The sequence below is a fragment of the Nicotiana tabacum genome, chromosome 1 (assembly GCF_000715075.1).
Source record: "Nicotiana tabacum cultivar K326 chromosome 1, ASM71507v2, whole genome shotgun sequence".
Lineage (NCBI taxonomy): Eukaryota > Viridiplantae > Streptophyta > Magnoliopsida > Solanales > Solanaceae > Nicotiana > Nicotiana tabacum.
In genome coordinates, this window is record NC_134080.1 from 101,528,408 (window position 1) to 101,600,496 (window position 72,089).

At 40.8% G+C, this 72,089-nt stretch overlaps 1 protein-coding gene across 6 annotated transcripts; it reads right to left on the minus strand.

Moving 5' to 3' along the window:
* Window positions 1-28,462: 28,462 nt before the first annotated feature.
* LOC107818916 (uncharacterized) lies at window positions 28,463-34,483 on the minus strand. Of its 6 annotated transcripts, none has more exons than XR_012708969.1 (4): window positions 33,952-34,459; window positions 33,734-33,805; window positions 33,344-33,501; window positions 28,463-28,684 (listed from the first exon to the last, which is right to left on the minus strand). XR_012708969.1 is itself a non-coding variant. In XM_075252514.1 (4 exons), exon 4 carries the CDS (start codon window positions 32,241-32,243, stop codon window positions 30,807-30,809), a length of 1,437 nt encoding a protein of 478 aa, XP_075108615.1. In that variant the 5' UTR covers window positions 32,244-33,124; window positions 33,344-33,501; window positions 33,734-33,799; window positions 33,952-34,483; the 3' UTR covers window positions 29,693-30,806. The 6 variants fall into 6 exon arrangements, 5 of the variants coding, with proteins under 5 accessions (XP_075108615.1, XP_075108603.1, XP_075108606.1 ...); XM_075252514.1 differs by lacking the exon at window positions 28,463-28,684 and adding an exon at window positions 29,693-33,124 and having other exon boundaries at window positions 33,734-33,799; window positions 33,952-34,483; XM_075252502.1 differs by lacking the exon at window positions 28,463-28,684 and adding an exon at window positions 29,693-33,086 and having other exon boundaries at window positions 33,952-34,483.
* Window positions 34,484-72,089: the final 37,606 nt, after the last annotated feature.

The window sequence follows — 72,089 nt, forward strand, 5'->3', positions numbered from 1 at the left end:
TTCCCTTCCTTATTGAGTTTTTATTCTGCAGGCCTTTGACAGGCTTAGGTCTGAGCTACTCTGTCATGGGGCTAGGCTCCGGAAAGCTCTGGATGAGGGTAGGTCCCTTGGGCTCTTTTGCGAGGAGAAGGAAGTTGAGTTGACACGTTGGCGATGTGAGGCGTACCGGAGCTCGAATTATGAGAGTCATTTGATAGAGCAGGTAATTTCTCGCCCCAGGCGGGCATGTGTTTCGCCTTTTAGCTTCCCAGGTTAACTCTTCGTCCATCCCAGCTACAGAAAAAGACGGAGGCTCTGGAGTGCCTTAGGGGTGAAGCCGATCGAGTTAGGAATGACTGTGGCGAGCTAAGAGATCAGGTGCAGGCTCAGGCTTCAGAGGAGAGGGGTGCCTTGGATAAAGTTCCTGCCTTCGAGGCCCAACTTCTCTTAGCTCGTTACAACGCTTCAGTTCAAGCGAATATGATCACGAAGCTCGAGTCCGAACTTTCGAAGGTCAGGGCTTAGATCGTTGATGCTTGGGCTAAAGCAGCACTGAGTCGGACTAAGGCTAATCAGGAGGTGATGATTCATTCGAAGAATGCTACCGATGCTCAAGCCGAGTTGAAGAGGGTCCTCGATCGTGAAGAGAGGATCGAAGGATATGCTCGTTGGAGATCCCGAAGAAAGGTACTTGAGGAGATCGGCGCCAAGGGTTTTGTTCTCCCGGAAGAGCTGGCGCGAGCGAGGGCGCATGAGCATGATGCTCGGTCACTCCTGTCCGGTGCTGAGGAGAGCGAAGACGAGGCTGATAGGCCGTAGCCCTCCGGGGCGGGGCGTAGACTTTGCCATCTTGTATGTGATATTTCCAGATCGCGTTTGTAGATGGAGGATACATTTTCTCATGTACGTAAAATAGAAGAGAATTTGAAGCTTTATTGCTTATGTACCCCCTTCTGCTTCGCCTCTGACCAGGTGGACTGGTTTCGAAGTTGGTGAGAATCCTTAGATTCGTAATACGGCTCCGAGGCTCATCAGGCAGGCCAAGGGTCTCTTACGCGTTCGGTCGATATGGCCTTTAGGGTAAGCTGCATTAGAGCTCTTATGTTTTTGCTCAACTATTTTGGGTTTAGTCTCCGAGTCGGGCTTCAACTCGAGTCATTCGACCCTCAAGCTTTTGTGTCTGCATGGGCGGGAGACAATGGCTCTTACTCCTTACCCTTGGGCATCTGCATTTTAACTATTTTGGGTTCAGTCTCGGAATCGGGTTATGACTCGAGATCTCTTGACCCACAAGTTTTGTATTTTCGTGGGCCAGCGACAATGGCTCTTACGCCTTGGGTCGAAGTGACCTTTTATGTATGTGGCCCCCAGGCTCATAAATCAGCCGACGATGGCTCTTAAGCTATGCCCTTAGGCATCTATATTTTGAATATTTTGTGTTCAGTCTTCGAGTCGGGTTACGACTCGAGCTCTCTTGACCCTCAAGTTTTGTATTTTTGTGGGCCGGCGACAACGGCTCTTACGCCTGGGGTAGAAGTGACCTTTTATGTATGTGGCCCTGAGGCTCATGAAGCTGGCGGCGATGGCTCTTACGCTATGCCCTTAGGCATGTATAGTTAACTATTTTGGATCCGATCTCCGAGTCGGGTTATGACTCGAGCTCACTTTGACCCTCAAGATTTCAAATTTTTAAGCTGGCGACAGTGGCTCTTACAGTTTTGGTCGATGTGACCTTTTAGTGTGTGTGGCCCTGATGCTCATTGGGCTGGCGACAATGGCTCTTACGCTTTGGCCTTAGGCATATGTAGGCTTTGTTTTCCCCTCATTAAGAACTTTTTTGAAATGATTTTGCCTGACCCGTCGTCGGTTCGGGAAGAACCTGGATTTCAAGTCGTTTGCGGTGATGTTCGAGCACCTCGGAAGGTTTAGCTCGTAGGCTGAGTAGCTCGAAGCCTTGTGATTGGGTGCTGACATAGTCGAAGCTCTTTTTCCTGTCGAGGGTAGCCTGTTTAACCAATTCTTTTCAAAGTAGATTTGAAGTAATGGCCTATGATTTTGTAGCGACGGTCGGGCGTCCCCGAGTCACGTTAATTTGGCTGGTGCAGCCGTATTGATCGTAGTCATTTGTTTTTGGCCAAAGCCATTTTTGATCCCGAGTGTGGTAGTTTAGGCGTCTACATCGAGGGTATGCCCTTTCGGGATTCTTAGAAATGCGACATATAGCCTAAACTTCGGGATTGAGTTTATGCCTATAGTAAGGTCTTACAAAAATTTCATGCCTTTTGAGGTCTTACAGTTTTGTTGATACTTGATACAAGTGTAATTCATGCGTTTCTTGAGGTCTTATCTGTTGAGGTCTTACAGTTTTTCCATGTCGTTGAGGTCTTACAGTTTTAGTTGTTGATACTCGGCGCGAGTTTTTATTCGAGACCGAGTCTGCCCGCTTGGGGTCTTATAGCCCCGGGTTTTTTTTAACGAGTGGCGATTGGTGACAATCTCCGAGTCATCGAGTTTTCTTAGGCTCGGAGGCCGTTACTCGTGAGCTCGGAGTTGCCTTACTGAGGGCTTATGACTTTGGAGATTCCGACCCTGGGGTCATGTGGGTGTCGAGTTATTAATGCTAGTCTCCGAGTATTTTGGAGCGTTCTCGGCGGAGGGATCCTTGCTGTGAAAATGCTGAATTTGCTTTAGAGTACGAGATGCTATTGGTGAAAGATATTCTTTGATTGTTTGGCATAAGTGCATGTTGTTTTGTTGCCATGAGCCCGGCTTATGCGGACACGGTTTGCTTGACATTTTGTTTTGTACATCATTTCCTATTGGAACCTTGTTTGTCGTTCCCAGGTTCTTCCAAGTGGATGATCTCTCTAGGGGTTGCCCTCCAGTGTTCGGGGTCGATTGCAAAAGAAACCTTGTAGGCTTGTCGGATCCTCCTTAGGTAGCACGTGGATGTTGCCTCCTTAAAAACCTTGCCGGTGAAACCCTCTTCGGGACAAAAGCTCGGCCGAAGAGAAAGAGTGCAACGGATGCTATTAAGGCCTTGGGATCTTCTGCTTGAGTTAATACTCTCGACCGCCCTGACCGAGCGTCTGCATATGGGTTAGTGTAAAATAATGAAAGAGGGAGGTGGTCTTACCTTATTGAGGGGTGCGCAGGCAATGTTTCGAGGCCTGGTGTGTTCCTGTTGTATGGAGCGAGGACCCGGTACGGTCCTCTATTGTGTTTAATCGGACTTAGCCGAAGGCGTAGTTTGATTACCCTTTGACTCTTTCGAGAGTGGGGATATTGGTGTCGGCGCCATGTTACGTAACGCGAACACTTCCCTTGTCATGTGTTGTTCCCCGTAGACGGTTTTAATTCCATCCTTTGCTGGCGATTTCATCATTTGGTGAAGAGGGGATGGTATCGCTCTCATGCGGTGTGTCCGTGGCCGTCCGAATAAGGCATTTATACCTCGCATCTCCTTTGATGACATGGAATTTGGCATTCTGTTCTGTGCCGGTCGTGCTCACTGAGAGAATGGTCTCTCCTTTCGTTGTTTCGATCGCCATGTTGAATCCGTCAAGGATTCGAAAAGGGGGCATGATTTGGTCTAGCAGTCTGAGCTGCTCTATCACTCTTGACCTGATAATGTTGGTCGAGCTACCTGGATTCACAAGCGCACATTTTATTCGAAATGGATGAATGAAGAAAGACGTTACTAGTGCGTTGTTATGAAGTTGGGGCGAGGTATCGGAGCCTTCCCTGCTGAATGTGAGGGCAACTTCGTGTACGTACCCCCGGGTTCGTCTTTCTCTGGCGATGGATATTTGTTTCCTCCTCTTTACAAGTTCCCGGGGAGTATCGACGCCCCTCCAATATCATGATATCATGTCGTAGCCCATTTGATTTGTTCTTCTTGGTCACCTTTCTTTTTCGGAACTGAACTTAAGCCCGATCGCTCAAAAGTTCTCGGTTGTGACTTTTATGGAGTAGCTTGGCTACTTCCTTTCGGAGTTGGTGGCAATCTTTGCTCCTATGGCCATGCGTATTATGAAGTTCACATACCAAGTTGTGAATCCTCTGGGAAGGATCCGACTAAATAGGCCAGGGCCATTTGGCGTCCCTGGTTTTGCTGATGGTGAACACGATGTCCGATGCAGCGACGTTGAAGTTGTATTCTGATAGGCAAGGTGCCCCCGTTGGCCTTGTGTCTTTGTCGAATCTGGCTCTGTTGATGAGCCTTCGAGCATATTGTCCTCGATCCATTCTCCGACCGTTGCGAGGTAGGTTGCACCTCGGGGCATTCCTCCTATCTTCGATGTACTGCGGGTATCTTTCTTTGTTTGATTTTGACTCCTTCGCCAGGAGTCTGCTCGGATATACTAAGCCCGAGGGGGCTCCCAACTGGACATCATCGGCCCTGATTTCTGACTAGTACTGATTATGGACGTCCGACCAGGTCACAGCTGGATACTTGATCAAGTTCTGTTTCGACTGTTTTGAAGCCACCGAGCTTCGTTCGTTCAGACCTTGGGTGAAAACCTATACTGCCCAATCGTCGGAGACTAGCGGTAGCTCCATCCGTTCCATTTGAAAGCGAGACACGAATTCCCGCAACGTTTCATTCTATCTTTGCTTAATTTTGAAAACGTCAGATTTCTTCGTTGCTACTTTGAGGGCATCGGCGTGTGCCTTTGTAGAGAGGTCTGCTTGCATGGCGAATGGATCTATGGAGTTAGAAGCCAAGTTGTGATACCACATCGCGGCCCCCTTTGAGAGTGTTTCCCCGAACTTTTTCAGAAATACGGACCCGATCTCCTCGCTCTTTATGCCGTTGCCTTTCGCTGCGCAAGTGTAGGAAGTAACGCATTCATCGGGGTCTGATGTCTCGTTGTACTTTGGGAGTTCCGGCATTCTGGATTTCTTGGGAATGGGTTTCAGAGTCGTTTCCTCTAGGAACGGCCGTTGTGCGAACTTCTTCGAATCTACACCCTTCAGAACCGGGTGTGAGCCCGGGATTTGGTCGACTCTAAAGTTATAGGTTCCGATCTTCTTGTCGTTGGTTGCTATCACTTTCTCGCCCGACTCGATACTTTTAGTGAGGTCCTCGAGCATTTTCACGATGGTAGGGTCGGCTATTGATCTGTTGTTGTTGCTTGCTCTCTCCGATACTTGTTCGACCGGGGGAATAGTTTTTGGTGCTACCGTGCTAGGAGTCTTCGGATGGCTTTGCAGCTGAGCGATAGCTAGCTGTTGTGCCTGCAACATTTTGAAAATAACATGAAGACTAACTCCTTGTTCATCCCGGGCTGGGGTCTTTTGGGCATCCTGTTGGTCGCCATGTTGTATGCTCCTGTCGGTGTGCGAGGTTTCATCGACCTGTTGTGCGTCTTGCGAACCCGCGTCCGCTGGAATCGGTCCAGGTGCATTATCGGGGTTTTGCAGTGGCGTGCCAATAACTGGAATGGCCACACCGTTTTCTCTGTGGTTTTCAAGGTTGTCGTTCTCAACTCTGTTCAGTGAGCCGGACATTTTAACCTGAAATCGAAGATCTTGGACAAGAAAATGTGTGAAAGATAACTTGCGTTGTGTAATGAAAACCAGCAAGAAAATAATCACTATTATTGCCAAACTGTTTACCGTGAAAATGGTAATAACAATTAAATTTGTTGATGGGACTCTAAAAATGCGTGATCTATTTTTATGCTAGTTGTTAGAACAGTTGATGCTAGATACGTGAAGCTTAACGGCGGAATTACGAATTAAAGCAGAGTTATAATCGAACTGAGGGGCTAGCCGTCCGGGCCTCGGACTAACCGGTGAAGGGCCTCGAGGTTAATGCCTGGGCTCGGGCTCGAGCTGTCGGGGGTAACCTGGAAGGGACTAACAGTTGGAATATAATTAAAGGAGGCTCTTTATGGACGATACCAAGCGATAAATGAAGAATAAGTATGAAAGTAATAAGCAATAACAATAGCGTCGAGAGAATATATTAGAGAGAAAACAGAGAGTTGTTATTGATCTTGTGTAGAATAGTTGGAGTAATAGCAGCACCTTACAAAGTGGTGAGGATCCCCTTTATATAGGAGGGGAATCCCGTCATAGTACAAAATACATTAATTGTAAAGGCATGGATATGGAACGGCTAGACGCAACGCCTTGATACAAGCTCTGGGTAGGCCGGCTTTGTCTCTTAGTCGTGTGCCTTGGGAATTACCCATTTTACTCTAGCCTCGATTTGTATCCTCTTTAAGTCGAACCTCGACGAGCTCCGGGGGAGGGAACTCGGTCACACCTTCACGTCCTCAGGGTTTCGAGGTGTTCTTCTGAAGTGACTCGATAGCAAAAAATTAGACCCTCTGATTTTGCCGCATACAGATAGTCTCCGCTTTTCTCAAAACGAAGCGATGGGAAACGATTCTGATACCCGACTTCTCGGGTTCCTGTGATGCAACCTATGGCGTAAGTTCTTACGATAATCGGGACATCCCATGGACTTGTCTTTTCGACGCCATTTAATATGCTGTCGATTCTCGTTCTTCAAAGTGACAATACCGTCGTCGATTCGGCTCTTCAAGAACACATTAATTATACCTGCCGGTCAGTATTCCAAAGGCATTGATGGTCGTGTCATTATCCCCTATAAATGGGGGCATTCTAGTCATTTTTCTATCCAAGTGACTTTCTCCATTCACTTATCCCCTCCTTCTCACCATCTTTCTATATTGTTAATCACCATGTTTGAAGTTCACGGCCTTAAGGTTGTTTGGTTGCGTCCCCACCGGCCGGGTGATGGCATTTTGCCTGAGCTTCCCTTTGTCGAGCAAGATTATATCGTCTTGCCGTCGTTGTCGTTGTTGTCGCGATTGTTATTGCTGTCATTATTGGCTCGAGATGACGATAGACGGGGAATTGACTTTCCCCTTTTTTAGAAAGTTATTCGGACTATACACCGCTACTCACTCTCCTACCCTAGCCTGGTCTAACACTTCATCCCTTGGATTTTTTCTTTCCCGAGAGATAAAATGGCACAACCGGCCTTTGAGGCTGGGGCCCGCCGAATCTTCATCCTTTGGCTTCGGCAGGTTATGTCTCTTTTTTTTGCCTCTTCTGCATCCCCCCCCCCCCCTTTCCTCATCTTCATCTTCTCCTTCTGCAAGGTTATTCCACGGGATCGAGCTGGGAACCTAGAGGAGGTGGCGATTGAAGGAGTTGCCTTCGAGGATGCGAGCTCGAGGAGGCGGTGCTCGAAGATGCTGCTATCGAAGATGAACCTTCGAGGACGGACTAGGTTCTTAGGTTTTCACTATGGGTGTATACCCCTTTGTTTCTGTGTAAGGACCCCTTGCGGGCTTTTGTAATTGTATGTAAGGACCTCTTCCAGGGCCATTGTAAGCCAATGTTTATGAAATAGAAATACATCTTCTTTACTTCTGTTTTTGATATTTTCCATATTCTTGTACATTTGCGGAGATTTTGAATGTATGCCTCTGTTGACGATCGTCAATATTATTTCCGTTCTTTGGTCGACAGAAATGGCTCCTTTCTGAGCCTACCGTGGTTCCTCGGACCAAGCCTGAAACAATCCGATAGACTCGGATCGTCGGGACCCTCGAGTCGCATGAATATGGCGCATCGAACCTTGAAACCTTCGAGAGTGGTCTCTAAGTGAAAGGTCAGCTTCAGTCACCTGGAGATTTACTTTGAACTTGATGTAGATAATCTTTTAAGGCATTGTAGATGGGTTCCTGTGGAGAGGTTACCTATGGTTGGGTGATGTCCTGAGGTCGAACCCTCATGGAGGGAGCTTGAAGTGCTTACTTTTCTTCTTGGGAGGGACCTTCGAGGTCGGATACTGTCTCGGGACTGGAGACGATGTCGCTAACCTTGTGAAGCCTAGCTTCCTTTTGACGGAGGTCCTTGGGGTCGGGTACCACCTCGGGACCGGAGATACTATTGTTGGCCTTTTGGAGCCTAACTTGGGCAGGCGGACCGTTGTTGTTTCCCCACATATATATGGGGTCGAGTCTTTGAGGAGGAAACATCGATCAGGCCTGCTGCACCCGAAGTTTTTGGTTCTGGAGAGGTGGTTCCTCCAAGTGAGCATGCTTCGACCGAGGTTTGTTCTTCTAGGGCCGAGGGGGCTCAATCAACAGAGGTGTGTTCGGCCTTCGAGGAAGTCTGCCGACTTCACTTTGCGTTGAGTTTTGGCATATGCCTTCCGAATCTCACGTCTTCCCTTCCTTATTGAGTTTTTCTTCTGCAGGCCTTTGACAGGCTTAGGTCTGAGCTAATCCTTCATGGGGCTAGGCTCCGGAAAGCTCTGGATGAGGGTAGGTCCCTTGGGCTCTTTTGCAAGGAGAAGGAAGTTGAGTTGACACGCTGGCGATGTGAGGCGTACCGGAGCTCGAATTATTAGAGTTATTTGATAGAGCAGGTAATTGCTCGCCCCAGGCGGGTATGTGTTTCGCCTTTTAGCTTCCCAGGTTAACTCTTCATCCATCCCAGCTACAGAAAAAGATGGAGGCTCTGGAGCACCTTAGGGGTGAAGCCGATCGAGTTAGGAATGACTGTGGCGAGCTAAGAGATCAGGTACAGGCTCAGGCTTCAGAGGAGAGGGGTGCCTTGGATAAAGTTCCTGCCTTCGAGGCCCAACTTCGCTTAGCTCGTTACAACGCTTCAGTTCAAGCAAATATGATCACGAAGCTCGAGTCCGAACTTTCGAAGGTCAGGGCTGAGATCGTTGATGCTTGGGCTAAAGCAGCACTGAGTCGGACTAAGGCTAATCAAGAGGTGACGATTCATTTGAAGAATGTTACCGATGCCCCAGCCGAGTTGAAGAGGGTCCTCGATCGTGAAGAGAGGATCGAAGAATATGCTCGTTGGAGATCCCGAAGAAAGGTACTTGAGGAGATCGGCGCCAAGGGTTTTGTTCTCCCGGAAGAGCTAACGCGAGCGAGGGCGGACGAGCATGATGCTCGGTCACTCCTGTCCGGCGCTGAGGAGAGCAAAGACGAGGCTGATAGGCCGTAGCCCTCTGGGGCGGGGCATAGACTTTGCCATCTTGTATGTGATATTTCCAGATCGCGTTTGTAGATGGAGGATACACTTTCTCATGTACGTAAAATAAAAGAGAATTTGAAGCTTTATTGCTTATGTACCCCCTTCTGCTTTGCCTCTGACCAGGTGGACTGGTTTCGAAGTTGGTGAGAATCCTTAGATTCGTAATACGGCTCTGAGGCTCATCAGGCAGGCCAAGGGTCTCTTACGCGTTCGGTCTATGTGGCCTTTAGGGTAAGCTGCGTTAGAGCTCTTATGTTTTTGCTCAACTATTTTGGGTTTAGTCTCCGAGTCGGGCTTCGACTCGAGTCATTCGACCCTCAAGCTTTTGTGTCTGCATGGGCGGGAGACAATGGATCTTACTCCTTTCCCTTGGGCATCTGCATTTTAACTATTTTGGGTTCAGTCTCCGAATCGGGTTACGACTCGAGATCTCTTGACCCACAAGTTTTGTATTTTCGTGGGCCAGCGACAATGGCTCTTACGCCTTGGGTCGAAGTGACCTTTTATGTATGTGGCCCCCAGGCTCATAAAGCAGCCGACGATGGATCTTACGTTATGCCCTTAGGCATCTATATTTTGAATATTTTGGGTTCAGTCTCCGAGTCGGGTTACGACTCGAGCTCTCTTGACCCTCAAGTTTTGTATTTTTGTGGGTCGGTGACAACGGCTCTTACGCCTGGGGTAGAAGTGACCTTTTATGTATATGGCCCTGAGGCTCATGAAGCTGGCGGCGATGGCTCTTACGTTATGCCCTTAGGCATGTATAGTTAACTATTTTGGATCCGATCTCCGAGTCGGGTTACGACTCGAGCTCACTTTGACCCTCAAGCTTTCGAATTTTTAAGCTGGCGACAGTGGCTCTTACGCTTTTGGTCGATGTGACCTTTTAGTGTGTGTGGCCCTGATGCTCATTGGGCTGGCGACAGTGGCTCTTACGCTTTGGCCTTAGGCATATGTAGGCTTTGTTTTCCCCTCATTAAGGACTTTTTTGAAATGATTTTGCCTGAACCGTCGTCGGTTCGGGAAAAACCTCGATTTCAAGTCGTTTGCGGTGATGTTCGAGCACCTCAGAAGGTTTAGCTCGTAGGATGAGTAGCTCGAAGCCTTGTGATTGGGTGCTAACATAGTCGAAGCTCTTTTTCCTGTCGAGGGTAGCCTGTTTAACCAATTCTTTTCAAAGTAGATTCGAAGTAATGGCCTATGATTTTGTAGCGACGGTCGGGCGTCCCCGAGTCACGTTAATTTGGCTGGTGCAGCCGTATTAATCGTAGTCATTTGTGTTTGGCCAAAGCCATTTTTGATCCCGAGTGTGGTAGTTTAGGCGTCTACATCGAGGATATGCCCTTTCGGGAGTCTTACAAATGCGACATATAGCCTAAACTTCGGGATTGAGTTTATGCCTATAGTAAGGTCTTACAAAAATTTCATGCCTTTTGAGGTCTTACAGTTTTGTTGATACTTGATACAAGTGTAATTCATGCGTTTCTTGAGGTCTTATCTGTTGAGGTCTTATAGTTTTTCCATGTCGTTGAGGTCTTACAGTTTTAGTTGTTGATACTCGGCGCGAGTTTTTATTCGAGACCGAGTCTGCCCGCTTGGGGTCTTATAGCCCCGGGTTTTTTTTAACGAGTGGCGATTGGTGACAATCTCCTAGTCATCGAGTTTTCTTAGGCTCGGAGGCCGTTACTCGTGAGCTCGGAGTTGCCTTACTGAGGGCTTATGACTTTGGAGATTCCGACCCTGGGGTCATGTGGGTGTCGAGTTATTAATGCTAGTCTCCGAGTATTTTGGAGCGTTCTCGGCGGAGGGATCCTTGTTGTGAAAATGCTGAATTTGCTTTAGAGTACGAGATGCTTTTGGTGAAAGATATTCTTTGATTGTTTGGCATAAGTGCATGTTGTTTTGTTGTCGTGAGCCCGGCTTATGCGGACACGGTTTGCTTGACATTTTGTTTTGTACATCATTTCCTATTAGAACCTTGTTTGCCGTTCCCTGGTTCTTTCAAGTGGATGATCTCTCTAGGGGTTGCCCTCCAGTGTTCGGGGTCGATTGCAAAAGAAACCTTGTAGGCTTGTCGGATCCTCCTTAGGTAGCACGTGGATGTTGCCTCGTTAAAAACCTTGCCGGTGAAACCCTCTTCGGGACAAAAGCTCGGCCGAAGAGAAAGAGTGCAACGGATGCTATTAAGGCCTTGGGATCTTCTGCTTGAGTTAATACTCTCGACCGCCCTGACCGGGCGTCTGTGTCACACCTCCTTTTTCCGCCCCCGCGAAGGGTTAAGGAGTTTTTTCAATTAAAGGACAATCGAAACGGGATTTGTTTATTTATTTCAGAGTCACCACTTGGGAGATTTAGGGTGTCCCAAGTCACCAATTTAATCCCGAATCGAGGAAAAGAATGACTCTGTATTACAGTCCGCGAACCAGAAATCCGGATAAGGAATTCAGTTAACCCGGGAGAAGGTGTTAGGCATTCCCGAGTTCCGTGGTTCTAGCACGGTTGCTCAACTGTCATATTCGATTTGTTTATCTGATTTTATACAATTATGAGCTCATGTGCAAGTTTTAACTTTTAACCGCTTTCGTCATTATTATTATATATTTTTTCAAGAATTGCAACATCATGGAAATACATCTCCAACCACGTCACATCAATGCACCCGTGGTTGTTGGCACATTTCAACTCTGTTGAGATTTGGATTTGGGTCACGTAGATGTGCACCCGAGTTTTAAGAAAATTAAATTATTAAAAGGCGTGCCTAAAGCGACTAGCGTATCATTTACTTTGGGTAGGGCCGTGAAATTTTGCTAAACGGTTCATCCCGAAGTCTAAGCAATTTTAAAGCAAATATTTATCGAGGGCCCCACAATTTTGTATTTTTATTCGGTGAGGCTCATCTCATTCTTATTTTTTAAAGAAATTTGCAACGTCATGGACATGCATCTCGGACCACGTCACAATCAATGTTCCCGTGATTAGAGACACATTTCGACTCCGTTGAGATTTGGATTTGGGTCACATAAATGTGCACCCGAGTTTAAGAATGTAATTTAATTAAATCGCGTCTAAAGAGTCTAACGCGTTATTATCTTTGGGGAAGGCAGTGAAATTCACTAAACAGTCCATCCCGAATTCTAAGTATTTATTATGACCAATTATTGAGGGCCCCGCAATTTGCATTTTTATTTGGCAAGGCTCGTCTCATTATTTATTTATTTTTTTAAAAAAAAGATAATCTTAGAATGACTACATTTTTTTATTTTTCGTTTTTCTCTAAAATAAATGAAGAAAATGTCCTACTTTATTTACATACTTTCGAGTTATTATAGTTAAGTTTCGAAAGTGAGTCGTTTAAAGAGTTTACATGGGCAGCGCATAGAATGTTCTACATACAGACAGTAAAAGAAAGAAAAGACTACATTAAACTACAACTTCAAATCTTTCTCATTTTTTGCATTCATGTTTCGAGTAGCTTACAAGATGAACCAGTGTGATAACAACTAGGTCGGGAATCCAAATTAGAGTAAGAATTTGAGAAGTAAATGCGGAAACAATAACAACAAGGAATTGAACAACTAGAATTAAAGAGATGAAAATAAAGGATATGGGACGAATTCAAGGAAAGTATTCCAAGAACTTCCAAGAACGTAAGTTCTATAGCCTTGACAAGATCAAAGTAACAACGTCTTGATTTATGGAAGAAATCAAACGCCTTTACTTAAAAAGCAAATCAAAACAATAGATTCGGATCTTGACCACTTTACGAGTAACTTGAGACAACAATTAATAACTAGTATTAATCGCCTTCTAAGAATACCACAAAGGAATCAAAGATATCATAAAAGAGAAGTAATCTTACTACCTTGAACTAAGAACTAGTAAAGGTTGAAAGATAAATCTCAAAGCACAAGTAACAAAGGTTCAAAAGAACTCTCAAAGTATGATATACTTAATCAATAAATGTTGTCTTTTATGAATGAGAAGAACTCCCTATTTATAGGAGTACTAAGTCATAAAAGTCCTTAAAATTAGGTAGGGTGGTTGCTAAGTCATACAAAGTCATTACAATTAGGTAGGGTGGTTGCTAAAGAGTAAGAAAAGTCATTAAAATTAGGTGAGGGCGGCCAAGACACTTTGGGGCAGATTTGGGCCTTAAAACAACTAGTTTGGGCCATTGGTTTGGACTCCAATTGGGCTCCTTTTGAAACACCCCCTTTTGGACCTCTTTTAAACTTATTTTGAGCCCTTTTTGATGGACTTCAAGGGCTAATTTGGTGACCTAATCTTCCTCCTCTTGGACTTCAATTTGGACCACCATATAATTGTAAAATTTGGACAATTTATTTCCTTTGGTCTTGAGCTCTTCCTCTACAATTGAAAGCTTCTTTATTTGCCATTGAAGTCTAGCAACCTTAGTTTGCAACTCTTTAGCTTGAGATCTTGTATATGGCCTTGGAGCTTCCAAAACTCTATCCTTGTCCTTGATGCTATCACCTAGCCAATTCACATCCTTTATCCTTGAGCTCTTCCTCCCAATTAATAACTTCTTCATTTGCACTTGAAGTCTAATGATCTTGTTTTGTAATTCTTTAGCTTGAACTCTTATTAAAGGCCATCTTTGAGATTCAAAAGCTTCATCCATGTCCTTGAATAGAGTTGAGCTTCCTAGGATGCTATCATTCCCCTCTTCTTGAAGAAAATTCGTCCTCGAATTTTGACCTTGCAAGAAAAAGAAAACACGCACTAGTAAATGGTATCCACTAATCTGAAAAAATAGTAGGAATAAAATAAGATAGTGACAATGTGTCCATTTAACCCAATCAATCCTAATAGGTATAAATACTCCCTTATAAAGAATATGGACATCATCATCCCAATAAAATTTATGTCTACCTAGATTAATACAATAAAAACCTCTCTTAGATGCACCATGCAATGGAACTTGCAATTCGATCTTGTCGGTACGGCAGTCCATGAGTATACATGATAAAGAAATTATAAGAGAGTAACTACACATCCATTTAATATAAGTACCTTTACCACATTTAACAAACAAGATACATTCATGATATAGACTACTAACTACAATTACAAATCTCATGGATTCCTCTACATGAAAGAGTATTTGATCACCAGTATTACAACAATCATGCATATCCTCTTTACTAGAAACAAATACTTGTACAATCTTACAATGAACATGACTTGAAGAATGACTCCCCATAACATAACAAAGATCACATTCTTTAGCACATGAAAACTCATTAGCCACTTGAATAAGATAAGAAGAAATATTTAACTCATTTGCAAGCCTCTTCACATAAATTCCATGCCTCTTTCCACCAAGTTGGAATAAGTAATCATCTATGTCATACACAATTTCAAAAGGAAGCGAATTACTCTTACACATTAACTTAGATATTATAGTTAATGACTTGATGTGCATCAAAATATCATCATCTACAAAAATTATAAAGTCACCAATATAAGAAATAAGAGTGTAATTCATTACCTCCAAAAATACCTTAGGTGTTCTAGAAAGACCAAGAATGCAAATAAACCAATTATACATACCATACTTGGACTTATTTACCAATGGAACATCATCACCTTGTATTCTTTTATGCATTGGCTCCACCTTAGCAATGCTTTTAGGCAACTCCATGTCATAACCCTGTAAATAAGAATCGAAATAGTCAAAAGGTTTAATAACAAAGAATTTAATCAAGCTTTTGTCTTCCACCATCCAACAAGAATTGATATTGCCGAATTTATGTTGGAATCCAATTGGATCTTTTGCCACCATATCTTGCGCCTCACCACTCCTTTCAAAAGGTATTTCATCACGTGGCTGCACAAAATCACAAGAACTAAAACAAGAAAGAGTTAATGGGTTAGGAAGTAAAGAAACGTTTTTCTTGCTTACACTCTCTTTGGCTTTTATCGCAAGACTAATGTTTTCCTCACCCTTAGCCTCTTTTCTCTCACTAAAGAGTTCTTTTCCTTCACTCAATCTCTCTTGTTTCTCTCTCTCTACCTTACAAACTTTGTTTCTCTTATTGCTTTCTCTCTTTTCTTTTTTCTCAAGATCATTGTTTACCTCACTTGACATCCCACTCTTTTTACTCAAGACAACCTCTCCTTTTTCCTCTCTTGGAATGTCAACATGCACTCCCTTACTCCTCTCATTCTTTTCTCTCTCGTATTTTTCCATATTATTTTTAACAATCTTTTCATCTGCACAAATTTGTGAGGGAGTCAAAGGTCCAAGACTGAGTTTCTTCCCATTAACCTCAAAAGAGTATCTATTTTTTTCGATACTATATGAAGCACTTCTATAGATATTCCATGGCCTTCCCAACAAGATATGAAAACGATTCATGGGAATGACATCACACCAGATCACATCCTCGTACCTTCCAATAGAGAATGGTAATAACACTCTTTTATCTACCTTTACTCCTTTCAACATATAGGGATCAATATGTTCAACACAAGGCAAGTTCAATTTCTCAACCATATAAGTGCTAATTAAGTTATAGTTAAATGCTTTGTCAATTCTAAGGGTATAAATTGTAGACATCACTTTAGCTCTTGTTTGAAAAATAACTTTACCATTGTCTTCTTTCCATTCGATATATTGTAATATCGACCTTTCAAGAGTCATAGATCTACTCCTTCCACTGCAACTACCTATTTGAGATATCTTGACATAGATTAAAGGAAATATGAATCTCTCAAATTTGGCTTCTTTGTTTTTTTTTCAATTGTTCTCTCACACACTTTATCCTCTTTTTTTCTCTCGAAATGACCTTTGAACAAAATACTTTGTAGATTTATAGTTAAACCAACTCGTATGAAGTTCTTAGTAGTAAAATTCAGATTTTTGGGGAACTAATGAAAGAAAAACCAAATCCTAGAACTATTAGGCTCGGTTGAAACATGACGCGAACAAAAAGGAAAGAATTATATGTTTAGATTCGAAAGAGTAAGAAAATCTAGGATCCCCTCTTATTGTTTCCTTTGTTAATTTTTGGTAACAAATTAGATACAAAAAAAATATCCCGGAGAGCACTCAATTCTATTTTTTTGTTCTAAAAACTGATTTTCGCTTCTTTTTTTTTAATTTTTTTTCTTTTCTTTTCTTTGCTCTTAGTATTCAAGAAATCCCAAGACTTACCAAGAATGAAATCTTGATAAAAACCGCTCTGATACCACTTGATAACAACTAGGTCGGGAATCCAAATTAGAGTAAGAATTTGAGAAGTAAATGCAGAAACAATAACAACAAGGAATTGAACAACTAGAATTAAAGAGATGAAAATAAAGGATATGGGACGAATTCAAGGAAAGAATTCCAAGAACTTCCAAGAACGTAAGTTCTATAGCCTTGACAAGATCAAAGTAACAACGTCTTGATTTATTGAAGAAATCAAACGCCTTTACTTAAAAAGCAAATCAAAACAATAGTTTCGGATCTTGACCACTTTACGAGTAACTTGAGACAACAATTAATAACTAGTATTAATCGCCTTCTAAGAATACCACAAAGGAATCAAAGATATCATAAAAGAGAAGTAATCTTACTACCTTGAACTAAGAACTAGTAAAGGTTGAAAGATAAATCTCAAAGCACAAGTAACAAAGGTTCAAAAGAACTCTCAAAGTATGATATACTTAATCAATAAATGTTGTCTTTTATGAATGAGAAGAACTCCCTATTTATAGGAGTACTAAGTCATAAAAGTCCTTAAAATTAGGTATGGTGGTTGCTAAGGCATACAAAGTCATTACAATTAGGTAGGGTGGTTGCTAAAGAGTAAGAAAAGTCATTAAAATTAGGTGAGGGCGGCCAAGACACTTTGGGGCAGATTTGGGCCTTAAAACAACTAGTTTGGGCCATTGGTTTGGACTCCAATTGGGCTCCTTTTGAAACACCCCCTTTTGGACCTCTTTTAAACTTATTTTGAGCCCTTTTTGATGGACTTCAAGGGCTAATTTGGTCACCTAATCTTCCTCCTCTTGGACTTCAATTTGGACCACCATATAATTGTAAAATTTGGACAATTTATTTCCTTTGGTCTTGAGCTCTTCCTCTACAATTGAAAGCTTCTTTATTTGCCATTGAAGTCTAGCAACCTTAGTTTGCAACTCTTTAGCTTGCTATCTTGTATATGGCCTTGGAGCTTCCAAAACTCTATCCTTGTCCTTGATGCTATCACCTAGCCAATTCACATCCTTTATCCTTGAGCTCTTCCTCCCAATTAATAACTTCTTCATTTGCTCTTGAAGTCTAATGATCTTGTTTTGTAATTCTTTAGCTTGAACTCTTATTAAAGGCCATCTTTGAGATTCAAAAGCTTCATCCATGTCCTTGAATAGAGTTGAGCTTCCTAGGATGCTATCACAGTGTATCGTTTGTGTACCTGGTATTGTCAATACAAGAAAAAGAAGGTCAGCAAAGTAGTATGTAACACAGCAACATACAGCAGCAGAAAGCCCAACACAGTAGCTTCAACACCTCAATCCAGAAATCCCAGCAACACGGAGAAAACTAGTAAAAATTGAGAAGAAAAATAGTGCGGAAATCTCTCTTTGTTTTTTCTTTCTAGATTTGAACTCTCTATGGTGTTCTTCCGCTCTCAATATTTCAAAAAATTTGGTTCTATCTTTTTTATTCTCTCCAAAATGAATTCTGTCCCTGTATATTCTGTGTATCCAGAGTGTATATCGAGTGTATACTGCTCTCTCCGCCCCCTCTTTTTTCTTCTCTCTATCTAGTTTTTCCTCTTTTTTCCCACTCCCTTCTTCCTAAATTTTCTCTTCTATTTATAGCAAAATTTTCGAAATTTTCAGATTTATTTTTTATTTTTTATTTTTTTAATTAAAAGAAATCCCACTTACAAATTGCTTTTATTTTTTTAGAAAAAGAAATCTCACCTTTATTTACTTTTATTTTTAAAATTCCAAATTTAATTACTTTATCTTATTTAAAATCCCACTTTTTATTTTTTTTAAAAGAGAATCTCACTTTATTTAACTTTTCTTTAAAAAAACAAAACCATTATCTTTTCTTTTTCTTTCAAAAGTGCTACTTTCAATTACTTTAAATTTTTAAAATTTTCAGATACCTTTATATTTATTTTTTAATTCCAACCTTATTTTACTTTTTAATTTTTTAAAAATTTCCACAAAACTTTTTATTTTTTAAAATTTTCTACATTCTTTTACTTTTTTTAAAAAAGAGAATTCCACCTATTTTTTATATATTTTTTTTTATTCAATACTTCCTTTTTTCTTATTTTTTTAAATCATTCCCGAAATTATTATTTTTGTTTTAAAAAAAATATTTTCGGATTTTTTTATATAAAAAAAACAAAAAATATTAATAAAAATATTAATAGTGATAATTCAGCTTTTAATTTTTTTGGTATTTTTATCCTATAATAAAAAGTGTAATAAAGCTAAAATAATAGTAGGTTAAAACCCCCTAAAATATTTACATAAAAGAAGTGATAAAAAAAATTAAATGTTGTCAAAAATTAGGTGTTCACAGCTGCCCCTCTTTGCTCGAAAACACGAAGAGCTTTCGGGCAAAGATAAAGTGAACAATACGACTAATTTTTGATCATATCGTTATTCAAAATAGGAAGAAAATAAAAAAGGAAAGGCGCAACTGAGTCCTAGTTTTGGACAGCCTACATATCCCTAGTTATAAGGGAATCAGGTCGCATGTAGTTCAGAAAGTTTTGGTAGCTGGGACTACCATGGGATTGCGATGTTACTGTTACTGTTGTTGCGTGCTGTTACCACTACTTTTCGATCTCCTTATTACACCATTGCTAGAAAGAAAACAAGAAGTTATACTAAGCTATGATCTATGAATTACAAAGATTTATTGTCGAGCTTGGTTATGTGATTGTTGCTGCCTTGTTGCTTTGTATTTCCTCTGGTATTTTTTTACTTCTAGCTCGACTTGTGGTCTTCCTTCTGATTTCTGCTGGGGATTTTTGTTGTAACCCTCTGCTTTACTGACTTCAAACTTCAATGTATTCTCCTGTTCTGCAAGTGGGCTCCTGACTCCACCTTGACTTTTGAAAGATGACTCACCCTCCATTCTCCAGGAGGGCTCCTGACTTCTTCAACAATCTTGGAATTTAATGCCATTCCTCTCTTCAGGCGGGCTTCTGACTTCAACTTTAAAAATAAAATGTCATTCCTTTCTTTAGGTTGGCGAGATTTCAACAACTTTTAAAAATAAAACGCCTTTCCTCTCTTCAGGCGGTCTCCTGATTTCAACTTTAAAAATAAAATGTCATTCCTTTCTTTAGGTTGGCGAGATTTCAACAACTTTTAAAAATAAAACGTCTTTCCTCTCTTTAGGCGGGCTCCTAATTTCAACAACAACTTTGAAAATAAACGTCATTCCTCTCTTCAGGCGGGCTCCTGACTTCAAACAAACAACTTTTAAAATAAACGTCATTCCTCTCTTCAGGCAGGCTCCTGACTTCAACAACAACTTTAAAAATAAAATGCCATTCTTTTCTTTAGGTTGGCTCCTGACTTCAACAACAACTTTAAAATAAAAATGTCATTCCTTTCTTTAGGTTGGCGAGATTTCAAACAACTTTTAAAAATAAAATGTCATTCCTTTCTTTAGGTTGGCGAGATTTAAACAACTTTAAAAATAAAACGTCTTTCCTCTCTTCAGGCGGGCTCCTGACTTTGACAACAACTTTTAAAAATAATTCAGCCTCCGTTCTCCAGGCGGGCTCCTGGCCTCAACAACAACTGAACATTGATAATCTTAAGAAAACTAAAAAAAATGACTCCCTTTTTTTCAAATTCAAACTTCTTCTTTTTCAAATTATCCTAGGAGAAAATTCATCAGACTAGATTTTGATCCTAGGAGAAGATTCATCCGACTAAGATTTTATTATATTATCTTGGGAGAAAAATTCCATCGGACCAAGATTTTGACTCTAGGAGATAAATCGTCAAACTAGGTCCATTTTGTTGTGATCTTAGGAGAAAGATTCATCGGACTAAGATTTGATATCTTAGGAGAAAATTTCATCGGACTAAAATTTCTATCTTAGGAGAAAAATTCATCGGACTAAGATTTGATATCTTAGGAGAAAAATTCATCAGACTAAAATTTGATATCTTAGGAGAAAGATTCATCGGACTAAGATTTGATGTCTTAGGAGAAAATTTCATCGGACTAAAATTTCTATCTTAGGAGAAACATTCATCGGACTAAGATTTGGTATCTTAGGAGAAAATTTCATCGGACTAAGATTTGATATCTTATCTTGGGAGAAAAAAAATTCCATCGGACCAAGATTGTGACTCTAGGAGATAAATCGTCAAACTAGGTCCATTTTGTTGTGATCTTAGGAGAAAGATTCATCGGACTAAGTTTTCTATCTTAGGAGAAAAATTCATCGGACTAAGATTTGATATCTTAGGAGAAAAATTCATCGGACTAAGATTTGATATCTTAGGAGAAAATTTCATCGGACTACGATTGTATCGGGAGGGAAATTCATCAGATTAGGACTTTTTATCCTAGGAGGAAAATGTAAAGATCAATGATTTGAGAAACTTACCTTTTTAATTTCTTCTTTTCTTTTCTTTTTCCTTTGCGCTGCTTTGTTCATGTTTCAACTCTCAAGCAAAGAAAAATTTATCAGTTTTAAAATGGTGGCCGATTTGTGGCTTTGCTGGGGATGGCTTCCTCCTTTAAAAGCTGGTGTTGTCTTCCCACGAGACTGTTGGGGATAATGATGTTGGGGAATTACTTACTTGCTTGCTAGGGATAATACCACTGGGGGAGTCTACTTTCTTCCCCTCCTTCAAATATTTTTTTTCTCTCAACACTGCTGGGGATAAAAGTGTTATCTTCTTGGGATAACGTTGTTGAGGATAACGCTGCTGGGGAATTTTATCCCTTCAAATCGATGTTTCATTCTTCTGGAAGCTGCTGGGGATGATAATGGCTTTTGCTTTTTCTAAACACCAGTTTCATCTCTTTGGTTCTGTCCGCTGGGGATACAACTCCTTTTATTAAAACTCATTATTTTCTTTCTTTCAACACTGATGGGGATAACACCGGTTCAAAACCCACTTACCTTAAGACTGGTGTTATCTTTCTTCCTCCCCATGTGGATACCTGACTTCCAGAAAATTTTCAAAAATAAAAACAATTCTGCCCTAGTTTGATAATCTTCTTTATGACATGCCTTTCCGCCATCAATGCCATTTCCTTTAAGATTCGACTGTGGTGGTTGGTTGTGATATTCCTACTGGGGATGGCTTTTCCCTTTCTCCTTCCCTGTTCTGCATTCAAAAAACTTGTTGGGATGATATTATTTGCTGGGGATGATCCCTTTCTGCTGGGGATATCCCTCTTTTTTTGTGGCACAGCTCGGAAACTGGCATTTCTCTGACCTTTTAGTCTCATATGAATTTCCCAAATCATGCTCATTGCTCTCCGCGTTGTTCTTTCTTGATTTGTCCCCGGGCCTTGGCCTTGAGGTTTATAACCTTTGATTTCGGCGAGGATATCCCTCTTGACACTCGTCAATCCTTTTGTCAATTCCCTCTTGCTGGGAATATATTTCTTGACACTGGCCTCGCGCTTGTTCCTTGCTGACTATACCACTTGGATGTACTAGTCAGATCTCGTCTTGCATAATTGGAAAGCTGATGGCAGATTTTGAAGTCATTACTCGTTCTGACCAAACAGACTCTATTGGGGAATTTTTCTATGAAAGGAGAAAGATAAAAAGGAACAGAATAAAAGACAAAGGAAAGAGATAACTCTCTAATGAGGAAACTATAAAATAAAAACCTATCAAATGTGGATACCAACTCTAATGGTCATGACATGCACATATGGCCTGTCCTTCGTCGTTAATCGCTTTTCACAACTTTTGTCTGGTGATTTCCATCTGATTCTCAATCTTTATTCGACTTGTAGTGCCCGAATGGTTTTCACTGTCAAGCCTCTCTCATTTTTTTTTAAACTTTCATCGCCTTATAGTGCCCGTGAAGATTTTCACCGATAAGACTCTCTCATTTGTATCACTTTCCAGCTGGGGATTTGGAGTGTTGCCGGTATGACTCTTTCTGCTGGGGATTAGAGTCCTTTTTGCTGTGGAACAGAGTGTTATGTTCACCGGCAAGACTCTCATTTGTCTGACTTGACATCTTTTGAAGACTGATCAGAAGGTCTTTCTTTGGACCGTAATGTGGGTTTTGGATAGGCTAGAAAGAAAGGGTATTAAAGGCTCAAAAATAAATTTGGGGTTCAAAATTACAACCTTCGGAACCATATTTGTTTACAACAAGCGCAACTCTTGCCCCAGTTTTTAGTTTGGGGATTTTTATTTTTGTTATACTATGTTACACTATGCACATTATGCACCCTATGACCGAGTCGTAATGCGCCTACGTATCCTCTTTGAGGAATCAGGTCAAACGGAGTTCCCAATTCCTCTGTTTTCTTCTGACTTTCTTTTGTTTTTTTGTTATCATTTTTCTTTTCTTCTTTTTTTTTCCACGTTTGTGTTTCTAACCTTTGCTACTGATTCCGAACGAGGGGTATGAAAGAAAATAAATAAGTCTCAAAAGGGGTAACGAATGATAAAGTGTTTAGGTAGCAGAACAAAATGCCTTCGTCATTCCAGTCTTCAAAACATGCCAAGTGCAAACAACACAATTAAACATCGCAACATTAAATATCCACGAATTCACCTTTTTATTTGTCATTTTTAAAACAACGCTGGGCAATACTCTCACTTTCATCACCACGAATGGCCCCCTTGTCAATATGGCCAATTTGCTTTTACGGTTTTCTTTATATTTTACCTCATCCCAGTTTCACCCGGTTCGGGCTTCAAATGATCTCAAACTATTCTTATTTTCAAAGGGGTCCCGATCATCCCCAAATGGCTTTACGATCAACTTTTAAGATTAGGCCTAAACTGTGTGCGCATGTCATGTCACTAGAATCGGCGTTGAACAAAAGCAAAGCAAAAGGGTAAAGAAAACTAAACAAAGAAGATGACTAGAGATAATAAAAGACCGGAATTTGCATTTAGACAAACGATAGAACTGTTTAAACAACAAAATAAATAGTTACAACCCTAAAACCAAACCAGATAACACCACATTAGGTACTAGACAAATAAAAGGATAAGGGGGTTTGACCACAAGACAATACCCGGATTACAACCCAGAAATAATCCGGACGACAGAAATGACAACAAAATAAACCACCAAAACTCCTCTCTGGCTGACCAGGAGATGGAGCGCCTTTCCAATTGCCAAACACAGTGTTTTAGCCATTGAGTTATGCATCATCATTGCCAAGACCATTACCAACTTCAATATCATTATCACCAGTTAGCAGCTTCCCAGGATGACTCTCAAACTCCATGTCACCAGGCATCCTCCCCATAAAGTGTTCATCATGATGTGCAGGTAAAGGATTCTGCGCGATATTCTGGGTGTCACTATCTTGGATCACAATCAGATTTTCCTGGATCATCCTTTCTATTTCTCTTTTCAAATCCCGACAACTTTCAACATTGTGCCCCTGGGCATTGGAATGGTATTCACACCTTTTAGAAGGGTCAAAGCTTCTTGCACGTGGGTCCACATGATTTGGAGGAATAGATGCAATCATGTCGTGATGCTTTAACCTCTCAAATAAGCTTTCATAGGACTCTCCTATTGGTGTAAAATTATCTTTCAACCTTCGTTCCCCTTTATACCTCTGGCTTGGATGTGGGTTATAGGGCACCTGAAAGTTATGTGGAGGCTTCTGGAGATTTTGTGACGCTCGTGCTCGCCTTCTGGGGCGTTTTGGTGGCCGGGCAACATACTGAGGTGGAACAATAGAGTGTTGTGGGTTCTGAGGGGGATAATATTGCTCAGGGGATTCATAGAAAACTTGAGGAGGTTGCTCATACCTTCGAGATGTTCTCCTAGGACCTCTTCTTGACCCTGATGTCATCATGATTTCTTCAATCTTCTCATTTGTGTCGCAAAAATTATCAGACTCAACCCGGACAGCGTGAGTTGCGGCTTTAAAAACTGCTTGACTTATAATTTTTCCTGTCTTAAGACCATTCTCTATCATTTCTCCCATTTTGATTGCTTCCGAGAAGGATTTGCCAACTGCGGACATCATGTTCTGAAAGTAATCTGGCTCTTGCGCTTGAAGGAAGACAGTTATTAGCTCGTGGTCATCCATGGGTGGCTTAACTCGAGCTGCTTGCTCTCTCCATTTAGTGGCATATTCCCTGAAACTTTCACTTGGTTTCTTCTTCAGGTTTGAAAGGGAAATGCGGTCTGGGGCAATGTCGATGCTGTATTGGAATTGTTTGACAAAGGCTTGTGCCATGTTGTCCCAGCCATACTAGCAAGACGTGTCTTGATCCATAAACCATTTGGAAGCTACTCCCGTAAGGCTTTCCACAAAATAAGCTATCAACAGTTCTTCATTTCTTCCCGCACCTCTCAGTTGATTGCAATACCTTTTCAGGTGGGCAATGGGATCTCCATGTCCATCGTACTTTTCAAATTTGGGAGTCTTGAAACCAGGCGGCAAGTGGACATCGGGGAACATACATAGATCTTTGAAGACAACACTCTTTTGACCAGACAACCCTTGCCTGTTTTTCAACCATTGTTCTAAGCTTTTCACTCTTTGGGTCATTTGCTGTTTCAGTATTCTATTTTTCTCCGGCACAGTAGACTCTTGTTGAACCCTCTGACTCTGAGTCTCTTGAGCATTTGTAACAACTTTGATGTCAGTTATCATTTTCTTTGGATCTTGTGTTTCCATCTTACCACAAACCGACCAACTCAACTTTCTTCATAATTCAAAACAAAACATGTTAGAATGGACTCAGTCGGTTCTTATTATTAGCAACATCTTTTTCCTTTTTTCGATTTTTTTTTCCGATTTTTTTCATTTTTTTTTGTTGTGGTCGAATCTTATGGAGATTGCCTACGTATCATGACTCCGCATGAATCAGACCTTGCGTAGTTCGGACCAAATGAAAGGTAACAACAATGAGACATTTTTTTCTTTCTCAATTTTCATAATAAAACAAACTAGGTTTCAAAGGTTGAAAGATGACCAACAAACTCAAAAATCAAACAACCCACATATTCTAGTCAAAAGATTTATAACCTCAAAACAAAAAGGCCAGCTTCCTTTCCCCGTTTGACAAATGCAACCAAACGGCTATTTTTGCAAATGTGGTCCCTTCCCAATTTCACATGAATTTTGAGGCCGGGGAGGATTATTTTATGACACTTTACAAACTTGTCCGTTCTTTTACGAAAATAGTCTTTCGACAACTGAAAGATACTCTAAGGCTATTTCGGCAAGAACGGTTTAAGACGCGGCCGAAGCTGGCTCGGCTTATTTTTGACAAAAAAAATCCAAACGGTATTCACCTGACTGCTGACTCTTTTTTTTTCAAATTATAATAAAAACCTGGTGTTGCAAACACGGCCCTTCAACGCCTCAGGGATGAAGATTTTTAAGGCTGTGTGGGTCAACTGGACCAAATCTTAAAAAATGACCCAAAGGTGGCTGTTTATGCAAAGTCAGCCTTCCGGCGTCCCTTTCGGGAACATTCGGCTAAGTCTTGATAAAATAGCGTCACCCGACTTCTTAAAAATTTGACATATATATATATTTATTTATTTTGCTATTTTTTACAAAATGGGAGGTTGGACATCACCCGACTTATTTATGACAAAATTAAAATTTTGACATGTTTTTTTTGTATTTATTTGTTTTAGGCTATTTTAGCAAAAGGGGGGGTTGGACCCGATGAGGGTTGCCTACGTATCTCACATCCGGTGAGAATCAAACCCGCGTAGTTCGGACAGATCATGAATAAGTAAATGAACTAACTTTTTTTTTGAAGGAAAGACTTATAAAGAAGAAAGGGAGCATTTTTGCAAAGAAGGATTTCTAAGAAAATATTTTTGGAATTTTACTTTCAATGAAAGAAATGCTTCTAAAAGTATTTTTTTTTTTGAATTTTCTTTTCAATTTTGAAAGAAGAAGGAAAATATTTTTGGATTTTTTATTTTAAAAATATTTTTGGATTTTTTATTTTATTATATATATTTTTTATTTTTTTTAAATAATTAAAAAGACTTTCTAAAGAAGTCAATAATGGAAAATATTTTTGGATTTTTTGTTTTGAAAATTGGGGGTCTAAAAAACTTTTCTAGACTTTTTGGCAAGACAAATATTTTTGCAACAAATAAAGATATATATACATTTTTTGGAAATAAAGAAAAACTTTTTGGATTTATATATATATATATATATATATATATATATATATATATATATATATATATATATATATATATATATATATATATTTGCAACAAATAATAAAACCACTTTCAACGCCCGACTCTTTTTATTATTTTTTTTTATTTTGGCATTTTCATAAACAAATAAATAAATAAAAAAACCATTTTAAAAACAAGACTCTTTTTCATTTCATTTTTATGGCAAGACAAACTATTTTTTTTTCTATTTTTTTTGAAAAACAAGACAGAACAACGCTTTTTTTTCTATTTTTCCTTTGCTTTTAATAAAACAAACTAATAAGACATTTTTTTTCATTTTCTCAAAATTTCGGCAGAGTTTTGACAGTATTTGGGCATTGGATATTTTTCAAAAATAAACAATCAATTCCCTAACAGCTATTTCTTTTTTTTTTCAATTTCAACATATTATTCCTGATATTCAAAAGTTAGTCAACACACAAGTCCGAATCAAATAAATGCGCAAGTAGCAGCAAGTAAGATGCATCAGGATGGTCATTTTCATTTTTTGGTACACCTGTCCTAGACAGACTCAACCCCTGTGTTGAGCCTCCAAAGTCAAGTGCACGTGATGCAAACAAACGTTCCTACTAGGGATCCGGCATGAAACTGAGTTATTCTACGTGAAAAACCTGAGGCATATTGTTCTAGACCTGGCTTACCCAAGTGGACAGCTTGAGCCGAAGTGGGGGCAACGTACCGGGAGCACGAAAGTCTACCCGGCCTAGTTACTTGTCCCAACTTCGTCTTATTTGGTATGAGTTCTAATAGAAAGGTGGGTCACGCGCACGTGTGCACCATAAATTCAGAGGACTCGGAAAGAAGAAGGGTTTCGTAGCAGTTTTATATACACAATTCAGATAATATTAAAGCGGTAAAAAGCAACATTTAGCACATTAAGCATAAACATGTAAAAATCAGATAATAAATAAAGCCAACTATAACAATTATTTTAAGCTTGAATTTCTAACCCTGAACCAGTGGTTCTGGGTTACTAGATCCCCAGCAGAGTCGCCAAAGCTGTCACACCTCCTTTTTCCACCCCCGCGAGGGGTGAAGGAGTTTTTCCAATTAAAGGACAATCGAAACGGGATTTGTTTATTTATTTCAGAGTCGCCACTTGGGAGATTTAGGGTGTCCCAAGTCACCAATTTAATCCCGAATCGAGGAAAAGAATGACTCTGTATTACAGTCCGCGAACCAGAAATCCGGATAAGGAATTCAGTTAACCCGGGAGAAGGTGTTAGGCATTCCCGAGTTCCGTGGTTCTAGCACGGTCGCTCAACTGTCATATTCGGTTTGTTTATCTGATTTTATACAATTATGAGCTCATGTGCAAGTTTTAACTTTTAACCGCTTTCGTCATTATTATTATATATTTTTTCAAGAATTGCAACATCATGGAAATACATCTCCAACCACGTCACATCAATGCACCCGTGGTTGTTGGCACATTTCAACTCTGTTGAGATTTGGATTTGGGTCACATAAATGTGCACCCGAGTTTTAAGAAAATTAAATTATTAAAAGGCGTGCCTTAAGAGACTAGCGTATCATTTACTTTGGGTAGGGCCGTGAAATTTTGCTAAATGGTCCATCCCAAAGTCTAAGCAATTTTAAAGCAAATATTTACCGAGGGCCCCACAATTTTGTATTTTTATTCGGTGAGGCTCATCTCATTCTTATTTTTTAAAGGAATTTGCAACGTCATGGACATGCATCTCGGACCACGCACAATAAATGTACCCGTGATTAGAGACACATTTCGACTCCGTTGAGATTTGGATTTGGGTCACATAAATGTGCACCCGAGTTTAAGAATGTAATTTAATTAAATCGCGTCTAAAGAGTCTAACGCGTTATTATCTTTGGGGAAGGCAGTGAAATTCACTAAACAGTCCATCCCGAATTCTAAGTATTTATTATGACCAATTATTGAGGGCCCCGCAATTTGCATTTTTATTTGGCGAGGCTCGTCTCATTATTTATTTATTTTTTAAAAAAAAGATAATCTTAGAATGACTACATTTTTTTATTTTTCGTTTTTCTCTAAAATAAATGAAGAAAATGTCCTACTTTATTCACATACTTTCGAGTTATTATAGTTAAGTTTCGAAAGTGAGTCGTTTAAAGAGTTTACATGAGCAGCGCATAGAATGTTCTACATACAGACAGTAAAAGAAAGAAAAGACTACATTAAACTACAACTTCAAATCTTTCTCATTTTTTGCATTCATGTTTCGAGTAGCTTACAAGATGAACCAATGTATCGTTTGTGTACCTGGTATTGTCAATATAAGAAGAAGAAGGTCAGCAAAGTAGTATGTAACACAGCAACATACAGCAGCAGAAAGCCCAACACAATAGCTTCAACACCTCAATCCAGAAATCCCAGCAACACGGAGAAAACTAGTAAAAATGGAGAAGAAAAATAGTGCGAAAATCTCTCTTTGTTTTTTCTTTCTAGATTTGAACTCTCTATGGTGTTCTTCCGCTCACAATATTTCAAAAAATTTGGTTCTATCTTTTTTATTCTCTCCAAAATGAATTATGTCCCTGTATATTCTGTGTATCCAGAATGTATATCGAGTGTATACTGCTCTCTCCGCCCCCTCTTTTTTTTCTTCTCTCTATCTAGTTTTTCCTCTTTTTTCCCACTCCCTTCTTCCTAAATTTTCTCTTCTATTTATAGCAAAATTTTCAAAATTTTCAGATTTATTTTTTTATTTTTTTATTTTTTTAATTAAAAGAAATCCCACTTACAAATTGCTTTTATTTTTTTAGAAAAAGAAATCCCACCTTTATTTACTTTTATTGTTAAAGTTCCAACTTTAATTACTTTATCTTATTTAAAATCCCACTTTTAACTTTTTAAAAAGAGAATCTCACTTTATTTAACTTTTCTTTAAAAAAACAAACCGCTATCTTTTCTTTTTCTTTCAAAAATGCTAATTTCAATTACTTTAAATTTTTAAAATTTTCAGAAACCTTTATATTTATTTTTTAATTCCAAACTTCTTTTACTTTTTAATTTTTTAAAAATTTCCACAAAACTTTTTATTTTTTTAAATTTTCTACATTCTTTTACTTTTTTTTAAAAAGAGAATTCCACCTATTTTTTATATATATTTTTTTTATTCAATACTTTCCTTTTTCTTATTTTTTTAAATCATTCCCGAAATTATTATTTTTGTTTTAAAAAAAAATATTTTCGGATTTTTTTTATATAAAAAAAAACAAAAATAATAATAAAAATATTAATAGTGATAATTCAGCTTTTAAGTTTTTTTGGTATTTTTATCCTATAATAAAAAGTGTAATAAAGCTAAAATAATAGTAGGTTAAAACCCCCTAAAATATTTACATGAAAGAAGTGATAAAAAAAATTAAATGTTGTCAAAAATTAGGTGTTCACAGTCTGCATATGGGTTAGTGTAAAATAATGAAAGAGGGAGGTGGTCTTACCTTATTGAGGGGTGCGCAGGCAATGTTTCGAGGCCTGGTGTGTTCCTGTTGTATGGAGCGAGGACCCGGTACGGTCCTCTACTGTGTTTAATCGGACTTAGCCGAAAGCGTAGTTTGATTACCCTTTGACTCTTTCGAGAGTGGGGATATTGGTGTCGGCGCCATGTTACGTAACGCGAACACTTCCCTTGTCGTGTGTTGTTCCCCGTAGACGGTTTTAATTCTATCCTTTGCTGGCGATTTCATCATTTGGTGAAGAGGGGATGGTATCGCTCTCATGCGGTGTGTCCGTGGCCGTCCGAATAAGGCATTTATACCTCGCATCTCCTTTGATGACATGGAATTTGATGTTCTGGTCTGCGCCGGTCGTGCTGACTGAGAGAATGGTCTCTCCTTTCGTTGTTTCGATCGCCATGTTGAATCCGTCAAGGATTCGAAAAGGGGGCATGATTTGGTCTAGCAGTCCGAGCTGCTCTATCACTCTTGACCTGATAATGTTGGTCGAGCTACCTGGATTCACAAGCGCACATTTTATTCGAAATGGATGAATGAAGAAAGACGTTGCTAGTGCGTTGTTATGAAGTTGGGGCGAGGTTTCGGAGCCTTCCCTGCTGAATGTGAGGGCAACTTCGGGTACGTATCCCCGGGTTCGTCTTTCTCTGGCGATGGATATTTGTGTCCTCCTCTTTACAACCCGGGGAGTATCGACGCCCCTCCAATATCATGATATCATGTCGTAGCCCATTTGATTTGTTCTTCTTGGTCACCTTTCTTTCTCGGAACTGAACTTAAGCCCGATCGCTCAAAAGTTCTCGGTTGTGACTTTTATGGAGTAGCTTGGCTACTTCCTTTCGGAGTTGGTGGCAATCTTTGGTCCTATGGCCATGCGTATTATGAAGTTCACATACCAAGTTGTGATTCCTCTGGGAAGGATCCGACTAAATAGGCCGGGGCCATTTGGCGTCCCTGGTTTTGCTGATGGTGAACACGATGTCCGATGCAGCGACGTTGAAGTTGTATTCTGATAGGCAAGGTGCCCCCGTTGGCCTTGTGTCTCTGTCGAATCTGGCTCTGTTGATGAGCCTTCGAGGATATTGTCCTCGATCCATTCTCCGACCGTTGCGAGGTAGGTTGCACCTCGGGGCATTCCTCCTATCTTCGATGTACTGCGGGTATCTTTCTTTGTTTGATTTTGACTCCTTCGCCAGGAGTCTGCTCGGATATACTGAGCCCGAGGGGGCTCCCAACTGGTCATCCTCGGCCCTGATTTCTGACTGGTACTGATTGTGGACGTCCGACCAGGTCACAGCTGGATACTTGATCAAGTTCTGTTTCGACTGTTTTGAAGCCACCGAGCTTCGTTCGTTCAGACCTTGGGTGAAAACCTGTACTGCCCAATCGTCGGAGACTAGCGGTAGCTCCATCCGTTCCATTTGAAAGCGAGACACGAATTCCCGCAACGTTTCATTCTCTCTTTGCTTAATTTTGAAAACGTCAGATTTCTTCGTTGCTACTTTGAGGGCACCGGCGTGTGCCTTTGTAGAGGGGTCTGCTTGCATGGCGAATGGATCTATGGAGTTAGAAGCCAAGTTGTGATACCACATCGCGGCCCCCTTTGAGAGTGTTTCCCCGAACTTTTTCAGAAATACGGACCCGATCTCATCGCTCTTTATGCCGTTGCCTTTCGCTGCGCAAGTGTAGGAAGTAACGCATTCATCGGGGTCTGATGTCCCATTGTACTTTGGGAGTTCCGGCATTCTGAATTTCTTGGGAATGGGTTTCAGAGCCGTTTCCTCTAGGAACGGCCGTTGTGCGAACTTCTTCGAATCTACACCCTTCAGAACCGGGGGTGAGCCCGGGATTTGGTCGACTCTGAAGTTATAGGTTCCGATCTTCTTGTCGTTGGCTGCTATCACTTTCTCACCCGACTCGATACTTTTAGTGAGGTCCTCGAGTGTTTTCACGATGGCAGGGTCGGCTATTGATCTGTTGTTGTTGCTTGCTCTCTCCGATACTTGTTCGACCGGGGGAATAGTTTTCGGTGCTACCGTGCTAGGAGTCTTCGGATGGCTTTGCAGCTGAGCGATAGCTAGCTGTTGTGCCTGCAACATTTTGAAAATAACATGAAGACTAACTCCTTGTTCATCCCGAGCTGGGGTCTTTTGGGCTTCCTGTTGGTCGCCATGTTGTATGCTCCTATCGGTGTGCGAGTTTTCATCGACCTGCTGTGCGTCTTGCGAACCCGCGTCCGCTGGAATCGGTCTAGGTGCGTTATCGGGGTTTTGCAGTGGCATGCTAATAACTGGAATGGCCACACCGTTTTCTCTGTGGTTTTCAAGGTTGTCGTTCTCAACTCTGTTCACTGAGCCGGACATTTTAACTTGAAATCGAAGATCTTGGACAAGAAAATGTGTGAAAGATAACTTGCATTGTGTAATGAAAACCAGCAAGAAAATAATCACTATTATTGCCAAACTGTTTACCGTGAAAATGGTAATAACAATTAAATTTGTTGATGGGACTCTAAAAATGCGTGATCTATTTTTATGCTAGTTGTTAAAGAAGTTGATGCTAGATATGTGAAGCTTAACGGCAGTTATAATCGAACCGAGGGGCTAGCCGTCCGGGCCTCGGACTAACCGGTGAAGGGCCTCGAGGTTAATGCCTGGGCTCGGGCTCGAGCTGTCGGGGGTAACCAGGAAGGGACTAACAGTTGGAATATAATTAAAGCAGGCTCTTTATGGACGATACCAAGCGATAAATGAAGAACAAGTATGAAAGTAATAAGCAATAACAATAGCGTCGAGAGAATATATTAGAGAGAAAACAGAGAGTTGTTATTGATCTTGTGTAGAATAGTTGGAGCAACAGCAGCACCTTACAAAGTGGTGAGGATCCCCTTTATATAGGAGGGGAATCCCGTCATAGTACAAAATACATTAATTGCAAAGGCATGGAGATGGGACGGCTAGACGCGACGCCTTGATACAGGCTCTGGGTAGGCCGACTTTGTCTCTTAGCCGTGTGTCTTGGGAATTACCCATTTTACTCTAGCCTCGATTTGTATCCTCTTTAAGTCGAACCTCGACGAGCTCCGGGGGAGGGAACTCGGTCACACCTTCGCGTCCTCGGGGTTTCGAGGTGTTCTTCTGAAGTGACTCGATAGCAAAAAAATTAGACCCTCTGATTTCGCCGTATACATTAGTTTTTCAATCCCTCTACAAAATTTATTTGATTACTAATTGGGATGGAATACCTGAAAAATGTTGTCTAATATAAACGAATATTTCCAATAAAAATTCTATATGTTTGCAAAAGGAAAAGTCTGAAACATGAAATAGGATGCAGGAAATAATTAAATCATGATAACAAAGTTATAACACTTTTTTATGTATCAGTCAAACATATTTAAATCAGTACCAGTATGAGTTATAACACCAAACAAAAATAGAGAATAGCTACATTATCAACATACCTATTTACATGTTCCGACGTGTCCAACTCCACATTGTCAATATTTTATCTTTTCTGTTTCTTCTTCTTCTTGGTTGATATATCCAAATTGCCATTGCCTAATAAAAGCTCTTCCGTTATCACCTACCATCCATGAGCAAGAGATGCAGGCGAGGATTCCTGAAAACAAATATCAAACATCATATGAACGAAATAAAAATGACAATTTCTTAGCTTTCAGCATATCAGATTGATTCCATTTGGATTGATTAATTGTCTTCTGCAAGAAAGAATGTTTACAACATTTTACTACAGTCAATTATCTCTGATGTTCTGACCTTCCATAAGTAAAATTAAAGTAATCATAAAAATTCTTATTGCTCAATTAGGAAGTGCGAAGTTCATCTCTTACCTCTAAAATATGAGTCACCTACAAATCACTATCAAATAGCTTCTCCATTAAAAGCCTTTCTCCTTTCTTCCCCTTGAAATGGAAAAAAATTCAATGTGCCTCCGAAAACCTTTCAATTGCTTGAAAATAAAAGTTTAATTGAAGGTTTAGAACCCCAATTTCAAACCCTAGCCTAAAATCTCTAATTTCTTGATGAAATTATAATGTAAAAACATTACCTGCACCCAATAGTTTAGGAATCTTTGTTTGAAGTCGGAATTTAGTTCCCACACTGCAAATCTGCAATGGAACCCAAATAGAAGAAGATGAAATCAGGAAGCAAAAATCAAAAAGGAAGAAAACTTACCAGAAAGAGGAAAGGAAAAAGGCAGAAGAAAGAGCGCATTAGGTGCATTGGCGCTTAAAAACACTTTTAAGTGGCTAAACTAATTTAAAAAATAAGCAGTTAAAATTTTGAATAAGTAGAATTTTGTTTTAAAAAAAATATTTTAGGGATTGAATAGTTAATATTTTGGTCAAACTTAAAGTGTTTATAAGCTGAAATTTGATAAGTTGGGGGAGACCAACTATGACTTTTGACTTATTTTTGGATTATAAGCACTTTTAATTTTATCAAACGCGTAGATAAGCCAAAAAGTGTTTATAAACCCGTTTGACCAGCTTATAAGCTTAGCCAAATCCCTCAAAGATGAGTGAGAATTGAAAATATGAGTAGTTTTCTTTGATGGCAAAGAAGAACGAAAGAAAGGCCAAAAGCTAAACACACGTGGTGTTTCAATTTGGACACCCGGAAGTATACAAGTCCGTTCTTTTACCATAATACCCTATGAAGCAAGTGACATTTTACGGTAATACCCTTCATCATATGAAGGACCTTTCCTTATTATTAGTTAAGTTAAACTAGATGAGCCGGAGAAAGACTTTTGCTTTGGAATATTTACATACTTATACACTATTGGAAACTTCATTACCTTTCTTACTCAAGTGTAAATTTAATTACATCCTATATACAAATTTATCAATTATATACACTTTAGGAAATAAATGAGTATCCCTTTATATTAGAAATCAATTATTTTCCATCCTTATTCTCTCTCCCTCATGCGCTCTGTCACGACCCGAATTCTGCCTCCGTGAACTGTCGTGACGGCACCTAGTCTCTACGACTAGGTAAGCTTAACAATTTGCGGAAAAAGAAATTTAAAAGTACAACTAGTCATCCAACAGGTAAATACAGATAAAGTATTTAAAATGCCGCTCGGCATACACAATAATAATACTATCGACCAATAATAACACTCCTAAAACTCGAAATCTCATGAATCACAAGCTAAGAAAAGAAAATACATAAAGTTTCTAGCTCCAGAAGTCTAATAACAAGGAAATACAGGGAAAAAGCCTAAAACTAAAGGGAGGGTAGAGAGGGACTTCTAGGTCTGCGGACACGGAAGATATACCTTGAAGTCTCTGAATCGCCTCGCCTCACGGATAGTATGGTCGAGCAAAAGAACCTAGATCTCAACACAAAAAATATGTGCAGGAAAGGGCATAAGTACACCACAACGGTACCTAGTAAGTGTCAAGCCTAATCTCAGTCGAGTAGTGACGAGATCAAGTCAGGGCCCTACTGGTTATATATATATAACAAGGAAAAGTAATATGAAATGAGACAATATAATTAAATGCTAACAGTCAATAAGGATGAAATCACATAAAGAAATAACTCAATACACAGAGATAGCAACAGGGGATCTACCAGGATAGCGTCCCATACTCCCAAACGTAAATGTGCGGAGGATCTCCTCGGATATCGTCCCGTAGTCTAAATCGTAAATATGAAGAGGGATCTCCCGGAATACCGATCCGTAGTCCCAAAGTAAACATGCAGGGGGATCTCCCGGAATACCGATCCGTAGTTCCAAAGTAAATACACAACAGTCTCAAGAAAGAATTTTACAATTTCTATTCAAGTTCGTATTAGGAAAACAGGAAGATTTCTACTGTAAACATGCTACACAAAATCCAAGTAAGCAGTTAAAGCAGGTAAGGCAATTAAGTCATATAAGCATACTTTCCTAAGCTAAACATGAGGCTTCATATACTAGTGTTGCTCAGATAAAAGAAAATATAGATATTTACTTAATGAAAACGGGGTTTTTCAACAATTAGCACATGTACGCACTCGTCACCCACGTACACAACATTCATATAACAACAGTACCAAAATCTTAAGGGGAGTTCCCCCATGCAAGGTCAGGCAAACCACTTACCTCGAACTAGCTCAAAAATCAATCTGATATCACGTTTTTGCCACGAATATCCAACTCCGGGTGGCCCAAATCTATTCAAATTAATATCATAACGTAAATATAACTACAAACAACTAATTTAGCTAATAAAATTGAAGCTAAGGCAAGAAAATAAAAAAAAACGCCCAAAAATCCTCCTCGGGCCCACGTCTCGGAATCGGGTAAAAATCATAAATTACGAACACTCATTCACTCACGAGTCTAATCATACCAAATTCACTCAAATCCGATACCAAAATCTAGATCAAAATCCCAAAATTAGGCCTAAGAACTTTTCTCAATTTTCCCATATTTTTCACCCTAAATCCGAAATTAGATGATGAATTCATATTTAGATTAATGAGACATAATCAAAAAGGAGTTAGGAATTATTACCCACAAACTTCCTCCGAAAATCTCTCCAAATTTCGCCTCCTACCGAGCTCCCAATCCAATTTTTGAGTTATGAACTCGAACCCTCGATTTTGGAATTTAAATTCTGCCTAGACGTGTTCTTTTATGCGAATGCGAGACTACTATCGTGAATGCAATACACAAAAATCCTCTGGCCAAATTTCCTCCTTCGCGAACGTGAGGGTCCACTCGTGAACGCATAGCTTCAGCTCCAGGACCTTCGCGAACGTGACCCTTTACTTGCGAACGCGTAGAGAAATTTCCTAGGGTCCCCAGCTGCTCCGCCTTTCATCTTCGCGAACGCGCTCAGCTCCTCGTGTTCGCAATGCTTCCACTGGCCGCCTTCGCGAACGCGATCTCCCCTTCACGAATGCGAAGGCCAATTGTCTGCAACAGATAAACCAGCAAATCTGTTGTACTTCTAAGTCCAAAAATGACCCGTTGAGCATCCAAAACACACCCAAGGCCCCTCGGGACCTCAACCAAACATACCAACCAATCCTAAAACACCATACGAACTTAGTCAAGCCCTCAAATCATACCAAACAATGCTAAAATCACGAGACACCCTCCAATCCAAACTTAATGAACTTGAAATTTCAAAATCCTACAACTGATGCTGAACCCAACCAAACCACGTCCGATTGACCCCAAATTTTGCACAAAAGTCATATTCAACACTACTGACTTATTCTAACTTCCAGAATCAGATTCCGACCCCGATATCAAAATTTCACTACCGGTCCGAAAATTTCAAAAAATTAAATTTCGACATTTCAAGCCTAAATAAGCTACAGACCTCCAAAACATAATTCGGACACGCCCCTAAGCCCAAAATCACTCAAAGAAGCTAACGGAACTGACAAAATTCTATTTTGGAGCCGTCTTCACACTATTCTGACTACGGTCCAAATTCTAAGGCTTAAGCTCTCATTTAGGACTAAGTGTCCCAAAATACTCAGAAACTCAAAATGAATCATCCCGTCAAATCAAAATAGAAGAAATAAATACGGAAAAAGTAGTTAATAGGGGATCGGGGCATAAATTCTCAAAACGATCGGCCGGGTTGTTACACGCTCTATCTCTTCGTCTCTCTATCTCTCTTTCATGCTCTCTCTCATGCTCTTTCTATCTCTCAATCCGTAGTTCTAGTAGTGTAGAGCAAAGAAAAAGAGAGTTGCAACTCCACCATTGACAGCCATTAAAAAGCTTTGAAACTTTGAATTCGAATTTGGGTTTTTAAAGAATTTATTTGTTTGAATTGGATGTTGTTGCAAACAATTGGGAATTATCTCTACGATCATCTCTATCTCTCAATCCTTAATTCCAGTAATATAAAGCAAAGAAAAAGAGAGTAGCAATTCCACCATTGACAGCCATTAAAAAGCTTTGAAGTTTTGAATTCGAATTTGGGTTTTCAAAAATCATTATTTGTTTGGGATTGGGTGTTGTTGCAAACAATTGGGAATATGGTTTGTAATTTATATCTCAATTTTGAGGGTATTTGGTAAAGATTAGACTTGATTTTAGCTGAATTTCAGATTGAAACTTGAAGAAGAAGAAGACATGACATACATTATACTTACGAAAATGTACTAAAATTGTAGAAAAATTGTATTTTGTTGTTTATTGTCACGACCCTAAACTTGGACCCGGTTGTGATGGCGCCTCTCGTGAAGACAAGGCCAGCCAATTAAACTTGTCACACCTCCTTTTGGCCCGCGCCCGCAGGGGCACAGAGGGAGTTTTTCCAATTAAAGGACAATCGAAACGGGATTTGTTGTTTAATTTAGAGTCGCCACTTGGGAGATTTATGGTGTCCCAAGTCACCGGTTTAATCCCGAATCGAGGAAAAGAATGACTCTGTTTAACAGTCAGCGTACCAGAAATCCGGATAAGGAATTCTGTTAACCCGAGAGAAGGTGTTAGGCATTCCCGAGTTCCGTGGTTCTAGCACGGTCGCTCAACTGTCATATTTGGCTTATTTATCTGATTTTAATACATTTTGAACCTATGTACCAATTTTAACCTTGAACCGCTTTTATCATTTATTATTTAAAGAATTGCAACGTCGTGAGAATGCATCTCGAATTGCGCCACATAAATGTACCCACAATTTTCGATACGTTCCAACTTCGTTGAGATTTGGATTTGGGTCACATAAATGTGCACCCAAGTTTAGGAATATAACATTATTAAATACACGCCTAAAGATACTAACGCGTTATTATTTTGAGAAAAGTCGTAAAGTTCGCTATGCGGCCTATCTCGAAATCTAAGCATTTGAAATACCTATCCGTTGAGGGCCTCGCAATTTGTAATTTATTCGGCGAGGCACGCCTCACTTATTTTTAAAAGGGCTAATCAGCCACTTCTATTATTTATTATTTTTAAAGAGATTGCAACGTCGTGAGAATACATCTCGAACTGCGCCACATAAATGTACCCGCAATTTTGATACGTTCCAACTTCGTTGAGATTTGGATTTGAGTCACATAAATGTGCACTCGAGTTTAGGGAGGTAACATTATTAAATACGCGCCTAAAGATGCTAACGCGTTATTATTTTGAGAATGCCGCGAAATTTGCTAAGACGGCATATCCGGAAACCTAAGTGTTTATCATAAGCACCTATTGAGGGCCCCGCAGTTTGCAACTTATTAGGCGAGGCACGCCTCGTTTATTTTAAGGATATCCTAAAGCGACTATGGTTCTCTATTTACTTTTGTCTCAAAAGACAGAGAAAAAGGCCTAATTAATTACAAGTGTGCAATGTCCCAGCTTTTGTTATTCGAACCAACAACTTAACGATGACGCACCTCAACGACAATGCATACCTTCATTTTAATTGACAGACATGAACTCCAAAATTCCTAAATCAATTTATCATACCCATTATCTATTACGAACTATGGGTTTTAATGAACCGATTTAATGTAAATGAGCTTTTCTTTTCCTGACTTTTAACTGATTTCAACACTAGTCTGCCAACAACAATTCAGGTTTTGCTTACTATCGAATTCAGAAACTGTTATTCAAACGAAGACATCCTAATACACTAGCATGATTAATGATAAAATTACTAGCGAGTGGGATGAATATTACTAGATCAGCTCATGAATTGAAATCCTATTACAAGTTCATTACCCTTTTAACCTGACATTAATCTAGATCCACCTATTACTGATGACAATCGAGTTCCTCCAAACTGATTCAACAATCCCATTTCACAAACCTATTGAACTGACTACACTTCATGCCATTCCAAGGGTTCAATTTAACAGTTCAATGTTATACAATGTTTAACAGATAACCCACCTTAAGAAACAGTTTTGATTATACACATAACTACCATCTATATAACAGGAAAACATCTAAACTACTATCAATTAAAATGCAGGCAATCCTCAGTTGAACAATAAATGTGTTCGAACATTTCATTTCAAACTTCCACGAGCTTACATCAATGTGGTTCAGGGTAGTGTACCTGGTATTGGAATACAAGAAGAAGAAGAAGAAGAAGAAAGGCAGGTCAGCAGCAGCAGTAGTATACAATACAGCAACACCGCAGCAAAAAGCAGAGCAACAACCAGCAGAAATAACACCCAGCACAAGCAGTCCAAAACCCAGGAGTGAAACCAGAAAATACCAAGCTATTCACAGACGGGAACAGAATGTATTCAGAAATGAGACAGGAGAGTAGATTTTCTGATTTTTGTTCTTCAGATTCTCAAATAAAGACACTCAGAACCTCAATTAAACAGTAACAAATTGATTCTGATTTTCAGTAGTAAAGAAGACCTCATTTTTTCAGTATTTAGCTCTCAACCTATTGAACTCTTTAGGGTAAAAACTCAGGTTGTATTTCACTCTTAAACTCTGAATTTCTGATGTCAAAATCCAGCCTAACCTTACTCTATAACTCTGACCTTTTTTCAGATTCAAAAAGCCCCCTTCAGATTTTTCGAATCCCCCAATCTGTCTAAAATGACTCTATTTATAACCCAAAAACAGGTCTGCCCTCTCTGCCTTGAAACTATCAGATTTTCTGCCCATGATATTCCTCGACCACTACTACATGTTTTGTTCTCTTTCTAATTCACTTGTTTCCCCACTACCCTTGTCTTTTCTTTATTTAAATTCAAATAGGTATGGACACCTATTTCTTAATCCATTTCCTCTAAACCTTCCCCTACCATTATGTTTTGTTCCCCATTAGCACTTAAACAATTCATTAGTTTAATGGTATTTTAGTACCCTAATGTCAGACCATTCAACTTAAACTACTTTCAAACCTTTTCAATCCCAAAATACCCTCCTAAAGCCCCTGAAATTACTGTCCTACCCAATCCCTTTTACCTCATCAGCTATAACCAATCTCCTTAATCAGATAACTAAACTGATTCCTAATTAATCAGCAAATTACAGCAGCTATAACCAATTTAATTCAATTCCCCTAGCAGTTTGAACTTAGAACTCAGATTAGATCAAATAGCAGACTGATGCAAAGCTGCTAAGATGCATATGTACATGGGATTAACTGACTGCATTCACAATTCTAAATCAAACTTAGGCAGAAGGAATGATCACTGTAAACGTACTGAAATCGACAAACGAACTGAACTCATATGAAAAAACATGGTGAATAACAATGAGAAAAGGAAATTGGAACAATTTGAAACAAATGATACCAACAGGCTTATTTTAACACAAAATTAGAACAGAAAAGAAACATGAGGGTAAACCTACTGGAATGAACCACAAATTAAACTATTATCATGCTAATCTAACATTCAAGCATACCAGACTAATCGACGACACTTATTCAATCGATTACACAAATTATAACATATAACAATCGACGACAAACAGAAACAATGATAAAATTGGACCAAATAAAAGGTCTGATTGGAGAAAGAAAAGAGTAATTGATAAAAGACGAATTTAAACTCATCTTAAACAAACAAACAACAAAACATGAAAAACAAATAGAGAAACAGAAGAAATACCTCCGAACTCAGACCTATCTCTCACTCGCTCTGCTCGTAACTCTGACTTGAGCCTTTTGGGGTATAAATGGACTTTAATCGAGTGTTCTCGACTGAGAACACTTGACTAAAGTCGGTTAGGACCTCAAACCCTTAACTTCGTACACAGCCTGAAGCTGGTTCCTCTAGGGTTTGCCTTCGTTTGAGATTCGACCAACTCCGCTCTGATTCGAGCAAAACTAGTAGGGGACTTGGGACGAGGGTGGGCTAGTGGTCAGAAGGTGTGAGTTTGGGAGGGTTTAGGTTAGGTGCCGCCACCAAGGGAACTTGTGGCGGCGCTAGGGTTCTTGGCTCAAAATCAATATTCGAGCGGCTGGGACTAGATTTGAAGGAAGGGGATGGTGGATTTGGAGAGAAGAGGTCATGGCGGAGCTGTGGTGTGAAATTGGGGGTCATTGGACGAACTAGGGTTTCGGCCTTATTTTCGATCTAATATTCGAAGCAAACGGCTGAGATTCGAGGGATAAGGGTTAGGGGTTCTGATTGGGGAGGTCGAGGGGAATCAGTGGTGTAAAGATGGGGCCGTTTGGACCACCGGAACCGCCGTGAGGCGATTTCCGGTGGGCGGAGCACGGTGGTAAGAGGCGGAGGATCTGTTTGGTCTCTGAGAAGAGACGAGATAGGAACAAGGGGTATGGCTTAGGGGGGGTGTGGGGTGAGAGGTTGGACTTATATACGGGGGAGGGAATTAGATCCTGGCCGTTTGATCAATTGAGATCAACGGCTAGGATTAATTCATTAATGAAACGGTACTGTTTGGTTTAAGTGGGGGGTTGGCTGGATCCGGGTAACGGGTCGAGTTTGGGAACGGGTAAGGGAGATTGAATCTCAGCCGTTGGATCGATTTAATCCAACGGCCTTGATTAAAAGTGACCAAACGACGTCGTTTTAAGACGTCTCTGGCCAAGCCAACTGGACCTGGTAAATGGGTGATTTGGGCCTGATTTTTGGTCCAAAAATAATGGCCCAATCCGATTTTCACTCTTTTCTTCTTTTTCTTTCATTTTCCTTTTAATTCCTAAATATCAAAATTCCTAAAATAAATTGTAAAAAAATAAAATTAACTTAGAAAATACTAATTGACCGTTAATAATAAATATCGCACAAAAATAAAATATTAATTACAAACAAAATCGGGCACTTGGACATTAAATGCCAAAAATACAAAAAATATGTATTTTTTGTGATTTTCTTTATTTTAAAACCAAACTATGGTTAATTAATTCCTAATTGTAAAAATAAAAATCCTAAGTGCACATGCAACGTGTTTTTTTTGTATTTTAATTAATTAAAACAGGATAAGCGTTCACAGACAAAAACACAAATAATTATCCAAAAATGCCACGCAAATTCTAAAAATTGTACAATACGGAAATTTGTTTTATTTTTGATTTCTTTTGGAGTAGTTCTCATAGGGCAAAAATCACGTGCTCACAGCTGCCCCTCTTTGTCCGAAAACACGAAGAGTTTTCGTGCAAAGATAAAGTGAGCGGATACGAGCGATTTTTGCCCGTTCGGCTACCCCGTGTGAAGCATTTTTTGAAAGATTGGACCGAACCTCTGCTTCAAAGGTTTCCTACATATCCCTGGCTAAAAGGGAATCAGGTCAATGTAGTTCGGGATGATTCGGTAGCTGGGACTACCATGAAGCTGTAATTTTGCTATTACTACTGCTGCATGCTATTACTACTGCTTTCCGACCTCCTTATTACACCGTGCTAAAAGAAGACAAGAAGCTAGACTAAACTTGGGATTACAACATCTTATCTATCTTCAAACTTGCTCTTGGGCCTTCCTTCTGATTTCTGCAGCGGAATTTATGCTGGGGATATTTTGTTGTAACCCTCCGCTGTACTGACTCTTGACTTGAAATTGAGTGTAGTCCTCTTTTCTACAGGCGGGCTCCTGACTTCAAACTTGAAATTTATTCCTCTATTCTACAGGTGGGCTCCTGACTTTGTTTTGAAATGTACTCCTCTGTTCCACAGGCGGGCTCCTGACTCCAACTTGACTTTAAAAGATAATACGGCCTCCATTCTCCAGGCGGGCTCCTGACTTCAACAGCAACCATTTCTCCAGAATATAACACTTTCATTCTCCGGGCGGGCTCCTGACCTCAACAATTTCTTAAAAACATAACACCTTCATTCTCCAGGCGGGCTCCTGACTTCTACTACGACTTAAAAGATAATACCTCCATTCTCCAGGCGGGCTCTTGACTTCAATAAACAATTTAGAGATAATACCTCCATTTTCCAGGTGGGCTCCTGACTTCGACTATTTCTTAAAAACATAACACCTCCATTCTCCAGGCGGGCCCCTGTCTTCGACTACAACTTAAAATATAACACCTCCATTTTTCAGGCCGGCTCCTAACTTCGACTATTTCTTAAAAACATAGCACCTCCATTCTCCAGGCGGGCTCCTGACCTCAACAATTTCTTAAAAACATAACACCTCCATTCTCCAGGAGGGCTCCTGACTTCAACAACTTCTTAAAAATATAACACCTCTATTCTCCAGGCGGGCTCCTGACTTCGACTACAACTTAAAAAATATAACACCTCCATTTTTCAGGCGGGCTCCTGACTTCGACTACAACTCAAAAATATAACACCTCCATTCTCCAAGCGGGCTCCTGACTTCAACAACTTCCTAAAAATATAACACCTCTATTCTCCAGGCGGGCTCCTGACTTCGACTACAACTCAAAAAATATAACACCTCCATTTTTCAGGCGGGCTCCTGACTTCGACTACAACTCAAAAATATAACACCTCCATTCTCCAGGCGGGTTCCTGACCTCAACAATTTCTTAAAAACATAACACCTCCATTCTCCAGGCGGGCTCCTGACTTCAACAACTTCCTAAAAATATAACACCTCTATTCTCCAGGCGGGCTCCTGACTTCGACTACAACTCAAAAAATATAACACCTCCATTTTTCAGGCGGGCTCCTGACTTCGACTACAACTCAAAAATATAACACCTCCATTCTCCAGGCGGGTTCCTGACCTCAACAATTTCTTAAAAACATAACACCTCCATTCTCCAGGCGGGCTCTTGGCTTCAACAACTTCTTAAAAATATAACACCTCTATTCTCCAGGCGGGCTCCTGAATTCAACTACAACTTAAAGATACAACACCTCCATTCTCCAGGCGGGCTCCTGACTTCAACTACAATTTAAAGATATAACACTTCCAAACAATTTCTTAAAAACATAACACCTCCATTCTCCAGGCGGGCTCCTGACTTCAATAACTTCTTAAAAATATGTGTTTTATTGCTGTTGCTCCTTCCTGCCTCCTGGACCATTTTCCTTCTAACTTGAAATTATTTTCTTTCATAACTGCTTCCCTCAAAACTGGTGTTTCATTCCTCTGAAAACTGCTGGGGATAACACCGGTATTTTATTCACAAATATGTTATTTTCCTTCTTTAAAGACTACTTCCCTTAAAGCTGGTGCCTTCCTTCCACTGGAACTACTTCCCTTAAGACTTGTGTTATCTTCCTTCCGAAATTGCTTCCTTTAAAACTTGTTTGGCCTTCTTTCGAAAACTGCTGGGGATACCATTTTTCCCCAAACTTGTGTTATCTTGCTTCTTCCCCAAGTGGGTACCGGACTTCCAGAAAATTTCCAAAATGGAAGAAAATTTTCTGCCCCAGTTTGACAATCTTTCTTGTATCATGATGTCTTTTCATCATCTATAACATTTCCCGTCCCTGCTTCAAATCAAAGAAAAAATTTTGTTAGTTTAAAACGTGGCTAATGGTCGTGCCACTCCTGCTGGGGATGGTTTTCTCTTTCTTCTTTCCCAGCTTTGTGTTCCATTACATTACCAAAGCTTGCTGGGGATGAGATTATTTGTTAGGGATGATATTCCTGCTGGCGATCATATTCCTGCTGGGGATGGTTTTCACCCTCTTCTTTCCCTGCTCCGTGTTGTCCGACCCTCTTGGAACTTGGTCGATAATCTGCCAGGGATGCTCTTGTTTCTTGACGATTCTTTATTCACCAATTGTTGCTTCCCACTTTTCTCCATACTCTCCCCGAAATCCTAGATCAATCCATCATTTGGTTTTGCAACGAACGTCTTTCTCGTTCCATTGCATTATCTTTGGCCCGTCCTATCCACATTGTGTTTTTGCACCATCTTGGCAACTAGTAGTAAGCTCTGAAAATCCTTTTCAAAAACAAACTGCTGGGGAGATAAAGTCTTTAAAAAATAAAAAATAAAAAAATGATGAATTCAAGAAAATAAGAGAAGAATAGTTTTCTGAATGGTACAACCGATCCCAATGATCACGTCGTGCATTTTGGATTAACCAACCCAGTCTATTTATATCAATCAATCTTTCTGATGGCCTTACTTTGTTGGGAATATGCAAGCGCCCAATTCTTTTGTCGACTCAACATCTTTGCACTGCTTGATGCCTCGACGGATCCTTTCCGTCAATCTTATCTTGTTTGCCTCTTTTGACCCCTTGTTGCCTCATAGTGCCCTTCAAGAGGTTTTCACTAATAAGACTCTCTCATTTCCCTCAACTCCCATCACGTTATGGTGCCTGTGAAGGTTTTCACCGATAAGACTCTCTCGTTTTATTTCTCTTAACTTACGTCACCTTATGGTGCCTGTGGAGGTTTTCACCGATAAGACTCTCTCATTTTATTTTATTTCTTCCAGCTGGGGATTGGAGTGTTACCGATATGACTCTCTCTGCTGGGGATTCTTTCGGCTATCAATTCATTTCCAGCTTATGATCCTCTTCTCTGCTGGGGATCAGAGTGTTATTCCCGACTTCCATTTGCATGACTTGGCACTTCTCGGATACTGACCGGGAGGTCTTTTTGGACATCAATATGGGTTTTTGTGTATGGCTAAAAGAAAAAGGGTATCAAAAGGTTCAAAATAATTTTGATGGGTAAAATAGTACAACTCTTGGAATCAAACTTCCTTCCCAAAATTACAAACACAACTTCTGCTCCAGTTTCTTGCTTGAGGATTTTTATTTTTGTTACACTATAACCGAGCCGTGAGGCGCCTACGTATCCTTTTTTGAGGAATCAGGTCAAACGTAGTTCCCAATTCCTTTGTTTTTCTTGTGATTTTTCTTTTGTTTTTATTATCATCATTTTTCTCTTCTCTTTTTCTTTCATTTTCATTATTGATTCCAAAAGAGGGGTATGAAAGAATAAATAAGGCTCAAAAGGGAAAGCAAAGGTTGAAGTGTTTGGATGGAAGAACAAATTGCCTCCGTCATTTCATTCTCCGATACCATGCCAAATGCAAACAAACGACAATTACCATTAGAAGAAATCATACATAATATCTCTTAACTGCGTCAGAATTGATAGCCATGTCGACGCATTTCCCTTCGATATCTGTTAAACATAAAGCGCCATTGGACAACACTGTGGTTACAGTGAATGGCCCTTGCCAATTTGGGGCGAACTTGCCCTTTGCCTCAGCCTGATGTGGGAGGATACGTTTCAGCACTTGCTGGCCCACGTCAAACTTCCGGGGACACACCTTTTTGTTGTATGCTCTTGCCATTCTCTTTTGATATAACTGGCCATGACACACAACTGCCAATCTTTTTTCATCAATCAAGTTCAACTGCTCCAAACGGGTTTTGACCCACTCGTCATCATCAATCTCAGCCTCAGCGACAATCCGAAGGGATGGAATTTCAACTTCTGCCGGTATCACTGCTTCAGTTCCGTATACCAACAAATAAGGAGTTGTACCTACTGAAGTACGAACAGTAGTGCGATAACCCAACAATGCCAATGGTAACTTCTCATGACATTGTCTGGACCCTCCTACCATCTTCCTCAGTATCTTCTTTATGTTCTTATTGGCCGCCTCGACCGCTCCATTCGCCTTGGGACGATATGGTGTGGAATTACGGCGTGTAATCTTGAACTGTTGACATACTTCTTTTATCAAACTGTTGTTAAGATTAGCACCATTGTCCGTGATGATCACTTTTGGGATCCCAAATCTACAGATGATATGGGAATGAACAAAATCTACCACTGCCTTCTTGGTTACTGATTTGAAAGTTTTAGCTTCAACCCACTTAGTGAAATAATCGATGGTCACCAGAATGAACCTATGACCGTTGGTAGCTACCGGCTCAATAGGCCCAATGACATCCATTCCCCAGGCAACAAATGGCCATGGTGCTGACATCGTATGTAATTCTGTCGGCGGAGAATGAATCAGATCTCCGTGTATCTGACACTGATGGCATTTTCGCACGAAACTGATACAATCACGCTCCATAGTGAGCCAATAGTACCCTGCTCGAAGAATCTTCTTCGCCAATACATATCCGCTCATATGTGGCCCACAAACTCCAGCATGTACCTCTGTCATAACTGTTATGGCTTGACTAGCATCTACACATCTCAGCAATCCCAAATCTGGTGTTCTTTTGTACAACACTCCTCCACTGAGGAAAAATCCATTTGCCAGTCGCCGAATGGCTCTCTTTTGATCTCCGATGGCCTGCTCCGGGTATATCCCCATCCTGAGGTATTCCTTGACATCATAGAACCATGGTTCGCCATCCAGTTCTTCCTCTAACATGTTGCAATAAGCATGCTGATCACGAACCTAAATATGCAACGGATCAACATGAATTTTGTCTGGGTGGTGCAACATTGATGCTAAGGTGGTCAAAGCATCGACAATCTCATTATGAACTCTTGGGATGTGTCTGAACTCCGCTGAGCGAAATCGCTTGCTCAGATCGTGCAAACATTGTCGATATGGTATGAGCTTCAAATCCCTTGTTTCCCATTCACCCTGAATCTGATGCACCAGGAGGTCCGAGTCTCCCAAGACCAAGACGTCCTGGACATCCATGTCTGCAGCTATCCGTAGACCCAAAATGCATGCCTCATACTCAGCCATGTTGTTGGTACAATAGAAACGCAGCTGAGCCGTAACAGGATAATGATGTCCTATTTTAGAAATAAGTACCGCTCATATTCCAACTCCATTCGTATTTGCGGTTCCATCGAAAAAAAGCTTCCATCCTGGTTCCTTGGTCATTTCCAACTCATCTATATGCATCACTTCTTCATCAAGAAAATACGTCCTCAAGGGCTCGTATTCTTCATCAACAGGATTCTCAGCCAAGTGATCAGCCAATGCTTGGGCCTTCATGACCGTCCTCGTCACATAGACGATGTCGAATTCTGCTAGTAATATCTGTCATTTCGCCAATCTCCCTGTGGGCATAGGCTTCTGGAAAATATACTTCAGTGGATCCAAGCGTGAAATGAGATAAGTAGTATATGACGACAGATAATGCTTCAATTTCTGGGCCACCCAGTTAGGGCGCAATATGTCTTCTCGAGCTGAGTGTACTTAACCTCATAGCCTGTAAACTTCTTGCTGATATAATAGATGGCTTGTTCCTTCCTTCCGATGACGTCATGCTGCCCCAGTACACAACCAAATGAGTTTTCCAAGACTGTCAAGTAAAGAATCAAGGGTCTCCTTGGTTCTGGCGGAACCAGCACAGGTGGGTTTGTCAAGTAACCTTTTATCTTGTCAAATGCTTCTTGACACTCATCAGTCCACTTGATCGCAGCGTCCTTCCTCAACAACTTGAAAATAGGCTCACAAGTTGTCATGAGCTGAGCAATAAACCTGCTGATGTAGTTCAGCCTTCCTAACAGACTTATCACTTCAGTCTTGTTCCTAATAGGGGAAAATCTTGTATGGTTTTGATCTTTGATGGGTCCAACTCGATGCCTCACCGGCTGACTATGAATCCCAACAGTTTTCCGGATGGAACACCAAATGCACACTTGGCGGGGTTAAGCTTGAGATTGTACCTGCGAAGCCTCTGGAAGAATTTCCTCAAATCCTCGACGTCGTCGGCCTGATGCTTTGATTTTATGATCACATTGTCTACGTATACCTCAATCTCCTTGTGTATCATATCATGAAACATAGTAGTCATTGCCCTCATATAAGTTGCCCCAGCATTCTTCAACCTAAATGGCACTACTCGGTAACAATAAGTTCCCCACGGCGTGATGAAGGCCGTCTTTTCTGCATCTTCTTCATCCATTAGAATCTAATGATACCCGGCATAGCAATCCACAAAAGATCCAATCTCGTGCTTGGCACAATTATCGATCAAAATGTGGATATTGGGTAGTGGGAAGTTATCCTTCGGACTTGCTTTGTTGAGATGGTGGTAATCGACGCATACTCTGATCTTGCCATCCTTCTTCGGTACGGGCACGACATTAGCCAACCAAACAGGATATCGGGTGACCCGAATAACCTTTGCATCCAACTGTTTGATAACTTCTTCTTTGATCTTCATACTCATATCAGTTTTGAATTTCCTCAACTTTTGCTTGACGGGTGGGAACGCTGGATCAGTGGGCAATTACCACTAAATCAGTGCTCAAACCCGGCATGTCGTCGTATGATCATGCAAAAACGTCTTTGTACTCGATGAGTGCTTTGATTAACTCCTCCCGGATTTTTGTCTCGAGGTGGACACTTATCTTAGTCTCTCGGACATTGTCTGTGTCTCCTAAATTGACGGCTTCTGTGTCATTCAAATTGGGTTTGGGTTTTTCTTCGAAGTGAATTAACTCCTTACTAATTTCTTCTAAGGCTTCATCCTCATCATCATATTCTGATTCGTAATCACAATCTACTTCTTGAACTATCATTTCGGAATCAGATTCATTTTTAAGACTGGGCTGAGGATTCCTTATGCACGCCATGTCATTAAGACCAGTATAAAGAGAACTGTACAGAAAAAGAAAAGAAGAAAACAAAATTAAAATAAAATAAGGAGTGAAGAAGAAACTTTTTTATTTTATTGAATTATGGGATAACAAGGTTTCACACTTGATGAACACAACAAAAATAAAAGAAATCCGGACTACAACCCTGGAATAATCCAAAAAACAGGAAGGAAAATCAGAGCCAACTACCAAGACTCCCTCCGGGTAGGAAGGGGAGTAGCCATCCAATTGTTGATATTTGCCCTGGGCCCCACAAAATGTACATCTAACCTACTGAACCCTTCTCCAGCTTCTATCATGTTGACATCGGCAAACAGCCTTTCAAAGCCTTCATTCAAATCTCCATCTGGCCCAATCAGTGGTCCGAGAACTTTCGGGACCGACAACTTTCTGATACCTGCTCTGATAAATGATCTGGATAGGCGCGGGATTAGCTTGGGAAGGACCCAGACTCTTTTCTTCAACTTGCGGGCCCGTCTCACATCTGCCGCTGTAGGCTTGAACCCCAACCCAAAGGTATCCAGATTTTTGGGCAAAGAAACCGGCTGAACAATACCCTGAAGATCAGCCCCTAAATCTTTGCCTGGCACAAACCCGTTCTTCAATATCTCCGAGGCTACCATGACAGTTGCAGCTGCTATTTTGGGAAGTGAGATGCTTTCACCTTCGGGAACTTTGTCCACTAAAACCGTATCGAAAACCTGGTAAACCCACGGTCCCTTATCATCATCAGTCTCTATGAAGGGTACGATGTCATCACTTACGACGCTTGCATTGTCTTCCCCATGTACTACGATCTCTTGCCTATCCCACTTGAATTTGACCATCTGATGTAATGTAGAAGGCACTGCTTTGGCGGTGTGGATCTAGGGTCGCCCCAACAGAAGATTATATGACACTGCCACATCTAAAACTTGAAACTCCAACTCGACTGGACCAATTGTTAATTCAAGTATGATGTCACCCACTGTGTCTGTACCACCACCATCAAACCCTCGAACATAGATGTTGTTCTTGTGAATCCTGTCATCATCGACCTTCAGTTTGTTCAATGTAGTCAAAGGACAGATATTGGCACTGGACCCATTATCAATCAGTACTCGTGTGACTACCGAGTCTTCGCACTTTACGATCAAATAAAGGGCTCTATTATGTTCTGTACCCTCCACGGGCAACTCGTCGTCTGAAAAAGTTACCATGTTGACCTCGAAAATCTTGTTTGCTATTTTCTCCAGATGGTTCAGAGACATCTTATCCGGAACATGGGCTTCGTTCAGAATTTTTATCAATATCCGGCGGTGCTCGTCTGAATAGATCAACAACGATAACAATGAGATCTGTGCCGGGGTCTTTCTCAACTGCTCCACAATGGAGTAATCTTGCGCCTTCATTTTCTTTAAAAATTCTTCCGCCTCTTCCTCGGTAACTGGATTCTTTGTCGCTACTGGATTGGCCCTTCTTAACTCTGCGGGAGCAAAACACCTTCCCGAACGAGTTAACCCCTGTGCCTCACATATTTCCTCCATAACTTCCTTCCCCTTATGCATTACCATTACTTGACTGTAGCTCCATGGCACAGCTTTCTCGCTGATTATCGGCAACTGCATTACTGGCCTGATAACAACTGGTCTTATGAATGCCCCCTTCATGGCTACTGGCTTGCTTGATTTCCTTTGCACCGTTACTTTGACCGGCTCTGGATTCTTGGCAACATCAGACGAACTCTTCCCCATCACCACCACTGGCTTGCCTTCTACCCTTTCCGACTGTACTACCGCTTTTCCACTGATCAACTTTTCTTTCGGACTGGCACGGATCACCATTACCGTTTGTGAGGGCTTCTTGAGCTTCCCTCCTTCGTGCACTAGTTTGATCATGTGTGCTTCATCGTGTGCCGGCAACGGGTTCTGATTGATGTTAGGTGCCTCTGGCTCCTAGACCTCGATCCTATTTGTGTCAATAAGATCTTGTACGGCAGTCTTCAACTTCCAACACTTCTCAGTATCATACCCGGGAGCTCCCGAACAATATTCACATCTTACCGAGTGGTCCAGATTTTTGGGAAGGGGATTTGGCAATTTGGGATCCACAGGACTCAATAGGCCTAACTGCCTCAATTTGTAGAACAGAGTAGTATAGGTTTCTCCCAACGGAGTGAATGTTCTCTGCCTCTGCACCCTTTCATTCCTGAAAGTCTGATTCCCACGGAAACCTGGTCCTGAAGGATTGTTGTAGGACCTTGGTGGTGGATATGTGTTTTGTGGAGGTGGATATGTGTTTTGTAGAGGTGGATATGTGTTTTGTGGAGGTGGATATATATTTTTTGGAGGTGGATATGTATTCTGGGGAGCCAGCGCATGCCATTGCGGGAGAGCCGGAGGCTGGGTGTAAGTTTGGGCGTGATGGACAGAGAAATGTGGCTCTTGTGGTGGGTAGTATGGCTGTGGAAGGTTGTATGGAATGTGTGGGTAATTTGAGTGATGGGGTCTAGGTTGGTAGTGAGGGGGGGGCCTTTGGATCTGGACCAAGTACCTGCCTCGACTGTTGCGACATCTTCCCTTTTCTTCTTTCCGAGCGCCCCTCCCGTGCCGCTCTGGATGGCCTGAGTGGTTGCTTTAATCGCCGAATAGCTCAGGATTTTGTTGGACTTAAGTCCTTCTTCAATCATACCACCCATTTTTACTACTTCGTTGAAATATTTGCCAACTGACGTCACCAGGTGACCGAAGTAAGTTGGCTCCAGAGTCTGCAGAAAGTAGTCCACCATTTCCCCCTCTCTCATCGGAGGATCAACTCTTGCCGCCTGCTCTCTCCAGCGGAACCCAAATTCTCGGAAGCTTTCCCCGGGCTTCTTCTCAAGTTTCAGCAATGTGAGACGGTCAGGGACGATCTCAAGGTTGTACTAGAATTGGCCTGCAAAGGCTTGTGCCAGATCATCGCAGGTGTACCACCTGCTAGGATCCTGTCTTTTCTACCATTCCAATGCAGAACCGCTTAGACTTTGACAAAAATGAGCTATCAACAGCTCGTCTTTTTCCCCGGCCCCTCTCATCTTACTGCAAAAACCTCGCAGATGTGCCATTGGATCACCGTGCCCCTCGTATAGATCAAACTTTGGCATCTTGAATCCTGCAGGCAATTGAATGTCGGGGAATGGGCACAGATCTTTGTAGGCCACACTGACTTGGTTGCCTAACCCATGGATATTCCTGAAGGACTGCTCCAGGCTTTTAAACTTTCGAAGCACTTCGTCTTCCTCTGCGCTCTTAGCCGGCTTTTCAGTCTCTACCGGGATCTCGAAGTGAGTATTATAAGTATGAGGCTCGGGTTCTTTGAAGGTTGGTTCCGGGGGTAATATTGGTTATTGTGAGCCTGAAACAATGGCTCGCTGGATGATCTTTGCAACGTGGCTGGTGGGGATGCCACGAAAACAGGAACATTTGGTGGAGGAGGGTTCTGATTGAGTTGTGAAGCTTGGGGATCATAGGCATTTCTTCCCTGATAGTATTGGTGACTGGGGAAGCTTGTCGAAGGGCCGAGGGGAGGGTATTCCGGCGTGTGTCCTGATGGGAGAGTGGGAGTAACGGGAGGGTTAGGCACTTTTTGTACCCTAGCTAAGGCCAGCTGCATTTCTTTCATCTCCTGTCTCATCTTATCCATTTCTTTCTCTGGAAGGACAACAAACTTATTAGCGTTAGAGTTTAACACATATTGCAATTTCACGTTGGGGGATGCAATGTTCCTAGGCAGTTTAACCATTTCTAACATGTCTTTGCTTCGACCGCATGCGTCATTCCGGCTTACTTTGTTTGTGCCTCGTTTAAGTGTTTCTGAAACTTTCTTTATCTCTCTTTTTATTTCTTTATTTTCCTTTCTTTTATTCACTTTGTCTTTTCTCTTTTTCTTTTTAGTGGTGGTCGAATCTTATATGGATTGCCTACGTATCATGTCCTCGCATGAATCAGACCGCGAGATAATTTTTTTGGAAAATTTTGATTTTTCATTAATAGACATTCTGTTACAAACCAGACGCTTTTTGGAAAGGAAAATAACAGACTCGAAACCAAACCAAGTACGAACTCAATAACTACTGACAGACTCTGACGCGAAAGAAAGACAGACTATAACAGACAACAGACTCTAGGAAAAAGAAAAATGCAGATTCAAACTATGAACACATTAAAGTTTTAAATTTGGGTGCCCGCGGGGCGTCATTCGGCCTCGTCGCGGGTTTAGGTGTAAGGTTCCTTTCCAGCTGTTCCAATTCATACATGATTTGCTTCACAAATATCATCACCGCCGAGAAGAAGGTAGTGCGGGTCATGTTTTCACACTCCCAACATTTTCTGGGAATAGCGTGAGCAATAGTCAGAATCCCATTCCTGGTTCGGTCTTTCTCTAGGAGTAGGCGTTCTATCTGATCCCCTCTAGCCTTCAAAACCTGATAATCATGCAGATGTTGTTTCCGTAACTGCTGTATTTCATCTTCCATCGAAGCCATCAGATTATAGCAGTGTTTACTCTCGGTTTCAAAAGCCTTGGCTTGTTTAGCCGCCTTGCTCTCTAGGGTGGTCACCTTCCTTTTTAGACTAACAATGGTCTTTTCATAATCTTTCCTCGCTTGCTGTAAGTACTGTGTGCGCTCTTTCGTTCTCTTCGCCCATTGTGCCTGGAGTTGTGCTATGGTATCCTCAGATTTCTTCAAATCATCCCGGCACTCACCGATTTCCTTTTTCAACCCTTTTATTAACCGCTCATCCGATCGACTCCTTTGTTGGTTGTCAGCATCTATCCTCATTTGTCGAATTTGGGCTTTCAGCGCCTCATTTTCTTGGGCCAACTTGTTCCTTTCTCCCTGATCGGCGTCAACTTGCAGACTACTTTCAAATCCCAGGTTTTTAACCTGTTGCTTCAGCTTGCCTATTTCTGCCCTGTAACTCTGTTCTTTAGCCAACCAATCCCATTGTTCTTGCGACGCCTTGACGAACTCCTAGAGATGGGGTCTTTTGGCTGGTCTCCCAAACCCGATTTCTTTCCTAAACCAAGCAAGGTATCCCGACGAAACTTCACCTTTGGACCGATCACGCACACATGTATTTGTTGTTAAGTATTGACACTCGCTCCAAATTTGTCGGACTGGTGCTTCAGGAAACTGTCTGTTAGGCCCGATCTCGACTACTTGGCCACTAAGATCTTCATCTTTTGGAACTATTTGGCATCTCCCCAACTGTCTCAAGACTCGATACGGGGCATAGGGCTGAATACTCCGGAGTCCCATCAAAAGGAAATGGGGTCCAGTGGCTGGCATATATATGACTTCATCCACAGGCAGCCATCCAAATGTCCATTCTATTTGGCCCGCAATGACAGAACGGAGGCGTGCTATCCATTCTGTGACCCCTTCTGGTAAGCTGATTCCGTCAATCCTCGTAGAAAATTCCTCTATGCATGTTTTCTCTGTCGACCCATAACTCATAAATTGAGGACGATGACATAGGTGTTCAATCATCCACATCTGCAGCAACACATTACACCCCTCAAAAAAGTTTCCCCCGGCTTTACAGGCTGTGAGAGCGCGGAAGATTTCAGCTACTATCATGGGTGCGAGGGCGCTGTTGGCCTGAGTGAGTAAAGTGCTGACAACCCTAGATACTCGTATGTCAATGTTCCCGTCTTTTCTAGGAAACACCAGGAGTCCCAGAAAGGCTACCATGAATGCAAAACACCTATGTTCTTCCCACTTAAGGCGGTTTCATTTGCTACAGATTTTGTTTTCCGGCTTGTTGAACCCCCCTATGTGGCCATATCTGTTGTGTATAAACCGCAGAGTACAAAAACCAGCTGCCAAGTCTGGATTGTGGTCCCCCCTGCTTATTTTCAAATAGTCTAGGAACCTGTGTACAGTTACGGCCCTTGGAGCGATCAGGTACTGGTGTCTCAGAGAAACCTTGGGACCCTCGATGTATCCGGCTATTTCTTCCAATGTTGGGGTAAGTTCAAAATTCGAGAAGTGAAATACGTTGTGAGCCGGGTCTCAGAATGCGACCAAGGCCTTTATGACATCCCCCCTAGGATTGATCTTCAGCAACCCAGTGAGGCCTCCCAAGTATAGATTGACTGTGTCGCGCCATGATTCGCCCAAGTCATCCCACCACATGTGCAACTCCAAAGGGATCTTGTTCACAATTGTTACGTGTAAATTCTGACTTGTGCTCATTCTGCATATTTATTAAGGTGATTAAGCAAAAAATAAAATTTATTTGACTCAACCAATTGGCTATTTTTAATTTTTCACAGATTAAAAGAAAGATCCGGTTCCGAACACGACCTTTCAGCACTTCGGGAATGAAGATTTTGAAGCTGGGTGAGTCAACCGGTCAAAAATCCGAAAAATGACTACAAGTGGCCGTTTATGCAAAGTCAGCCTTCCGGTGTCCCTTTTGGGAACATTCGGCTATTTTGACAAAAACGGCGTCACCCGACTTATTTATGACGAAAATTAAAATTTTGATATTTTTGTAAAGGGGAGGTTGCACCCGATGAGGGTTGCCTACGTATCCTGCACCCTGTGAGAATCAAACCGGCGTAATTCGGGCCGATAAAACAAAATTCTTTTGAAAACAAGACTCTTTCCATTGGCAAATAAAACTATTTTTTTTTCTTTTTTTTCTTTTCTTTCAAAAATTCGGCAGAGTTTCGGCACTATTTGGACATTGGTTTTTTTCAAACAGGCGATTAACTCTCTTTAACCCTCGTACATCTATATCTCTTTCCTCAAAATATTCAAAACCCGGTCGACATGCAAGTTCGAAGCAAACAAATGCACAAGTAGCAAGTAAGATGCATTAGGATGGTCTTTTGTCATTTTGGTACACCTGTCCTTGACAGACCCAACCCCTGTGTTGAGCCTCCAAAGTCAAATGCACGTGATGCAAACAAACGTTCCTACTAGGGATCCGGCATGAAGTTGAGTTATTCTAGGTTTATAACTTGGGTGTTTGTTCTAGACTATGTACCCGAGCGGACAACTCGAGTCGAGGAGGGGGCTACGTACTGGGAACCAAAAGGCCATCCGGCTTAGTAACTTGTCCGGCCTCTTTCTTATTTCAGGGTATGACACTAACATAATAGGGAGTCTCAACCAGTAAGCACGTCCCCGGAGGTAAGAAGAGAAGGGTTTCAACACAGTTTTTATACAGTTCAGATAATATCAAAGCGGTAAAAGCGTCATTTAGCACATTAGGACCAAACATGTAACAAAACCAGATAAACCAGATATAACAATTTATCTAAGCTCGAATTCTGAACCCTGAACCATAGATTCTGGGTCCAATCCCTAGTAGAGTCGCCAGAGCTGTCACACCTCCTTTTGGCCCACGCCCGCAGGGGCACAGAGGGAGTTTTTCCAATTAAAGGACAATCGAAACGGGATTTGTTGTTTAATTCAGAGTCGCCACTTGGGAGATTTATGGTGTCCCAAGTCACCGGTTTAATCCCGAATCGAGGAAAAGAATGACTCTGTTTAACAGTCAGCGTACCAGAAATCCGGATAAGGAATTCTATTAACTCGAGAGAAGGTGTTAGGCATTCTCGAGTTCCGTGGTTCTAGCACGGTCGCTCAACTGTCATATTTGGCTTATTTATCTGATTTAATACATTTTGAACCTATGTACCAATTTTAACCTTGAACCGCTTTTATCATTTATTATTTAAAGAATTGCAACGTCGTGAGAATGCATGTCGAATTGCGCCACATAAATGTACCCGCAATTTTCGATACGTTCAAACTTCGTTGAGATTTGGATTTGGGTCACATAAATGTGCACCCGAGTTTAGGAAGATAACATTATAGAATACGCGCCTAAAGATACTAACGCGTTGTTATTTTGAGAAAAGCCGTAAAGTTCGCTATGCGGCCTATCTCGAAATCTAAGCATTTAAAATACCTATCCGTTGAGGGCCCCGCAATTTGTAATTTATTCGGCGAGGCACGCCACTTATTTTTAAAAGGGCTAATCAGCCACTTCTATTATTTATTATTTTTAAAGAGATTGCAACGTCGTGAGAATGCATCTCGAACTGCGCCACATAAATGTACCCGCAATTTTGATACGTTCCAACTTCGTTGAAATTTGGATTTGAGTCACATAAATGTGCACTCGAGTTTAGGGAGGTAACATTATTAAATACCCGCCTAAAGATGCTAACGCGTTATTATTTTGAGAATACCGCAAAATTTGCTAAGACGACATATCCCGAAACCTAAGTGTTTATCATAAGCACCTATTGAGGGCCCCGCAGTTTGCAACTTATTAGGCGAGGCACACCTCGTTTATTTTAAGGATATCCTAAAGCGACTATGGTTCTCTATTTACTTTTGTCTCTAAAGACAGAGAAAAAGGCCTAATTAATTACAAGTGTGCAATGTCCCAGCTTTTGTTGTTCGAACCAACAACTTAACGATGACGCACCTCAACTACAATGCATACCTTCATTTTAATTGACAGACATGAACTCCAAAATTCCTAAACCAATTTATCATACCCATTATCTATTACGAACTATGGGTTTTAATGAATCGATTTAATGAAAATGAGCCTTTCTTTTCCTGACTTTTAACTGATTTCAACACTAATCTACCAACAATAATTCGGGTTTTGCTTACTATCGAATTCAGAAACTGTTATTCAAACGAAGACATCCTAATACACTAGCATGATTAATGATAAAATTACTAGAGTAGGATGAATATTACTAGATCAACTCATGAATTGAAATCCTATTACAAGTTCATTACCCTTTTAACCTAACATTAATCTAGATCTACCTATTACTGATGACAATTGAGTTCCTCCAAACTGATTCAACAATCCCATTTCACAAACCATTGAACTGACTACACTTCATGTCATTCCAAGGGTTCAATTTAACAGTTCAATGTTATACAATGTTTAACAGATAACCCACCTTAAGAAATAGTTTTGATTATACACATAACTACCATCTATATAACAGGAAAACATCTAAACTACTATCAATTAAAATGCAGGCACTCCTCAGTTGAACAATAAATGTGTTCGAACATTTCATTTCAAACTTCCACGAGCTTACATCAATGTGGTTCAGGGTAGTGTACCTGGTATTGGAATACAACAAGAAGAAGAAAGGCAGGTCAGCAGCAGCAGTAATATACAATACAACAATACCACAGCAAAGAGCAGAGCAACAACCAGTAGAAATAACACCCAGCACAAGCAGTCCAAAACCCAGGAGTGAAACCAGAAAATACCAAGCTATTCACAGACAGGAACAGAATGTATTCAGAAATGAGACAGGAGAGTAGATTTTCTGATTTCTGTTCTTCAGATTCTCAAATAAAGACACTAAGAACCTCAATTAAACAGTAACAAACTGATTCTGATTTTCAGTAGTAAAGAAGACCTCACTTTTTCAGTATTTAGCTCTCAACCTATTCAACTATTTAGGGTAAAAACTCAGCTTGTATTTCACTGTTAAACTCTGAATTTCTGATGTCAAAATCCAGCCTGACCTTACTCTATAACTCTGACCTTTTTTCAGATTCAAAAAGCCCCCTTACGGTTTTCTGAATCCCCCAATCTGTCTAAAATGACTCTATTTATAACCCAAAAACAGGTCTGCCCTCTCTGCCTTGAAACTATCAGATTTTCTGCCCATGATATTCCTCGACCACTACTACATGTTTTGTTCTCTTTCTAATTCACTTGTTTCCCCACTACCCTTGTCTTTTCTTTATTTAAATTCAAATAGGTATGAACACCTATTTCTTAATCCATTTCTTCTAAACCTTCCCCTACCATTATGTTTTGTTCCCCATTAGCACTTAAACAATTCATTAGTTTAATGGTATTTTAGTACCCTAATGTCAGACCATTCAACTTAAACTACTTTCAAACCTTTTCAATCCCAAAATACCCTCCTAAAGCCCCTGAAATTACTGTCCTACCCAATCCCTTTTACCTCATCAGCTATAATCAATCTCCTTAATCAGATAACTAATTTGATTCCTAATTAATCAGCAAATTACAGCAGCTATAACCAATTTAATTCAATTCCCCTAGCAGTTTGAACTCAGAACTCAGATTAGATCAAATAGCAGACTGATGCAAAGCTGCTAAGATGCATATGTACATGGGATTAACTGACTGCATTCACAATTCTAAATCAAACTTAGGCAGAAGGAATGATCACTGTAAACGTACTGAAATCGACAAACGAACTGAACTCATATGAAAAAACATGGTGAATAACAATGAGAAAAGGAAATTGGAACAATTTGAAACAAATGATACCAACAGACTTATTTTAACACAAAATTAGAACAGAAAAGAAACATGAGGGTAAACCTACTGGAATGAACCACAAATTAAACTATTATCATGCTAATCTAACATTCAAGCATACCAGACTAATCGACGACACTTATTCAATCGATTACACAAATTATAACATATAACAATCGACAACAAATAGAAGCAATGATAAAATTGGACCAAATAAAAGGTCTGATTGGAGAAAGAAAAGAGTAATTGATAAAAGACGAATTTGAACTCATCTTAAACAAACAAACAACAAAACATGAAAAACAAACAGAGAAACAGAAGAAATACCTCCGAACTCAGACCTATCTCTCACTCGCTCTGCTCGTAACTCTGACTTGAGCCTTTTGGGGTAAAAATGGACTTTAATCGAGTGTTCTCGACTGAGAACACTCGACTAAAGTCGGTTAGGACCTCAAACCCTTAACTTCGTACACAGCCTGAAGCTGGTTCCTCTAGGGTTTGCCTTCATTTGAGATTCGACCAACTCCGCTCTGATTCGAGCAAAACTAGTAGGGGACTTGGGACGAGGGTGGGCTAGTGGTTAGAAGGTGTGAGTTTGGGAGGGTTTAGGTTAGGCGTCGCCACCAGGGGATCTTGTGGCGGGGCTAGGGTTCTTGGCTCAAAATCAATATTCGAGCGGCTGGGACTAGATTCGAAGGAAGGGGAGGGTCGATTTGGAGAGAAGAGGTCAGGGCGGAGCTGTGGTGTGAAATTGGGGGTCATTGGATGAACTAGGGTTCCAGCCTTATTTTCGATCTAATATTCGAAGCAAACGGCTGGGATTCAAGGGATAAGGGTTAGGGGTTTTGATTGGGGTGTTCGAGGGGAATCAGTGGTGTAAAGATAGGGTTGTTTGGACCACCGGAACCGCCGTGAGACGATTTTCGGTAGGCGGAGCACGGTGGTAAGAGGTGGAGGATCTGTTTGGTCTCTGAGAGAGACGAGATAGGAATGGGGGTATGGATCCGGGTAACGGGTAAGGGAGATTGAATCTTAGCCGTTGGATCGATTTAATCCAACGACCTTGATTAAGAGTGACCAAACGATGTCGTTTTAAGACGTCTCTGGCCATGCCAACTGGACCTGGTAAATGGGTGATTTGGTCCTGATTTTTGGTCCAAAAATAATGGCCCAATCCGATTTTCACTCTTTTCTTCTTTTTCTTTCATTTTCCTTTTAATTCCTAAATACCAAAATTCTTAAAATAAATTGTAAAAAAAAAATTAACTTAGAAAATACTAATTGACCTTTAACAATAAATATCGCACAAAAATAAAATATAATTACAAACAAAATCGGGCACTTGGACATTAAATGCCAAAAATACAAAAAATATGTATTTTTTGTGATTTTCTTTATTTTAAAACCAAACTATGGTTAATTAATTCCTAATTGTAAAGATAAAAATCCTAAGTGCACATGCAGCGTGTTTTTTTTTTGTATTTTAATTAATTAAAACATGATAAGCGTTCATAGTAAAAAACACAAATAATTATCCAAAAATGTCACGCAAATTCTAAAATTTGTACAGCACGGAAATTTATTTTATTTTTGATTTCTTTTGGAGTAGTTCTCATAGGGCAAAAATCACGTGCTCACAAAACTCAATTCCATTCTTTAAACAGTTAAACAATAAGAAACAGTATAAAGCATAATCAATTAAACTAAGGTTTAAGCAGCTAATAACACAGTTTGCGGAAAATAACCCAACACAGCCCGAAACCGGGATGTCACTAGTCATGAGCATCTATGAGTCATAATACAAGTCTGCTAAGTCTATAAGCTAGTACAAATATCTGAAAAGAGATAGAAATGATAAAGGAGGAGAAACACGGGGCTGCGAACGTCAAGCAGCTACCTCGTGGCTCCAATATCTGCCAGGAGCTCTCAACTCGCACTAGCAGGATCCGCAACGTCTGAATTTGCACATGTAGACATGTGATTTTTGATCCTCCTCAAGATTTTACATATTTTTTGCGTAAAATATTTAGTTTAGGTTTAATATCGTTATTTTAAATAGTTTTGACTCTATTACTTTAATTTATCACAAAAAATAAAATAAATATTTTCATCTTTAGGTTAAAGTCAATTAGTATATTTATATTTATAGTATTATAACATTTGAAAATACAAAAAAAAATTAGTTCCACTCATAGTATTTAGTTTTATATTAGTTTATTTTAATTTAGAGTGATCTTTACATCTTTATAGATACATTGTATTATTTGGTCTTCTTAGCCAAAAATTTAAACCCAAAAAAAACATGATCCATCCCAATTTCCTAGATTCAAGTTCATATTCATTCTCCATTTGACCTAACATAATTCTTGCTCTCTTTAAAACTAACACCTAGCCAAGAAAAGATCCCTACGAAAAAGAGCTTCAGCGGCAGAATACGAAAAAGGATCCCCACATACACATAATCGGCTCCCTCTCCCCATCTCTGTTTGCTCACTACACAAGAAAAACATCCGCGTCCCCTTGGCTTCTCCTTCTTCGACATGGCCACGCCGGAATTTGGCCGGCGACCACCTCCAGTTTCTTGTCTCTTCTTAGACATTTTATTTTCCTAGACTCAATCTCCAAAAAACAAAGAAAGAAGAATCTCAAAGAGGATTTCCAAAAAACAAAGAAAGAAGAAGATACTAAGGTTTCTGGTTTTTGGTTTGATCGTGCTTTGCCTTTTCTAATTTTCGGATTCAATACATCAAAAAATATATATAAAAAAATATTACTCTGCTCCTTCACTTCAGTTTCGAATTTTGGTTTAAAAAAAGGATGGAGTTTGACGGAGGTTGAGGTATCCGAGTTTGAGCTTTCCGGATGGTATTTGCGGTTCTTGTCGCTGTTCTGATTTGCTCACTGTTTGATTTAAATAGCCAGTTCAATTGTACTTCCTCAAATAATCCTATTTAATTATAAAGAAAGCTTCTTTCATGGCTGAAGAAGAGAATCAGAACGAATTGAAGGAGGAGGTGGCTGACGTAAGTCCAGCTTTTTCTCTTTCTCTTTTCCTCGTTATAGTCGTTACTTTTGGAATTTTCTTTGTTTGCTATCTCACTGCATCATCTTTTGGTCATGCCTCTTTGTTTTTGTCATCTGTTTGAATACTCTTTAAAAAGAGTTTTGCCAAAAAAACAAAAAGAAAAGGCACATTAAGTAAGAAAACTTAATAATAAAGATTTTTTTTAAATAAGTTTGTTTCTTTAGGATCTTTCTGTATTGTTTCTATTTTTGTTCGAAAATGCCTTTAAGTTGGTTCAGGTGTTTGGATTCGTTTTTCTGTCTATTTGAGCAAATATCATTGAGATGTTATTTTATCATTAATTTTACCTTGTCATTTTGATACTTTGTGTGAATAATCGTACTATTATGTTAGCCCATTAGGAACAAAGATATGCGCCTTCCGAAATTTTATTTCCATAATCTATGACCTTTCACATGTTATCTAAATTTAGGAAATTAATTGACACATGAACTCGCGTAGTTGCTTTAGGCACGGTTATTGATAAATTATCACGATCACAGATACGGTTCCCGTGACGTGGTTATGATACGTAAATTTCAAATTCGGGGGTACATTTATGTGACCAGGCCACAACTGTTAATTTTGTTGATAAATTAAACATGTTGTAGATCGTGGGTACGGTTCTCGTGACACGATTCGCAATGTGTAAAACAAACAAATGTACGACAATCGTAACTTGTTCCAGAATAATTTCATAAATAATTTAAAGCGGTTTTAAGAGGAATAAAATGCACATAGGTTTAAAACATGAAGTAAATCAGATAATTAGGCCAATTTTAATAGTTTAAGCGACCATACTAGAACCACGGAACCCGGGAATGCTTAACACCTTCTCTCGGGTTAACAGAATTCCTTACCCGAATTTCTGTATTCGCAGACCGTAAATAGAGTCAACTTGCTCGATTCGGGATTTTAACCGGTGACTTGGGACACCATAAATTATCTCAAGTGGAGACTCTGATTCTAATAATTAATCCTGTTTCGATTGTCACTGTAATTGGAAAAACTCCCTTATATCACCTTCGGGTGTGTAAAAAGGAGGTGTGACAACACACAGGGTGCAGGGAGTAAAATGAGTACTCCAACTCAGTGAGTAACAAATGTAAATAAAGACTGAAAGCAAGAAAACATGTAAGGCACAAGACATTCTATAACGAAGCAGTAAAACCATTTAAAAATAGTAAATCGGTGAAAGATAGGTAAAAATCCTTTAACTCAAATTTAACTTCATGAAAAGCCTTTTTAAACAATTAAGCAGGAAATTGACAGTCAATTATGAAAAGTAAACACATAAACGCCCCTCGGGCACAATATCAACAAATCCGCCCCTCGGGCAACATCTCAGAACAGTACCAGCCCCTCGGGCTATCACATAGAACAATACCAGCCCCCAGGCTCAGTCTCACATCACAATGGGTACCCGCGCTCACTGGGGTGTACAGACTCCTAGAGAGACCCCTTACGGCCCAAGCGCAATATCAAGTCACCTCGTGGCATCATCACTAGGCCCTCGGCCTCATATCAATCAAGCCACCTCGTGGCGTACATATCTCAGGCCCTCGGCCTTACTCAGTCAAAATCCTCACAAGCCACTCGGGCAATAGTAAAACATGATTCTCAACCCAAAAAATATCATTTAAAAGATCATGGAAGTGTTTAAAACAAAGTAAATATGGCTGAGTATGAAAACAGTGAAATATAACATGACTAAGTTCAAGTATAAAGTCAAATCAGTGAGGAAATACCAGTAAAAATCCCCGAAGGGTTCAAATAGTTGGCACAAGGCCCAAATATGGCATTCAGCCCAAAACATGCTGATAGCAAATAGATTTCAGTCAAATACGCGGAAAAATCATCAATCGGGATGGACCAAGTCACAATTCCCAATAGTGCATGACCCCACGCTCGTCACCAAGCGTGTGCCTCACCTCAATATAGCACTACGATATGCAATCCGGGGTTTTAAACCCTTAGAACATCATTTACAATTATTACTCACCTCGAACCGGTCAAATCTCTAGCTCGCGACGCCTTTGCCCCTCGAATCGGCCTCCACTCGCGTCGAATCTATCCAATATCAGAACAAGGACGTCAAAACAGGCTAAGGGAACGAAGTCCAAGCGAAAATAATCAAAATACTACATAAATCCTGAAATTACCAAACTCCGACCCCGGGCCTACGTCTCGAAATTCAATAATTTTCCATCAATAGGTTCCTTATCTCCCCACGAGTTTATACATATCAAAAGTTCTGAAATCCGACCTCAAATGGTCCACCAAATCCTCAACCAAAGGCCTAAGTTCCCAAGCCCTAGTTTCCCCAATTTTTCACCCTAAATTTCCATGATTTCTAGCTCTAATCCGTGTAATAATAGCATAGGAACGAGTTTTAAGTCCAAATTCCTTACCTCAATAAAATTCCCTTGAAATTCCTCTTTCAAATCATCCAAAAAGCTCCAAGGCCGAAGTCAAAAATGGTGAAATAGCTCAAATTCGCGAAGGCCACAATTTATACTTTCTTCCCAGTCATTTTCGCATTTGCGGCCTTTCAACCGCTTCTGCGGTACCGCATATGCGGTTCGTATTCCGCTTCTGCGGAAGTCACTTAATGGACCAAAACCGCTTCTGCGATCAGCCTTCCGCACATGCGCCTTCGCAGGTGCGGTCCATCAACCGTAGCTGCGGTCACTACCTTTCTAGGTATTTTAGCTTCTGCGATCCATTATCCGCATCTGCGACTTCACAGATGCGGTCCCATTAGCTGCTTCTGCGGTTCCTGCTCCTGAAACCTTTTTTCGCTTCTGCGGCCAATCTCCCGCACGTGCGGCGTTGCACCTGCGGTTCCCAATCCGCAGGTGCGGAAATACCAGAAGCAGCAAAGTTCAGCAGCTGGAACAAGGTTTCAAACTCCCCATCAACCATCCGAAATCACCCTGAGGCCCCCGGGACCTCAACCAAAAGCATAAACATATCATAATACCTTATTCAAACTTTTACCAATCTTCAAAACACCTCAAACAACATCAAATCACCCAAAACACGTCGGATTCAAGCCAAACTTTCTAAAATCTTCCAAATTTCGCTTTTGATCAAAAACCCAACCAAACCACGTCCGAATGACCTGAAATTTGCACAAACATCCCAAATGACTCCACGGAACTACTGCAACTTTTGGAATTTCATTCCAACCCCTATATTAAAATCTCGCCTACCAACCAGAAATTGCCAAAATATCAACTTCGCCAATTCAAGCCTAAATCTACTCCGACCCTCTGAAACTCATTCCGATCACACTCCTATGTCACAAATCACCTTCCGAAGATAACCGAACCGTCTAAACTCACATCCGAGCCCTCTAACATATAAGTCAACATCCGGTTGACTTTTCCAACTTAAACTCACTCTAAAGAGACTAAGAGTCTCAAACCATACCAAATCCTTTCCGAACTCGATCTGACCAACCCGATACCATATAACACAGATAAACAAAGCATAAAGAAGCAGAGATAGGGAAAATGGAGCGGTAACTCATGAGACGACTGGTCGGGTTGTCACATCCTCCCAACTTAAACAAACGTTCGTCCTCGAATGAGTCAAAAAACATACCTGAAGCCTCAAACAAGTGAGGATATCTGCTCCGCATCTCCCACTCGGTCTCCCAGGTAGCCTCCTCCATGGGTCGACCTCTTCACTGAACTTTCACTGAAGCTATATCTTTTGACCTCAACTTTCGAACCTGACAACCCAAAATAGCTACTGGCTCCACATCATAAGTCAAATCATCATCCAACTGAACCGTGCTGAAATACAAAACATGGGACAGATCTCCAATATACTTCTGGAACATAGAAACATGAAATACCAGATGCACACTCGACAAGCTGGGTGGAAAAGCAAGCTCATAAGCCACCTCATCAATCCTCTGAAGCACCTCAAAAGGCCCAATGAACTGCGAATCTAATTTACCTTTCTTTCCAAATCTCATAACACCCTTCATGGGCGAAACCTTCAACAGAACCTTTTCATCAACCATGTAGGACACATCTCGAACCTTTCTGTCAGCATAACTCTTTTGCCTCGACTCTGCTGTACGAAGCCTCTCCTGAATCACCTTCACCTTTTCTAAGGCATCCTGCACCAAGTCTATCCCCAATATCTTGCCTCACCGGGTCGAACCAATCAACTGGAGATCTACACTGCCTCCTATATAAAGCCTCATATGGAGCTATCTAAATACTCGACTGGTAGCTGTTGTTATAAGCAAACTCTGCAAGTGGTAGAAAATGATCCCATGACCCTCCAAAATCAATTACACAAGCATGCAACATGTCCTCCAATATCTGAATAGTGCACTCGGACTGCCCGTCCGTCTGAGGATGAAAGCTATGCTCAACTCAACCTGAGTACCCAACTCTCGCTGCACAGACCTCAAAAACTGCGATGTAAACTGAGTGCACCTATTTGAAATGATGGAAACTGGGACACCATGCAAACGAACAGTCTCTCAGATATAGATCTCTGCCAACTGCTCTGAAGAATAGGTAGTACACATAGGAATGAAGTGCACAGACTTGGTAAGCCGATCCACAATCACCCAAATAGCATCGAACTTTATCAAAGTCCGTGGAAGTCCAACTACAAAGTCCATAGTGATCATCTCCCATTTCTACTCTGGAATATCTATCCGCTGAAGCAAGCCACCCGATCTCTGATGCTCATGTTTCACCTGCTGACAATTGAGACACCGAGCTACAAATCCCACAATGTCTTTCTTCATTCTTCTCCACCAGTAATGCTGTCTCAGATCCTGATACATCTTCGCGGCACCCGGATGAATGGAATACCACGAGCTATGGGCCTCCTCCAGAATCAACTCTCGAAGCCCATCCACATTGGGCACACAAATCTGACCCTGCATCCTCAACACCCCATCATCACCAATGGTCACATCTCTAGCATCATCATGTTGAACTCTAACCTTAAGGACAAGCAAATGTGGATCATCATACTGGCGCTCTCTGATGCGATCATATAAGGAAGACCGAGAAACCACACAAGCCAATACCCGACTGGGCTCCGAAATATCTAACCTCACTAACCGATTGGCCAATGCCTGAACAACAATTGCAAGAGGTCTCTCCCCAACTGGAATATATGTCAAACTCCCCATACTCACTACCTTTCGGCTCAAAGTATCGGCCACCACATTGGCTTTTCCCGGATGGTACAATATAGCGATATCATAATCCTTAAGAAACTCCAACCATCTCCGCTGCCTTAAATTAAGATCCTTCTGTTTGAACAAGTGCTGAAGGCTACGATGATCAGTAAACACCTCACAAGACACACCATACAAGTAATGCCTCCAAAACTTCAATGCGTGAACTATGACAACCAGTTCCAAATCATGAATGGGGTAGTTCTTCTCATGGGGCTTCAACTGACGAGAAGCATAAGCAATCACTCTACCATGCTGCATCAATACACACCCAATATCAACTCTCGAAGCATCACAATACACAGTATATGAACCTGAAGCTGATGGCAAAACTAACACTAGAGCTGTGGTCAAAACTATCTTGAGCTTTTGAAAGCTCTCCTCACACTCATCCGACCATACAAATGAAGCACCCTTCTGAGTCAACTTGATCAAGGTCGATGCGATAAATGAGAATCCCTGAACAAACCTGCGATAATAACCCGCCAAACCAAGAAATCTGCGAATCTCTGTGGCTGAGGACGGTTTGGGCCAACTCTGAACTGCCTCTATCTTCTTTGGATCGACCTAAATACCCTCGCTGGACACCACATGCCCCAAGAAAGCCACTAAACTGAGCCAAAACTCACACTTGGAGAAATTTGCATAAAGCTTCTCCTCTCTCAATCTCTGCAACACAACTCTCAAATGTTCCGCGTGCTCCTCCTGACTACGCGAATATACCAGAATATCATCAATGAAGACTATAACAAACAAGTCAAGATAAGGCCGGAACACACTGTTCATCAAATGCATGAACGTTGCTGGGGCATTGGTTAGCCCAAAAGGCATCACCAAGAACTCATAATGACCATATCGGGTCTTGAAAGATGTTTTAAGAATATTCGAGTCCCTGATCTTCAACTAGTGATAACCTGAACGGAGATCAATCTTGGAGAATACTCTCGCTCCCTGAAGCTGGTCGAATAAATCATCAATGCGAGGCAAAGGATACTTGTTCATAATTGTTACCTTGTTCAATTACCTATAATCAATGCACATCCTCATAGTGTCATCCTTCTTCTTCACAAATAGAACTGGCGCACCCCAAGGTGACATACTAGGCCGAATGAACCCTTTATCAAGGAGTTCCTGAAGCTGCTTCTTTAATTCCTTCAACTCCGCTGGTGCCATACGATACGGCGTAATATGAATGGGCTGAGTTCCCGGCACTAGGTCAATACCAAAATTAATATCCCTATCCGGTGGCATGTCTGGCAGGTCTGCAGGAAACACATTAGGAAAACCCCTCACAACTGGAACAGAATAAATACTAGAAGTCTCAGCACCGACATCCCTCACAAAGGCTAGATACGAAAGACAACCCTTCCCAACCATATGCTGGGCTTTCAAGAATGAGATCACTCTACTGGGAACATAATCAGTCACACCTCGCCACTCAATCCGTGGCACACCCGGTATAGCCAATGTGACTGTCTTAGCATGATAGTCCAGAATAGCATGGCACAGAGATAGCCAATCCATGCCCAAAATGACATCGAAATCCACCATACACAATAATAAAAGATCCACACGGGTCTCCAGACTCCCAATAGTCACCATACACGACCATTACACACGGTCTATAACAACAGTATCGCCCATTAGGGTAGATACATAAACAGGTGAAGCAAGAAACTCACGGGGCATACCCAAATAACGAGCAAAGTATGATCACACATATGAAAAAGTGGAACCGGGATCAAATAATACAGAGGCATCTCTGTGGCACACTGAAACAATACCTGTAATAACAGCATCTGAAGTAATAGCATCGGGTCTTCCTGGAAGTGCATAGAAACGGGCCTGACCGCCACCTGATCGACCTCCCCCCTCTAGGGTGACCCCTAGCTGACTGGGCGGGTGGTGGTGAAGTAACTGGCGCTGCAGCCGATGACTGATTCACCCGCACGCCTCAAACTGGAACCAACATAGCACATAACCGTGCAATCGACTAATTAATAGTGGACTCCCCCACTTGGCTCGAAGCCATAGACCAAAACATACACAATAACTCATAACGCATATACTTTATTGCTGCCATAATACCATAGTGAGATTAAACTCAATCTTTCATAAGCTCGTGGAACACAGACCATCTGGTACTTTATATCTTCTGCAAATATCGCATTCACTCTTGTAGTAGTCAATCCTACTCTTTTGAGCAACCTAAATTCGAATTGTACAACACATATTTCCCTGGTAACAGAGATCTTCCAATAAATGACACAAGGGATTACGCAAACTTCAGAATAATCCGCAAGAGATAACCCCACTTACTTTGCCTCAAACTTACATTTCTGTATACCTTCCACCGTCATAAACATTACGCAATCACTTAAACTTCCCGAGTCTGAACTCAGACCGCAACATGAAATTTACTCCACTCCCAACTAGGAAACATGGGAAGATTCTTCACACACCCACAACTCGGGGTTATAAATCAAATCAAGATGAAAATCGAGCACCTAATAGTCCTCCTATCCTCCAGCAGACCCTTCTTGTCGCTTCCAAATCACATGAATACATCTCGCAATCACATCACACTCATCATGTAACTATCCAGTCATCACCGCCCTTAATAGGGACACAATAGAACATATGGATCTAGAAACACGCGCTCACGAAATCAATAGCTCAAGGCTCAAGCTATAGGCAAAAATTTGGCCTCGAGTCCTCCAGACTGGCCCAACATCAACGCATAGAGATCACATCTCGCCCCTCGATCAGGGAATCACAAACCATTGATGCATATCTGATACCGAGCACTCATGCGCGCATACGAACGCCTGAAAGGAATTCAAAGAGTTACTTTTTAAGCTGAATCAAGAACGCACGATAAGAATTCAAGAATGTGAAATTTTTGCTAAAGGTTCTGTAGCCTCTTGAGGATAAATACAGACGTCTCCGTACCGATCCGCGAGACTCTACTAAACCTGCTCATGACTCGTGAGACCTATGTAACCTAGGATTTGATACCAACTTGTCACGACCCTAAACCCAGACCGGATCGTGATGGTGCCTCTCGTGAAGACAAGGCCAGCCAATTAAACTCAATTCCATTTTTAAATAGTTAAACAATAAGAAACAGTATAAAGCATAATCAATTAAACTAAGGTTTAAGTAACTAATAACATAATTTGCGGAAAATAACCCAACACAGC

Bases quoted from the DNA above. Each gene is read 5' to 3' on its own strand.
- LOC107818916 (XM_075252514.1), bottom strand. From the start codon at position 32,243: ATGTCCGGCTCAGTGAACAGAGTTGAGAACGACAACCTTGAAAACCAC.